General features: G+C 46.0%; 1 protein-coding gene across 2 annotated transcripts; it reads left to right on the forward strand.

Moving 5' to 3' along the window:
• The first annotated feature begins 22,800 nt into the window (after positions 1-22,800).
• On the forward strand, positions 22,801-43,026 carry MBD2 (methyl-CpG binding domain protein 2). 2 transcript variants are annotated; one of them, XM_083403259.1, is made up of 5 exons: positions 22,801-22,888; positions 27,073-27,163; positions 29,037-29,214; positions 40,396-40,541; positions 42,004-43,026. In XM_083403259.1, the coding sequence occupies exons 2-4, from the start codon at positions 27,139-27,141 to the stop codon at positions 40,523-40,525; spliced, it is 333 nt and encodes a 110-aa protein (XP_083259385.1). In that variant the 5' UTR covers positions 22,801-22,888; positions 27,073-27,138; the 3' UTR covers positions 40,526-40,541; positions 42,004-43,026. The 2 variants fall into 2 exon arrangements, with proteins under 2 accessions (XP_083259385.1, XP_083259384.1); XM_083403258.1 differs by lacking the exon at positions 22,801-22,888 and adding an exon at positions 22,911-23,040.
• Positions 43,027-71,728: the final 28,702 nt, after the last annotated feature.

Genomic DNA, 71,728 nt, shown 5'->3' on the forward strand with positions numbered 1-71,728 from the left:
GCGCGACTCCTGCGGGCTTTTCAACCAGGAGGGAGAAGGGACTGAAACGGCCAGTCAGTCCCTTCTCCCTCCTCGGGGAAAAGCCCCCAAGAGGGGCGCGCTCTTCAAAGGGTGCACAGCTCCTGCGGGCTTTTCTACGCGGTGGGGGAATTCCCCCACCTCCTAGAAAAGCCAGCAGAAGCCCCGGAGCCCCTTTAAAGAGCGCACGGCTTTTGCCTGCTTTTGCGGGAGGTGGGGGAATTCCCCCATCTCCCACAAAAGCCCACAGGTGGGTTGGAGAGTAGCGGGATGGCGTCGCACGCCTTCCCGCTGCCCCCCATCCTCTGGGGCTGGCCATGGGGGAAGCGCTGCTTTCCCCACCACCAGCCTCAAAGCCGGGTCGGAGAGTAGCGGGAAGGCGTTGCGCGCCTTCCCGCTGCCCCCATCCTCTGGGGCTGGCGATGGAGGAGGCGCTGCTTTCCCAAACCCCAGCTCAAAGAGCAGACTCTCCTGGCTTCAGCGGAAGCAATGCAAAGCCTCCAGAGCGCAGGCTTCGGAGGCTTCGCGTTGCTATCGCTGAAGCCAAGGAGCCTGCATTCGCCCCATAAGACGCACACACATTTCCCCTTCATTTTTGGAGGGGGAAAAGTGCGTCTTATAGGGCGAAAAATACGGTATATGGTATATGGCCTGTCACTGCCTTCCAGTTTTTCATCATTAATTAATTCCACGAAAAGGAGGATGACTGAGCCAGTAAAACTTCTTTAGAGAGCAAGATATAAATGGCAACTCACTGGTAGTTAGAAAAGACAAAGGCAGAGTTGGGAGTTGTGTGTGAACCTCGAAGTGGGAAGCTGCAGGCTGCAGGCTAGGAGAGACAGAGCCATGCCTGATTCCTACTTGAAATTAAGGCTGCAGCTATGAGAGAAGCACGACCCTCTTGGGGTGTTAATGCTGTGAACCCCTCCATTGTAGGTTTAGGCTGCATATATGTGCAAGTTAAACTCGTATCCTAAAGACACTGCAGTCTCCACTGCCCCTCATTCCGAGGAAAATGAACCCTGAGTAAGAGCCTGGAAGAGTTTGGGGTGGCATTTTGCGATTTTATCATGTGAATATAATTGTAATAAATAATAATAACATAATAACAACTTAGGTCCAACCTACACAAGCTGCAATATGTGGTTAATATAATCAGGCTAATATCATCACCCCGAGACGGGGTGAGCTCCCGTTAAAGTGCAAGTAGATAAATAGGTACTGCTCCGGCGGGAAGGTAAACGGCGTTTCCATGCGCTGCTCTGGTTTCGCCAGAAGCGGCTCAGTCATGCTGGCCACATGACCCAGAAAAACTGTCTACAGACAAACTTCGGCTCCCTCGGCCAGTAAAGCGAGATGAGCACCACAACCCCAGAGTCGTCTGCCACTGGACTTAACAGTCAGGGGTCCCTTTACCTTTGAGTAAATATGACAGCATTGCACTGTAATACTGCCACCCTGTATGCACTTACTAGGGAGTAAATCTGATGATGCTGGGTGGATCTCACTTCAAACTGAACCTTCAGAGGTTTGCGCTTTGAGATGACCACTTCAAACGAGCTTTCTAGGGATTAAGGGCTGTTTTACTTTTGAGTAAATGTGTTTAGGAGTCCCACAGCAAGCTGGTTTGAGAAACTGCTGCTGATCAGATTCTTAGTGTTCTTCAGTAAGGTTGAACATTTCCCACACGAGGAAGCTAATTTGTAGAGCCTCCTAATATGTAGAGAGAACTTTTGATGTTGGAATTCCACATGGGGGAAAACAGGCTATGAGCGGGTTCAGTCCCAGGCCCTGAGCAATGATGTCAGTCTTCTGCAAAAAAACCCCACACGCACACACAAAAACACATCCCCAAAAACAAAAAAACCCTTAAATGAAATGCAAACTAGACAGCTTGGGGCTTGTTGTTTGATGTGTTCTTCTGTAGATTCCAGCATCCCAAAGCTAAGGTCTTGATCTTGCAAATAATCTCTGTATATATTTAAATGCCAGTTGTGGGATGGCGCCTAGAGAAATATGGTGTGTATGTAGAACACAACTGTTTAGCTAGATACAAACTGGCATAGAATGTATAGGAATTCACATTATTACTCTTTTCCTTTTTCATACTTGGGAGCCATAGTTAGAAGCCACCTTTAAATGTTTTTCTTCTATGAATTATATATAGATTTTCTTTTTTTAAAAAACCAAAGTCCTAGGCAGACTTTGGCTAAATACATAAAGCAGAGGAAAGGTTAAAAAGAACAAAGATGCCATTTATTCTAAAAAGGGGGGCTAAGAGCAGTGGGTATAGAATGAATATAGTTTGCATTTCAGGCTCATCTCAAAAGAAGAAGAAGAAGAGTTTGGATTTGATATCCCGCCTTTCACTCCCTTTAAGGAGTCTCAAAGCGGCTAACATTCTCCTTTCCCTTCCTCCCCCACAACAAACACTCTGTGAGGTGAGGGGGGCTGAGAGACTTCAGAGAAGTGTGACTGGCCCAAGGTCACCCAGCAGCTGCATGTGGAGGAGCGGAGACGCGAACCCGGTTCCCCAGATTACGAGACTACCGCTCTTAACCACTACACCACACTGGCTCTCAAAGCCGAAAATTAGTGTTGTACTGAAATCTCTCCTCTAGTTTCTTAAACTGTCTTCTCTCCCCAGCTAGCCCTGTGAAAGAGGCTTCTATTTTCCAACCTCATTCTCAAGGCTTGTGAGGTTTTCTTTAGAACTTTGTTGGATATGGAGTCCTTATCTTTGAAAGGTGGACAAGGTCGTGGGGTATGAGTTTTTATTTCCATTAAGCGTTTCTCCAGCAGCCTGCTTGGCTTTCCTGCACTTCTTGAACTGAAACCTCCTCATGGCACAAGACCTCAGGGTGGCTGTGCACACACACTCCTGTTTACTCAGTGAACAGTGTTCTCCCACTGCTGGTTTGGGAAGCAGTGTGCACGCAGCTTTGGCCACGATCCACATATTCTGTTGTTTCTTATGAAATGCTATGTTTCAATGCATTGTATCCCAAACATGGGCACGGGTGGCACTGTGGTCTGTGATCAGAAGGTCAGTGGTTCGAATCCGCACAATGAGCTCCTGTTGCTCTGTCCCAGCTCCCGCCAACCTAGCAGTTCGAAAGCACACCAGTGCAAGTAGATAAATAGGTACCGCTGTGGCGGGAAGGTAAACGACATTTCCCTGCACTCTTGTTACCGTCATGGTGTTCCATTGCACCAGAAGCGGTTTAGTCCTGCTGACCACATGACAAATGCTGTCTGCAGACAAATGCTGGCTCCCTCGGCCTGAAAGAGAGATGAGTGCTGCAACCCCACAGTCGCCTTAGACTGGGCTTAACCGTCCAGGGGTCCTTTACCTTTACCTTTTATCCCAAACCAGCTTTGCTCCGAATTGAGCAAAAGAACAATCTCGCAGCGTATTGAGCTAGTAATGTGTACGCAGCCAATGTCTTTGACTGAGCTTTAATTGAAATTGAGGAAACGTGCTTAACATGTGCCTGAAATCTGTGTTTTGCTCCAAGTGGGACAATAACCAGCAGTTACAAATTTCACAGAAGTGAATTTTGCTGAAACATTGCAAGGGGGTGGATTGAATGACCGTTGGGGTCCCTTTGTGTTTCTATATATGCTTGCTTATTTTGTTCTTAGGGGAAGCTCTTCCCTTTAATCTTTCTGCTACCTTAAACCCACACCTTTACTATAACTGTAAATTTTGCTAATGTGTGTTACAGTTCTAAGGTGCTGTTAGTCTGTAGCGATTAACACTCCCAGTTGCTTGTTACAGAATGCAATTGCTCTGGGCTTTTAATTATATGTGATTTAAAAAATAATAAACTTTGCATAGCGCTATTAAGAGTTCAAAGCACTTCTCATGCATTATCCAGTGGTAACCTTTACATAAGTGCTATATTAAGGTCACCTAGTTCATGGCAGAAGGTGAAATATGGCATTTGACAGTTGGTCAGCGTAGATGGATTATTTGCACCCTCGCTTCTGCCAAAAGACTGATATTGATTCACTGTAACGATAATACTATGCCCCCCTTTGATCAATGGATGGAAGATATGACGACTCTTGCAACATATGAATAGATTGTTTTTAGACAAAGACTGTATATTGAAAAATATAATGATACTTGGAACGCGTTTACAAAAAATATAATGCCTTGTTAATAATTGTATACACATAGGAATAATAACATTAGATATATACATACGTGTATACATCATATACATATACATATACATATACATATACATATACATATACATATACATACATACATATATTCCAATCAAAAATTGATTGACTCATCACGTATCCCCCATCAATCACCCCTCTCTTACTATCCTCCTGAGAAAAACCCCACCCCACTCTCCCACTATATATAAGGGTCTGGTGACTTCTGTTTCAGTGTATCTGAAGAAGTGTGCATGCACACGAAAGCTTATACCCAGAACAAACTTAGTTGGTCTCTAAGGTGCTACTGGACAATTTTTTTATATATTCCGACTGTGTCAGACCAACATGGCTCCCTACCAGAATCTATTACTTATATATATGTATCGTACTTATATATAGAACTGGGTTACAGATTCAAGCACCTTTTTGGTTTTTCCCCTTCATTTTTTCACTTTGTGTCCCCTGAAAAGTTTCAATATAATATAATTTTATTTTATTTTTTAAAAAAGAAATTGTAACTCTGTGAGGTGCAGACACCCAGAATTCTCTCCCCCCTTTTTTGGGAGGGTGCACTTTGAAGGCAGTTTTAGATACTCAGATATATAAGCTCCTCAAAGCAAGGTCGCAGTTGCCATTTTGGGGCAAGACAGCTCTAAAGTCTTATTTTTCAAATGATGGACTGACAGTGATTGATTCTCGGTTCAACACCTGGCTGGTTCAGATGACAACCTTGAGCTAGGTTAAGACCTTTGAGAAGAAGGAAAGCCCCTTGATCCAGGGACGTTCCACATACATCCTGGCCTATTCCGGCCTCTTTTTCTTAATGGTGAAACAGACCATTCTTTGCAACTGTGAGCAGGGCAGTGTGGGGTAAGTGGAGACGAGCTTCAACAATAAGCTATACTGTTGTTCACTGCTCCTGTTCAGGCTGCACAGAAAAGGCATTTTGATTCCTGGAATCCAATCTGATTGTTCAGATAAAATATAACTGATAGAATTCTACAGGATGGGGTATTAGTGTATGAAAACATAAAGATGCAGCGATTGTGTGTCGAGACCCCGCAGCCATCCCCTCGTTGGAAATAACTCACACAAGGACATGGATATTAGGTTTATGTTATTGGGCAAATTTGGGCCACAACTTTATTGAAATTAAAGAATGTGAGCGGTATTGGCTTAGGCATTGATTGGACCTGACTATATCTGACTCCCATGGACTGCAAGAAGATCAAATGCATCCATTCTTAAGGAAATCAGCCCTGAGTGCTCACTGGAAGGACAGATCCTGAAGCTGAGGCTCCAATACTTTGGCCACCTCATGAGAAGAGAAGACTCACTGGAAAAGACCCTGATGTTGGGAAAGATGGAGGGCAGAAGGAGAAGGGGACGACAGAGGACGAGATGGTTAGACAGTGTTCTCGAAGCTACAAACATGAATCTGACCAAACTGCGGGTGGCAGTGGAAGACAGGAGGGCCTGGCATGCTCTGGTCCATGGGGTCACGAAGAGTCGGACACGACTGAACGACTAAACAACAACAACAACATATCTGACTCCTGCCCATTGTGCAGGAAGTCCAGTAAGGGTAAGCCACCGGTAGGGGGAGTCCTGTCGATGCGAACCAACTCAAGCTCCCCCTGCTGTTTCCGTCGGGGTCATATCAAGGCCCTAGCCCCCAGCCCGGCTTCAGACTAGATCTACACCCCTGGATTCCTTTAACGGAATACCCTTAAGCATGGAGGGGCAGGTGATGGCTACACCTCCCCTCCCCCCTCAAGGTCAAACAATGCCTAACTCAACCCTAACAAAGTTGTGACAATTACTACGAGGTAGGAGAAAACCAAGTGGCCAGTGCCAATTTGCCAAGTGGAAAAATTCCTACCAGGCCCCTCAGACAACCAAGGCGACCAACCAAAGTCCATAGCAAGGCCATTGCCTAACCTGTAAATAGGGAGGGAGGGTGGGTGATTGAGGAAGCGAGCCAAAGAGGAAGTCCTCTGGCTCGCTCCTCTGTTTAAATGGCTCCAGTCACGCCCCCCGGCCAGCGGATTGGCTGGCTAAGCTCTGATGTGGCTGCGATCCCCCCAGGCAACGGAGGACAAGGTCCCCCACCCCCAGGCATGCACCTCCAGATGGTGGAGACGTCATGCGCCCAGGCATCTTCATGTGGCCACAAGTGGCCAATAGCCCAGTGCAAAATGCTCCTGGCACCTGGCAGGTTTTGAACACTGTTTGAAGGCATTGTGAAGATAAAGTTTGCACTCAAACCCGGTCTCTTAGCTGCTACATTTTGCCAAATCACACCGCAGCAGCCCACTTGTTCTTTCTATAGGCTGCCCAGATGCAAGAAAATTCAGTAGTTGAACAAAAAATGGGAATTTTTAACAGAGGTAAATGCAGCTGCTTGCTTGAGCTTCCTTCTTTCTGCAGGACTGTTAAAAGCAGGAATGTGGAACCATTTTCAGACCGAGGGCCGCATGTCCTTCTGGGCCAGCTTCTGAGGGCCAGAAGCGGGCAGAGCAGTGAATACACCAGCAAAAGACCAGGGACTTTGAACAGTCGCACCATTGCTAGCCTCAAAACAGTCGGCCGGCACGAGTGCCGTTGTTGCTAGTTGAATGTGATGAGTTCTTTTCATGATCTTTGCAGTGAAAGGTAATCTGAGCCTGTGGCACGGCAGCGGGTGTGTGTTTTGACTCTTAGGTAATGGGGTTTGGCAGTGGGGAAGCAAGCCTTCAAGTGCTGTTGTACTCGACGAAGTTTCCCTTTCAAGCTTGGTTCCCTCTGACTGAGCAAATCCTTCACTTTTAAGTATTGGGTTGTGCATTCCAAGCTGCAAAGGCGGCATCTGGAAACCCTGCTGTCAGGGGTGTTGCGGCCAGGGAAATGGAGCTGGGAGCTGGTGTCTACCTGTCCCTTGTCAACAGGCTTGTTTGCCTTCTGACGCAGTTGCGCTGTGCAAACCCGCTGAAAGAGATGAGATTGCAGAGGCGTTGTTTAAGGCAACAGGGTGTGCTGTGGTGGCTTCCTGGTTGGTTGAAAAGCAGCAACTCTTTCATAAAGGCCCAGAGGTTCTTTAGAAGGCCTTTTTGCGAATCTGGCACCTTCCAGATGTTTTGGACTACAACTCCTGTTATGTACTGCGTTGAATAGGATCCAAAATGCAGCGGTCTGATTGGTCCTAGAACAATAGGATCCAGAATGCAGCAGTCTGATTGGTCCACAGGAGCCACCCAATCCAGCTCCAGGTGGAAGTGAATCCGCAACCTGATTGGCCTTCAGGAGAATCCTGGAATTAGCCAATCACGTGGGGCCCATTGTGTAAATAATGTATATAAAGCAGACATTCTGGGGGAACTTCCATTCCTCCTCACCACCATGAGCTGAATAAAGAGCATGAAATCCACTCTCGACTCTGAGTATATTTCAACTCCCATGAGCCCCAGTGAAAAATGATTGGTGCTGCTGCTGCTGATACAAGGATAGGCAGTGCTTTTTTCAGCTGGACCGTGCAGGAGCGCAGTTCTGGCGCCTCTTCGATGGGTACCATTTTGGACCGGCGCTCCTCCTGCCCGCTTCCTGCCTTTACGAACTGCTGAGAAGCCCAAAACAAATATTTCAAGTCGAAACAGAAGCTGGCCGGCATGTGCGAGTCTACACTTTTCAAGGATCTGTGACTCCACCAGGCTTCTAGCTGCTCCCAGCCTGCAAAGCAGGGCCAATTCAGATTTCTTTTTCTTCAGTCCTTTTGTGTAGCAGCTGTGGCCTTGAAGCTTTCTAGCCAAGCCTCTACCATTGCACGAAGGCCGTTCTGAGCTGCCCTAGCCACCCACTTGAATCTAAGAGAACGAGGGCTGCAGGGTGTGTGTGTGTGATTTTAGCATAGTTGAATGACGCCCTATTTGTGGCAGATGGAAGGTTATCTATCTTGTGTGTGGAGGAGGAGAGATAATATGACTGGTCTTTCACATTAGGAAATGATGTGTCACCCACATGAATGAGTGGCCTTATTAACTGAGGTTGGTTCCTTGACTAATTACATTAGTAAGAGCCACCGTGTAATTTTTTTAAAAGTCCATCTGAACAGAGTATCTCTTTTCAAGTGGTTTTATTGGGTGGACTTCCTCTTCAAGCCTTCTTCTGAAACATTGGTTTTATAAAGGCAAATAATAGGAACCTGGTTCTTAAAACAGGCATTTAATCCTTTTTTTAAAGCAGTATTTCTGTCCATGTTTCATCCAGATGTTCTGAATTTTGCTAGATAGTTCTACTTCCTCCACACAAACCCCATTCACATCTGCTGTACTTCTGAACCTGCTGCAAATTATTACCGGGTTCCAGTGAGCTGTGCCGTCTGATCTATGTTCCCGTTGCAGGGGCCTTCACCCTTCCAAAATGCGTGGAGATGGAAGGAACTTGTAAAAGCCTCCAGAGAGCCAGCATGCTGCAAATGGTTAGAAGCAGGTGCTGGGGAAACCTTTGGCCCTCCAGATGTTGCTAAACTACATTTCACATCAGCTCTGGCCAGTGGCTGTGCAAGCTTTTCTTTTTTTTAATTGCGCCAGGAGGCCTGTGAAACAACAGTGGCTTTAGTCAGCAAAGGAAACTAGGAGGAGAAAACTGCTTGATGGTTTAGTTATACAGTGGTACCTCGAGTTAAGTACTTAATTCGTTCCGGAGGTCCGTACTTAACCTGAAACTGTTCTTAACCCGAAGCACCACTTTAGCTAATGGGGCCTCCTGCTGCTGCCACGCTGCCGGAGCACGATTTCTGTTCTCATCCTGAAGCAAAGTTCTTAACCTGAAGCACTATTTCTGGGTTAGCGGAGTCTGTATCATGAAGCATATGTAACCCGAGGTACCACTGTATATTTAAGGAGACGTGTATCAGGAACCTGTAAGTGCAGTTTTAATTTCGAAACGTCTATTTTAAAGCAGCGCCACTTTCATTCTGACTCTCTTGTGTGAGCCTAGGAATCCTAACGCTCTGCAAAAAGGAGTCATACCACTTCAGCTGGGCTCCTGGAGCCACGTGGCTTTGGGGAAGCTTCAAAGCCGCATTGCAAAGAGAATACCTGATCTCTGGGCATTTGCCCTGAAGAACAAGCTTCTGAACTGAGTTTGAAAAGGCAGAATCCTTTTGTATGCCGCCAGACGCCTGCAATATTTTGAGGACCGTTTTAGCCAAGCTGCAAGAGATCTTTGATGAGAATGAGCACGTCCACTAGCGTCTGTAGGCAGGTCCGCACAAGTATTGATCCCTTGTCACTCAGCTGCTTAGCACTTGGGGCTTGATGTACATGCTCATTGTTTGGCAATGGCACCATGTGTGAATGAGCTGTCGTGGATCTTATGCATCAGCTCAATGGCAGCATTTTCACCGCCATTGGTGCTTGCACTCATTTTGCAGTTGTCAAGTAGATGAAAACTGGGTGCTGGACAAGAATGTGTGAATGAGGTCTTGATGAATTTTGAACATGGCAGCTGTCTCCATTAGGAAGTATCTCAAATAAACTGTGGGATATCCCCGAGGGGTCAAACGGTTCCTCCCAAAAAAGTGAATTGGATTTTTTTCCTTCTTTTTTGCTATATTTAACTACTGTGTCTGGCAAAGGAGCTTAGGCTGAGAGATGGTGATTTGCCAGAATCCACCCACTGAGCTGCTTGGTTCAGTAGAAACCAGAACCTGAATTTCTCACGTCCTACTCACGTCCTGTTCACTGCAGAGCAGGGTCGATTGCACATTTCATGGCAGCCAGCTGGCCGCGTTTTTGCCCTGGTGTTTCCTGTGGAGAGCACGCAGAGTGCAAAGGAGTGGTGCATGTTCCCCTAACTGCACATTAGGCGTGTTTCAAGGACACACTGGTGTGTGTCTGCCTTGCCCTTACTGCAAAGTATTTGGAGATACACTGCTCCTCCTTGTAAACCATGTGCGTGGTCCAAACAGAAGCGTAAAAGCAAGTGTGCCTGGTGGTGCAAAGTGTGGATTGGCTGCAAAGATGTTGGTTAAACACCTGGTAGAAGCCCAGATGGGACGCAGGTGGAGCTGTGGGTTAAACCACAGAGTCCAGGACTTGCCGATCAGAAGGTCGGTGGTTCGAATCCCCATGACGGGGTGAGCTCCCATTGCTCTGTCCCTGCTCCTGCCAACCTAGCAGTTCGAAAGCACGTCAAAGTACAAGTAGATAAGTAGGTACCACTCTGGCGGGAAGGTAAACGGCATTTCCGTTTGCTGCTCTGGTTCGCCAGAAGCAGCTTAGTCATGCTGGCCACATGACCCAGAAGCAGTCTGCGGACAAATGCCGGCTCCCTCGGCCAGCAAAGCGAGATGAGCACCGCAACCCCAGAGTTGGTCACGACTGGACCTAATGGTCACGGGTCCCTTTACCTTTACCTTTAGAAGCCCAGATTTGCCCCTTCGTTTTTCTTTTAAAGCAGGCTTGGCCAACACTAATCTCTGCTGAAAGACCAGCAACTTTAGTGGCCTTGTTTTCTTGACAGCTTTCAATTCCAGCTGGTCATTGTAAGACTTCTGTTAATGAAAAAAACGGTCCCCAAGCTTGCTTTCTTCCTCTTCCTCTTCCCTCCCACTCCCCTTTCCTTTGGTGTTGTGACTTCTGACCCTGGTCCTTGAGTTTACAATCAGTCTTATAGGTGGCGTTTTTAACCTACTCTGCCCCTCTCCTTTTTTGTGCTGAAGCGAAGGATGAAAAAGTTGTTTTATATTTATTCGATTTATATACTGCCCTTTATTGTAGGATCTCAGGGTGGTGTACAACATTAGAAACACATCACAAAACATCACTGACAAAAATAAAATAAAAAGCACACTGACAGGCAGCCTAACAGTAAAATAATAACAATCTATTAGTGATATAAATCAATTAGTACGTATCAATTATATATTGTAAATCAATTACTGATCTAGGGACCGGTGTAGGCTCAGTGGTCAGGAATGAATCTGTCGCAAGCTCAGGGAACCTCTTGCCTGCAGTCTGAATGTGGCCATTCAGTTCTATTCCTCCAGCATTCAGGATTCTTCCCTTCCTTGGCTCAACTTGGTGCCTTCGGTGACTGCTTTTGTCTGGCTGGAATGTGTCCTTGAACAAAGGATGGAAATATGTTTAAACCTCTGACCTTTGCACAGCTGGATTGTAACTGCTGTGCATAGGAAGGTCATAACCATTCCTTTGCTGTCCTTTAGACTCTGGCCCGGCTTGTCATGTCTCCCCACCCCACCCCCGGCAATAAAAAGGTTGCTTATAAGGAAATGCGGCCTTTGGGCAGAAAAAGACGTGTGTTAAAAGCTCCACAATGCCAGTTACTGGAAACCATGGCGGTGAAAGTGCCTCTGTGTTGGGTCTGGTTTGCAGTTTTTCCTGCAGGCAACTGGTTGGCCACAGGATGCTGGATTTAGGTGGGCCTTTGGCCTGATCCATTGGTGGCGCTGTGGGTTAAACCACAGAGCCTAGGACTTGCCAATCAGAAGGTCGGTGGTTCGAATCCCCGCGACAGGGTGAGCTCCCGTTGCTTGGTCCCTGCTCCTGCCAACCTAGCAGTTCGAAAGCATGGCAGTGCAAGTAGATAAATAGGTACCTTCCGGTGGGAAGGTAAACAGTGTTTCCGTGCACTGCTCTGGTTCTCCAGAAGCGGCTTAGTTATGCTGGCCACATGACCCAGAAACTGTATGCCGGCTCCCTCAACCAATAAAGCGAGATGAGCGCCGCAACCCCGGAGTCGGTCACGACTGGACCTAACGGTCAAGGGTCACTTTACCTTTACCTTACCTTGGCCTGATCCAGCCAGGGGTATTAAGTTCTGAATGAAGCATTTCTCATTCTCCTCTTCTTTATATTTGCAGTCCGAGTGGGAAGAAATTCCGAAGCAAGCCCCAGTTGTCGAGATACCTGGGGAACACTGTTGACCTCAGCAGTTTTGACTTCAGGACAGGGAAGATGATGCCTAGTAAATTACAGAAGAACAAGCAGAGGTTAAGGAACGATTCGCTCAGTCAAAACAAGGTTTGTTCGCAAGCACACTTTATAGATGTGTCAGTTCCATAAACTCTGACATCTCTCATATATATATATATAAATATATTTGCTTTCGTAGATTTTCACGGGTACAGGAATGCAGGTTTTGGTGTCCTCGGGTGTCTTCCCGTGTAAAAGTTGGGGTGTCTAGGCGACGTTTCGACGAGGTCTCACTCGTCATCTTCAGGCTGGTGCTTTCGGCTTCTTGTTACTGGAACAGAGCAGGATCTCAGTGTTTGAGTTCCTATAAATACTGTTGAGGAGGTGTGGTGTATAGCCTCCAATGTTCTGGGCAGAGAGGAGGTTCCCAGGCTAGTGTGCCTTTTCTTCTTTTGTTCCTTAATTACTTGAGGGATATCTTGAGTGATTTCTTGAGTGATTTCCTGAATCCCACTTAGGTGGGTCATTAGGTGTGGATTAGTTGCTAAAGCCTTCGTGTCTTGAACTCTTGAACTTTGTGAAGAGTTTTTCTGAGAAGATGGCTGTACTGCACTTGGTTGTGCTCTGGCTTGGCTTCGTGTATAGGGGCGAGCTGTGGTTTTGTGGCCTGTGCCAGCCAGATCTGTGTAGGGATTGCAGGGGGGTGCAGCATCCGGAGGTGCCACCCTGGTTTGGCTACTGGATGGTGTCTGTAATTTATCTGTGGAGAGGGTCTGGGTTTGGGTCTGGTGTGGTTGATTGGTGATGGCGTTCTGTGTGCCTCTGGATCTGGTGTCAGATTTTGTGGGGAGGGCTAATTTCCAGATGTCTGGCAAGCGGGATGTGTCGTCACGCTTGTTCATGTTGTGAGGGTGTTTCTCTATCTCGATGGCTTCCATGATTATTCTCTTGTGGTGATGTTCCATGTTAAAGAGCAATTTGGAATCTGCAAAATTAATTTCGTGTCCTGTTTCTTTCATGTGTTGGAAAAGAGAGGAAGTTTTTTCTTCTTTTTTGACGGCATTCTTGTGTTCTGCGATCCGTGCATTTATTCGTCTGTTTGTTTGTCCAATGTACGTGGCTGGGCAGACTTTGCAGGGTATTTCATAGACCCCTTGGTTTTCCAACTGAATTTTATCCTTGGGGTTTCTGAGGATATTGGCTATTTTTTGGTTGGTGCAAAAGGCTGTTTTGATATTGTGTTTATGGAGGATTTTGCTAATTTTATCTGTAGTGCCCTTGATATAAGGAAGGAGGGCTATGCCATTGTTTTCTTCTGTGTCTTGGTTTTTGGGGGGTGTTTCTTTTTGGATTAGCTTCGTAACCCTGTTTTGCTGGTATCCATTGGCAATTAACACATTTGAGAGATTCTGTAACTCAGTTGTCAAGTGGTCTTCGTCAGCCAGGCGTTTGGTTCTGGAGATGAGAGTCTTGGCTACGGAGTTTATTTGTGCAGGGTGGTGGTGTGATTGTGCATGTAAGTAGCGGTTGGTGTGTGTTTTTTTCCGGTAGATAGTGTGTCCTAGGGAGCCATCAGGTTTTTTGTAGATTAGGACGTCAAGGAAGGGAAGTTGGTTGTTGGCTTCTATTTCCATAGTGAACTTTGGCTCAGATATGTTGACGACACCTTTGTAATTTGGCCACACGGGAAGGAAAAACTGGATAGCTTCCTCACACATCTCAACAGCCTACACCCCAAAATACAATTCACTATGGAAATAGAAGCCAACAACCAACTTCCCTTCCTTGACGTCCTAATCTACAAAAAACCTGATGGCTCCCTAGGACACACTATCTACCGGAAAAAAACACACACCAACCGCTACTTACATGCACAATCACACCACCACCCTGCACAAATAAACTCCGTAGCCAAGACTCTCATCTCCAGAACCAAACGCCTGGCTGACGAAGACCACTTGACAACTGAGTTACAGAATCTCTCAAATGTGTTAATTGCCAATGGATACCAGCAAAACAGGGTTACGAAGCTAATCCAAAAAGAAACACCCCCCAAAAACCAAGACACAGAAGAAAACAATGGCATAGCCCTCCTTCCTTATATCAAGGGCACTACAGATAAAATTAGCAAAATCCTCCATAAACACAATATCAAAACAGCCTTTTGCACCAACCAAAAAATAGCCAATATCCTCAGAAACCCCAAGGATAAAATTCAGTTGGAAAACCAAGGGGTCTATGAAATACCCTGCAAAGTCTGCCCAGCCACGTACATTGGACAAACAAACAGACGAATAAATGCACGGATCGCAGAACACAAGAATGCCGTCAAAAAAGAAGAAAAAACTTCCTCTCTTTTCCAACACATGAAAGAAACAGGACACGAAATTAATTTTGCAGATTCCAAATTGCTCTTTAACATGGAACATCACCACAAGAGAATAATCATGGAAGCCATCGAGATAGAGAAACACCCTCACAACATGAACAAGCGTGACGACACATCCCGCTTGCCAGACATCTGGAAATTAGCCCTCCCCACAAAATCTGACACCAGATCCAGAGGCACACAGAACGCCATCACCAATCAACCACACCAGACCCAAACCCAGACCCTCTCCACAGATAAATTACAGACACCATCCAGTAGCCAAACCAGGGTGGCACCTCCGGATGCTGCACCCCCCTGCAATCCCTACACAGATCTGGCTGGCACAGGCCACAAAACCACAGCTCGCCCCTATACACGAAGCCAAGCCAGAGCACAACCAAGTGCAGTACAGCCATCTTCTCAGAAAAACTCTTCACAAAGTTCAAGAGTTCAAGACACGAAGGCTTTAGCAACTAATCCACACCTAATGACCCACCTAAGTGGGATTCAGGAAATCACTCAAGAAATCACTCAAGATATCCCTCAAGTAATTAAGGAACAAAAGAAGAAAAGGCACACTAGCCTGGGAACCTCCTCTCTGCCCAGAACATTGGAGGCTATACACCACACCTCCTCAACAGTATTTATAGGAACTCAAACACTGAGATCCTGCTCTGTTCCAGTAACAAGAAGCCGAAAGCACCAGCCTGAAGATGACGAGTGAGACCTCGTCGAAACGTCGCCTAGACACCCCAACTTTTACACGGGAAGACACCCGAGGACACCAAAACCTGCATTCCTGTACCCGTGAAAATCTACGAAAGCATATATATATATATATATATAAGGAACAATAGTCCTTGTTTGTTCACACCTCCTGCCAGCTTCCCCTAACATCTTTGCATTTATCTTGATCAGTGATGGAGGTGTTTGCTTGGGTTTTCGGTTTCATTTTATTTCATTTTTTTTTGCAATGCTCCAGCAGTGACAAAATAAATAGAAGTAAGCCTGGAACATAACCCTTGAAAATAATTCAACAAAACTTCTGCGTGTATAATCAAAGGTACCAAATGTCGGTGCTTTCCATCTGTATGATGAACAACGATAAGGCTGACAAAACACTTCCAGGGAACATTTTGACGCGACAGGTGATGCCAAGAGATTACCTGGTGCATTTTCACAATGTTGTCAATGCCATTTGTTATCTGGGGAGCAAAAGTAGGTTTTTTTGGCAGGAAGGCTGTATCTTGCCAGTGTGTGCATTAAAGGGTATTGCAGGGGCCGATCTTCAGACCAGGATTCCACTAGTTAAGGGATCAATGATCTGTATTGCTCTCATCCTCCCTGCAAATGGCAGAAAGACAATGGGCTGAATTCAAAGCGGTTTGGCATTCCTTTTCCCCACTGGCACCTCCATTCTCTCTCTCCTCCCCAGATGATGATGATAATAATAATAATAATAATAATTTTTATTTATACCCCGCCCTTCCCAGCCTAGACCAGGCTCAGGGCGGCTAACACCCAATATAAAAACAAATTGATTGAAATACAACTTAAAAACAAGATTAAAACATTAAAACATTAAAATACAGCCTCATTTCAATGGAAACTCAAATCAAAAACTTTTGGGGGATGAAACATCAAGTCTTCACCAAGGCTGGTCCTACGTGGGCCAGAAAAAAGCCAGGGAAGTCCCCAGATAGGAGTTCCATCACAGAAGGAGAAAGGAAAGAGGGGTAGGGGATCAAGTTGATTCCAAGCCGAAGGGCAGGCGGAACAACTCTGTCTCACAGGCCCTGCGGAAAGAAATCAGATCCTGCAGGGCTCTGGTCTCATGAGACAGAGCGTTCCACCAGGCCGGAGCCAGTGTTGAAAAGGCCCTGGCTCTGGTTGAGGCTAATCTGACTTCCTTAGGGCCTGGGACCTCTAGGGTGTTGCTATTTATGGACCTTAAGGTCCTCCGTGGGGCATACCGGGAGATCTTCTCCAGAGGCTCCCATCTCCCCCTGGGCCTGATTTAGAGGGTGCACAGGAAAGGGTCTGCAGGGGAAAGGAGTGGGGTAGTTCTCCTCTTGTGCTAGCAGAACAGAAGTAGTAGATCGTTACCTTTGCATGGTGGATCAGTGTTACTTGGTGCAGGAATCTTTTTTCGGTTGCTGATACAGGTCTGTCTCAGAGCAGGGCTTTCAGTGTGGCTGCCCCTGTTCTGAGGAACAGCATTCCTGTCGAGAAATCACTGGAGTGCCCTAGCTGCACCTACAAGGAAGCAAACAGAGAACAATCTTGTTCTGACAAGCTTTTCCAGCTGCACAAAGAGGCCTCTGCCAACAGGTGTCTGCTTTGTATTGTTTCAGGACACATTTGCCTTGCTAGCTCAGTTGGTAAGAGCATAAGACTCGTAATCTCAGGGTTGTGTGTTCAAGCCCCTTGTTGGGCTTGCAGGGGTCTAGGATTCTATGATCTTCTGTTTAGTTGTTGCTTTGTGACTGTTTTTCTTAGATTTTGTATATCAACAAATATCTAGATATTTGTTGAAGGCTGATTGATGGATAATAAATTAGAAATGGAGCCATTACTTCTCTCGTAAAAACATAAGAAGGGCTTGCTGGATTAGGCCAATGGCCCCTCAAGTCCAGCATCCTATTCTCACAGTGGCCAACCAGAGGCCCCTGGGAAAACAGCAAGCAGGATTCGAACACAAGACCACTCTCCCCTCCTGGGTTTTTCAGCAACTGGTATTCAGATGCATTTCTGCCCTCCACTGCGGAGACAGAGCATAGGCATTATGGCTGGCTAATTCTCTTTTAAAGCCATCTAGCTTGGTGGCTGTTTCAGTGCTGTTTTGTCTTCTTTCCCCTTCCTTAGTGACCCTAAACCAGCCTTTCTCAACCTGTGGGACCCCAGATATTGTTGAACTACAATTCCCATCACCCATAGCTAGCAAGGCCAGAGCTCAGGGATGATGGGAGTTGTAGTGCAACAACATCTGGGGACCCACAGGTTGAGAACCACTGCCCTAGACCATGGGTAGGCAACCTAAGGCCCGGGGGCCGGATGCGGCCCAATCGCCTTCTAAATCCGGCCCGCAGATGGTCCGGGAATCAGCGTGTTTTTACATGAGTAGAATGTGTGCTTTAATTTAAAATGCATCTCTGAGTTATTTGTGGGGCATAGGAGTTCGTTCAATTTTTTTCCAAAATATAGTCTGGCCCCCCACAAAGTCTCAGGGACAGGGGACTGGCCCCCTGCTGAAAAAGGTTGCTGACTCCTGCCCTGTGAGGTCAATCAGTGAGGTGTTCCCTGCCAATTGGATCACTGATTGACCTCACAGGAAATCAGCATTCCAGACAGTTACAGCCCCCTTCCAATGTGATCCTGGAAAAGCACTTCAGGAAGGGGATGCTTCTGGCTACTGTGAAAAATGTTCTACATATGTTCTTTCAGCTTGGCTCCAGGTGAAAAACATCCTTGCATCAAAATGTCCCCACATAAAAACCTCCCTCTTCAGTAACCCTGCATGCAGGCAAGCAAAAGGCATTATCACATGGGTAGGCAAACTAAGGCCCGGGGGCCGGATCCGGCCCAATTGCCATCTAAATCTGGCCCCTGGACAGTCCGGGAATCAGCGTGTTTTTACATGAGTAGAATGTGTCCTTTTATTTAAAGTGCATCTCTGGGTTATTTGTGGGGCATAGGAATTCGTTCACCCCCCCAAAAAAATATAATCTGGCCCTCCACAAGGTCTGAGGGACAGTGGACTGGCCCCCTGCTGCAAAAGTTTGCTGACCCCTGCATTATCAGAATTCCAACCAGGTAGAAATCTCATGTAGGATGTGAAGCAGGGACCGCAGAGGGTGTGTGTGGCTGTGGCTGTCATGTAGTGAGAGTCCCGAGGGCCAGGTAAAAAGGCTTGGAGGGCCACATTTGCCTCCACCCTTGCCATACATGCATAGATAAGCTGGTCTATGAAATTTCCCCAAAGCGTATTTTATCATAGTGACTCTTTCTTTAAAAAACATTTGGTGTTCAGGAGGGAAATGCGAGCAAGTTCTTGCATGTCCCGCTGTGATTACCAGCCATGTAATAACTTCTCTTGTTTCCCCGTTCTGCTTATCAGCTGTGCGATAACATGTGGTTTTTCTCCTGTCTTCGAATAGGGCAAACCAGATTTAAACACAACACTGCCAATCAGACAAACGGCGTCTATTTTTAAACAGCCGGTCACCAAAGTTACCAACCATCCTAGCAACAAAGTGAAGTCCGATCCACAGCGAGTGATTGAGCAGCCCAGACAGGTAACTGGGGGCGATGGGTGGTTTGGGGCTGATACGGCCCAGAAGGACAACAATTGGAAACTATTTTGTCACAGAGGAAATGACGTGAAATATTGGGACACCTGCCAATTGGCAGTTGTGGTCAAATATCCACCACTGTATTCCATTTTTATTACAGAAATACAAAATCGACGCTGTCTAAATATCAACATAATGCTTAATGTGAAATATGCTTCACATTAATACTTTTTAATATAATTTAGACAGAGAAAAATGTATTTTGTATGAAACAATGCCAAATTATTTAAATGACTGGCTCATCTTAAATGTGTAACAGACAAGGCTAACAAAGTGTTCCAACAACTCAACGAAAGAAATAAGAAAGTAATGAAAGCTAATTTATTTTTATTTATTGCATTTATGACTCACTTTAACTCCAGGAAGAGCAAAAGGCTACGTGATCCCACCCTCACAATAGCCTTGTGAGGCAGACAGATGGTGACTAACCCAAGGTCACCAAGTGAGCGTCATGACTGAGTAAGGATTCGAAGCCGCCTCTCCCTTTTTCTAGTCTGATACTCTAACCACTCGGACGCAGGTGGTGCTGTGGGTTAAAGCCTCAGCACCTAGGGCTTGCCGATCGAAAGGTCAGCGGTTCGAATCCCCGCGGCGGGGTGCGCTCCCGCTGTTCGGTCCCAGCGCCTGCCAACCTAGCAGTTCGAAAGCACTCTCGGGTGCAAGTAGATAAATAGGGACCGCTTACTAGCGGGAAGGTAAACGGCGTTTCCGTGTGCGGCTCTGGCTCGCCAGAGCAGCGATGTCACGCTGGCCACGTGACCCGGAAGTGTCTTCGGACAGCGCTGGCCCCCGGCCTCTTTGAGTGAGATGGGCGCACAACCCTAGAGTCTGTCAAGACTGGCCCGTACGGGCAGGGGTACCTTTACCTTACTCTAACCACTACACCTCTGCATATTGTATTCTGGGTAAAGAGCTTCCCCTCAGAACTCTTTTTATTCAGAAGTTCCACTGGTATTGCTGGGGCTTGAACTTCCCATTCGGATTGCAGCCTTAGGACCAGGTCACGGTTTCTTTGTACGTGTGTGAGGATATTGACATTTCACATATCCTGCGAGCCCATACTCTTGGTTCACCGGGAGCTTTTTGGGGGGGTGAGTCAAAGGCTTTTCCTGGATGTCTGTTTCTTCTCTGCCTCCCAGATGCATCATGTTGGAAGTCCTTTTGATCTTCCTGGATGATTAGGTCCTCCTAAAATAGGTTAACCCTTTGAGATGACTTTGGAGGCCTGCGGGAGAAACTCTTGCAGTTCTCCAGCAGAAGGCATGATCTGGTCTGTTAGAAAGGGTATGTGTGTAATATTGGTTCTGTTGTGGGCCTGGCTGTTACCTTGTATATTTCCACAGTGAGAGCTGTTGTTCAACAGTGGAACGGACTCCCTTGGGAACTGGTGGACTCTCCTTCCATGGAGGTTTTTAAGCAGAGGTTGATTGACCATCTACCATAGATGCTTTCGTTGAGATGCCTGCATTTCAGGGAGTTGGACTCGGTGACCCTTGGGGTAACTTCCAACTCAATAATAGGCAAACTTTGCCCTCCAGATGTTTTGGGACTACAATTCCCATCACCCCTGACCACTGGTCCTGTTAGCTAGGGATCATGGGAGTTGTAGTCCCCAAACATCTGGAGGGCTGAGTTTGCCTATGTCTGTTCCAAGTCTTCCAGTTCTATTACAGTCGTACAGTGATTGTACGACTTGTGTACACAAATGGATGAGCTGTACGGCAAAATCTCAAGAGAGAGGTCACCCTATTAACTGACCCTTTTTACTGGAGATGCTTTAAACTGAATCTGGGACTTTTGGTATGCAAAGCAGATGATGATGATGATGATGATGTTGATGAAAACCGCCCATCTGACTAGGTTACCCCAGGCATTCTGGGTGGCTTCCAAAATTAACCATAGTTTTCCATGTATAAGATGATGTTTTATTATTATAAAATAATGTTAAAAATTGGGGGTTGTCTTATACACGGATAGTGCAGAGGGGGGGACGGGCGATTGGCTGCAGCCGCGAGCAGGAGATTGTCAGCTGCGATTGGGCGGGTGATTGGTGGCTGCGGCAAGGGCTGCTGCTGATTGGCTGCTTCTGTGTCAACTGGGTGTGTGTTTGGTAGCTGCTGCTGTGGCAATTGGGCTGGCGATTGGTGGCTGCTGGGGGCGAGTGGGCAGACGATTGGTGGTTTTGGTGACATGTGTGATCGGCAGCGTTAGCCAGGCGGGCGAGCAATTTTTGGCTATCCCCCTGAAAAAAAGCTCAGCAACTCTTGGCAACATCCCCCCAAAACTCAACAACTCTGGGCATTCTTTCCCCACTTTCTTAATTTGGAGTCCTCCAAAATAGGGGTCGTCTTATTCACGGGAGCATGCTATACACAGAAAAATATGGTAAACATCAAGATATCAGGACTGCCTTTCGATAGATGCTCTGTCATTGAGCTCTAGCCATCTCCCCTTTTCTAGCAAACCTCCTCTATTTATTTATGCTTTTATATGCCTTATTGGGTCACTGTCTTTATATTTATTCTAAGTAATATTTTCAATAACAACAACAAATATGGTGATATAAATATTATTGTATGCTATTTTATCTGACAATTATGATATCATTTTTTTGCAAGCTGCATTGTAGATGGAAGGGTGAGGTGCAAATATTTTTCATAAATACCTACGTTTATGAGGATTTCTGATAAGTTTCCCACAGTGGTAATGGCAGCTGCCACATCTCAGATTAAGACCCTGCCACCTTCATTTGTGTGGGGAACTACTTCTTCTTCTTTGAATAAATTTAATTGGAGTTTACAAAGAGAGATACAAAATTTAATACCAAGTATCTTTTTTCATCCAACCGTAATCTAAATAAAAGCGTGGAGGAAACAAAAAAGGATAGGAGAAAAGAAAAAAAGAGGGGAAAAGAAATGAGAGAAAACGACAAGAAGGAGGAGATAGAAAAGAACTTAAAAGAGAGAATAGAAAAGATAAAGTACAGAAATTAAAGAACTTCGGATTCTTCACCCGTCCACTGCATATAAACAATAAGTCACTTCATTGGTGTGGAACATCTGTCCCATAGGCTGTTTTGGGTGAGGCACGCCTTGGTGACAGAAAAAGGCATATTCAAAAAGCACCTACCGTATTTTTTGCTCTATAAGATTCACTTTTCCCCTCCTAAAAAGTAAGGGGAAATGTGTGTGCGTCTTATGGAGCGAATGCAGGCTGCGCAGCTATCCCAGAAGCCAGAACAGCAAGAGGGATTGCTGCTTTCACTGCGCAGTGATTCCTCTTGCTGTGCTGGCTTCTGAGATCAAGAATATATTTTTTTTCTTGTTTTCCTCCTCCAAAAACTTGTGTTCTGGTGTGTCTTATAGAGCGAAAAATACGGTAATTCAAGTTGCTGCAGAGGAAGGCCTGCATTTCTAAGCACACGGTTGATTGTTCCTTTGCATCTGCACCTTGAATTGGGAAAGCACTGCCTTCAAGCCAGGGCTGCAAAGGAGAAAATGAGAGCACACTTAAGAGCATGTTCCGGATTCTTCTTTGACAGCCACAGTTTGAAGTGTCAGTCACCTGACTTCCTATGACATCAGGTGAGGGACAGGTGGTTCACCTACCCCACCTGTCGAAAGTGGCCCACACAGGGTTAACTGCTCCTGGATCTGGCCCTAGTAGCAGAGATAGGGGAAGACCTCTCTGCCTGATGAGAGCTTGAAGAGTTGCTTCCAGCCAAAGTCGGGATGATTCATTTATAAGTCAACTTCTCCCTCTGTATAGATATTCATAATGTTGGAGACCATTCCATGCACAAAAGAATGAAGAACATTTGGTGTGACTTCTCTTGAGTCCAGCAGCGTCCTCCAGACCCTACCTGCCATTTCCCAGTAGCTGCAGACCAGTGCTCCCAGCACAAGATCTCCAACATGGATTTCTTAAGTGTTCTAGAACTGCAAAGGCATTGTTACTGTGCTAGCTCTGCAGAAAAGCTTGCAAAGAAGGCACTGAGCTTTGAAACCTAAGGAGCAGTCTAAAAATGCTGAAATGGGAGCGGCTTTAGGCTTCAGGTTAATCAAGTGTCTTTTTCTTTGTTGTACGAATGTGCTGAATAGGCAAGGGGCCCAGTTCAGACATTCAGACCTGAGTTAAAAACTGTCCACATTAGCAGAGAGCCAGCCTTGAGTGTTTGCATGTTCGGAACCACTCAGACAATATCCTTGTGAGTACAGATGGTTTGTCTGATATATATGAGACTTCCTATTTGTCTACGCAGCACCTCGTTTCATTTTGTGCAGTGCTGAGCTTATCACGAGGAGACTGTAGCTCAACCGTTGGCCGCGTGCTTTGCATTCTGAGGTCCTGGTTTCTCAGTCCCCAGAACCTTCAGTAAAAACAGAACCGAAAATATCACATATTGTAGAAGCTGACTAAATACCAGCTCCTTCAGCTGTTCCTCATAAGACCTGGTTTCCAAACCCTTGATCATCAACCCTTCCTCAAGCTTATTAGTATCCTTCTTAAATTGTGATGCCCAGAACTGGACACAGTATTCCAGGTGTGGTCTGACCGAGGCAGAATAGGGTGGTACTACTACATCCCTTGATCTGGACACTATACTTCTGTTGATGCAGCCTAGAATAGCATTAGCTTTGTTTGCTGCTGCATCACACTGTTGACTCAGGGAAAGAACTCTGGGGAGCCACTGCTGTGAGCTGAAGGGGCAAATAGTCTGTAAGGCACCTGGCAGGACCTAAGACACCAGTAATTCACCTTGAGTGAGCCGGAGTTACCTCTTTCTTAGCAAAACAGGATCAGCACAGGAATTTCAGGCCTAGTGAGCACAGCAACTCAGGTCTTGCCCCCATGAAGCAGTTGCCTAGACCAGGCACCCCCAAACTCAGCCCTCCAGATGTTTTGGGACTACAACTCCCATCATCCCTAGCTAACAGGACCAGTGGTCAGGGATGGTGGGAATTGTAGTCCCAAAACATCCGGAGGGCCAAGTTTGGGGATGCCTGGCCTAGACTAAAGGTCCCTGCCTCCCCACAGCCAGCTATGTCTGCTCCTCTCCAGGATGTTTCCCAAGCAATCTGAGATTGTGCCTCCGTGCCTGCCTTTGCTCCTCCCTATTCATGCCTCTCCTGCCTCTTCACAAGCCTGCCTCATCTCTGCCTCTTGGCCTCCTCCTCTCCTGCTTCAGCTTCTGCTTCTGATTCTGGACCTCTCTCTTACTAAGCCCTGTTATGTCTTCAGCTTCCACCATCCCACCCTTCCAGTCTTCTCCCTCTGGTCACTCATTGCTGTCCCACCACCAAACCCAGGGCTCTGAGCCTTCTTCCCTTTGGGGTTCTCCAGCTGGTTCCTCTCCATTCCTCTGTGTCCAACCGGTCTATGGCATCATCTTTATCTGTTTCCATCGCATGGTAGATGTTGCTGCAGGCCTAGAGCCATGTGGTGTAGTGGTTAAGAGCGGTAGTCTCGTAATCTGGGGAACCGGGTTCGATTCCCCGCTCCTCCACATGCAGCTGCTGGGTGACCTTGGGCCAGTCACACTTCTTTGAAGTCTCTCAGCCCCATTCACCTCACAGAGTGTTTGTTGTGGGGGAGGAAGGGAAAGGAGAATGTTAGCCGCTTTGAGACTCCTGAAGGGGAGTGAAAGGCGGGATATCAAATCCAAACTCTTCTTCTTCTTCTTCTTCTTCTTCTTCTTCTTCTTCTTCTAGATGTCTGATACAGACAACTGATTTCTCCTCTTCCTCAACACCTCTGGCATTGCTTTTAAAAAGGCGGCATGTTGTTCACTGCTGCACCCAAACTTGGCATATCTTGCCCTGCAAGGCTTGGATGACCCCCTCTCTTTAACCATCTTCCACCTGCTAGGAAAGTCATTTTTGTTCTGGAAGATGTTTTGCCCTGTCGAGCAGAGAGTATTATCCTCCCAGATTTGCTGTGTCTGTTCCGCCTCTTACTACGTTCCATGCATGTTCAGTCTGTGTACACCATTGCTTGAACTGGTACACCCGGTTATTCAAGTGTGATATACGGCGAGTGTACCATCTGTGTACCTGTGTTCACAACAGTTGAGCTGTAGAAATCAACGAGTGTGTGCTCTTTTGTACAAACACTTGTACATGTGTAGAGACAGCTTGTACCTGGGTTCAGTGTAATGTGCGAACACACTTTGTATTTTCTTGATGATGTTGTCTTTATGATGATGTGGTTTTAATTGATCTAAGCTGATCTGAATACCCGTATGCAGTAGAAGGGTAGAGATAATTATATACACGTTTCCATATAAACACACAAGGTAAAGTAGCAAAGGCTGTTGATGATGGTCTGGTGAAGGAAAACAGGAATGAAATAATTGAGTGGTCTTGCAAAATGTGTAAATATGAACTGAAGTTGGTCACTGCCACGATTGTCTTAAAAGTTATCTTAATTGGACAACCAAATATTAATGGCTTGTGTAGAGAGCACTGAAACAAAGCAATTACGTTGCGTACAAAACTCATCCATCACATTATCATTCTGACCAGGGTCTACAGGGATCACCAAACTTATCTGACATAATTGTAACCTAAATTGATTTTTCAAATCGGCTAAATGGGAACATTTTATATAGTCCTTACGGTAATCATGCCAATTGTATCATTTTAGTTCCTATTTAAGATAAATTAAGTAGATGTTAATAAAATTGTACTGTCATTTTCACAATGAATGAAAAATTACTTGGGGGTAACAAAAAATGCTCCTTAAGTAAGGAGCTGCAATTCAATACCTTGGTTTTCAGGAAAGGAGCTCATTTCAAAATAATCCAATTAGGTGCCATATGTAAGATCTCCATTTGCATGATACATCCACTTGCTTAGGGTGGTATTCAGCTAAGTTTTACTCACAGTAGGCCCATTGAAATTAATGGCAATGTCTTAGATATGTTCATTAATTTCAGTGGGTCTCATGGTAAGCAGCAAGGTTGGTAATTCAACTAAGTTTTACTCAAACTTAGTTCAACTACTACCCTTGCTGATTACTCTTATTTTTTTATTTTTTTTATTCCCTTCAACGTGTACTCCTTTCTCTCTCTCTCTCTCCCTCTCCATTAGCTCTGTGAAGCATATTAGACTGAGATATAGTTAACTGGTCCAAGCTTACCCATGGCTGAGCATGGGTTCGAATTTGAGTCTCCTTGGTCTACAGTCCTTGCAGATTTACCTGCATGCTCAAGTTCACAAGCACCTTACCAATGCACGCATTTTCAGGTGCTGAACTTAGTCACCCTGTGCCACAGGGCAAATTACACTTACACTAGGGCAGAATTAGCAATCGAGATGCCAAATCAAAGTTTAGCTGGTCCCAATGAGTGATTTCCAATGCAGATAGCACCTTCCGAGCAGGACTCTTATTTAGGACAGCAGCAGGAGAGGAGAGGGTTAAATTCTTCCACCACACCTGCTATGCTCCTTGTAATTATCCATTGCTCTCCCTGCAGCTGATGCTATCTGCATTTTTTAAAAAGAGCAGCAGCCCCCAACAAAGCTGCCTTCTGCATCACACGTAGTTTGGTCCTTGGTGAACATCCTTGAAAGCTACCCCCTTTTAAGTTGACCACGCAGCCCTAGCATATTGAAAGCAATCAAGGGCTCAAGACGATTGCCCTTAACTGGGAAAAGTGTGCGTATGCTTAATTGTTGCTTAATTGTTTTTGCATCAGTTTAAAGTAAGCAAGTATAGCCGGCGCTCATCTGCATTGGAGCAATCAGGTGTTGGTTTGTCCTGTGCACAAGTCCAATTCAGGTGTGTGGGGAAGCAACTGTGTTATTGGGCAGCGACTGCACATTTCGCAAGTCTTTGTGCAAGAGAACTTCCCAGAGGAGAGTTTCTCTTCAGTAGCAAAGCTCCGCAGGGAACTGGCACCCAGAATCTGCCCTGGAAGTAACCTTGAAAAAGAATAAAAACAAGAGATGTTTGCTTTAGTATCACCGCAAGCTGCTTTTGAGAGGTTGATTGCGCCTAAATAAATGGGGCATAAATATTTGAACTAAACCCGCAAATAAACAAAACGATTCCTTCTGCTTTTTCGTCAAGTTGGCAGCATGCAGAGGCTGTCTGTAAATCTTCCAGCACTGTTGCAGAAGGGATTAAGTTTATGCCTATAAAATGAATATTCCGTCTTGGTTTCCCTCCCCCCCCCCTGCAGTGTTTTTGTTACTTTTCCATTTTAAATAACCCGGCAATCTTTCAATCTTTTCAGCTTTTCTGGGAGAAGAGGCTGCAAGGCTTGAGCGCATCAGATGTGAGCGAGCAGATCATAAAATCCATGGAGCTGCCAAAAGGCCTTCAAGGTACTCTTTGCATCAGCAGTGTTCTGTGCGCTCCTAAAAAATGGGTGGCTCTCAAGCTGGGGTGGAGAGGGACATTTTGTGCATGTGTGGATGCATCTGAAGGGGTGGGGAGTGTCAGGAGTTCAGCCTACACTTGAGTAGGACCCTGGCAGAGACACATGCCCGACTGGCATGTTCTCTCCCTCCTGGTCGATCGTTTGGGAGTTTCAGAAGCTTTCTTCACCCCAAACATCACAGCGACCAATGCCAACTGACACTGGCACACTCAGGGATCTGCAGAGTGTTCGCAGTTCGCGTGACAGACCTCAGCAACTCAGCATTTTGGCTAATCTACTTTATTTACATATAAACACACACGGAGCACTGCAACATGGCTCCCTCTCTCTCTAGCATCAGACAAAACAAAGGACAACAGTCACAATTCACGGAACACAGTAACACAAACATCCTGTCTCCGTTACTTCCCACTTTGTGGAGTCAAAACATATACCATCCCATGACTGCAATCATGGAGCAGGAATTCTAACAGGGAGGGCCCACATGCTTGACTTTGCCCCCAGTGTCTACATTGTAGCTTCACATCTTGGTACGCTGGTGGAAGTCTAAAGGGTGATAAGAACATAACAGCAGTGGCCCTGCTGGTTCAGACCAAAGCTTCATTTAGTCCAGATTCTCAGGTGCGCAGCAACTGCCAGGAGGAGGAGAGGAAGTCCTATTCTGTGAGCAAAAGCCTGTTTGGTGTGGGGAGAAGTACCCTTTGAGGGTTCATTACAGAGGCTGTCACCAAATTCCCAGCTTGTCTATTTAATACTGCATTACAGGACAGAGTCCAGACAGTCTGCAAGAACTACCCATTAGGAAACATGGTATATAGTAAAAGGTACCTTAGGTATTTCCTCCTCTCCTCTACCATCTTCTGCCACCCCATTGTCTGTCAGGATGGTGTCAGTGACTCCTGGCTGGTTGCCCAGGAACATATAAAGACAGGGGAGAGTTTCTTACCGTCGTTTTTTATTTTAATCTTTACAGAGAGAGGCTATAGAACCCAGCCTCTTGGATAATGGCGGTGTCCTGAGTGAATCTCCACCCCCACCCCCGCATCTCCCACATCCTCATTCATCATTCTCATCATCTCCTCTATGGGTGCTGCTACATGCCCTCTGTCTTTGAGCTCTTTGCTCTCCTACTTTTAAGTCTTGCTTTGCTCTGGGAGATGGAGGATCTGGAATGCTTTCTATTGACAACATGTCAGCTGGTGTTGTTCTGCCTGTTCCATGATTTCCCAGCTTTTCCTCTCATCTGCCTCTGAACTGCGGCCTCCCCCAAACCCCTGTTGTAAATCTATACTGCCTCTTCCTCCTCCCCGGAAGGGTCAGGTTGGGGAGGCAGTCTCCACCATTCCTCCTCTGCCCACTCCCTGAAATTGTCCCACCATCTTTTAGTCAACCACAGTCCTTGGAAATGGCATGTATTAGAGCTCTCCTTGTACCATATCTGGAGTTGCTTTGGCCATTAGGTTCCTCCAAAGCTGGTTCTTGCCAGTTTGGTGGTTAGGCCGCCCTCTTGCCCCACAGATAATTGGTTGTCCAGAATTCCTGCAGTGTCAAACTGAACCTACACGAAGCAGGAAGGTGAACTGAATGGGGCCAGCACGGTGGGGGGTGAGACCCGTGTGTGTGTGTGTGTGTGTGTGTGTGTGTGTCCCCCTGCATGCTTCATCTCCCTCTCATGTGCTCTTTGGCTACCTGACTAGGCTCTGGGATGGGAGGTTTGGGATCCTTGCCACCGGATCCTGCCCATTGAACTCTGCTCGGATCCTGCCCATTGAACTCTGCTCTGCTCTTATTGATCAAGTGCTGTGTTTGCGTTCCAGGGGTTGGCCCGGGGAACAACGATGACACCCTCCTGTCTGCCGTCGCCAGCGCACTGCACACGAGTTCTGCCCCCATCACAGGGCAGCTCTCTGCCGCCGTAGAGAAGAACCCAGCCGTGTGGCTGAACACCTCCCAACCTCTCTGCAAAGCCTTCATCGTCACGGACGAGGACATTAGGTAAGTCCTTGCCCCCACTGCTGTTGAAGGGCTTTTCCTCTCACCGCAACCAGCTGTGGCGATCACACAGGGTCCCCGGACGTTTCACCATCTCTTGATTCCTGTGCCACCACTTTATTTCTCGCTGCCACCACCCAGGCCCTACCTGGTACAATACTGAGTCTAGTCAGGGTTAAATTGGAACATAAACTTCTGTTTATTTATTGCAGTTTAACAAGCGTGTCGTTTCATAAACAGTATCGGTCCATTACAATCATGGGATGCCTATCCAGACCTATAACTTCCGCTACCTGCTCTCACTCACTAAACCACCTCTCCGATATTTACTTGTTTTCCTAGCCCCTAACTGTTCCTGACTCAGCTTATTTCGCTACACTAACTCAACCTACCCACAGACTCTGTCCCAATTCAACCAACCACCCAACTCCCAACAAACTCTCCCTTCGCCCCTCCCAGAACTGGTTTTATAGTCCCTCTGACTCCACCCCCTAGGTTCTGATTGGGTAACTTGTTTAACTATTTCACCTCCAGCACTCTCATATATTAACGTCACACCAGCCCCATTCTCTGTCAGGTGGATGGAATTCTCTCCTTTTATCATTACGTGTGTTCACATTGCACACACTTCCTCTCATTCTCCCGAGTTGATTTCTGGATCTTACCAACTTTTCAGACTTCTGACCTTACAGTTTTACCACACTCTGCTATTTCAAAGGTCTTCTATGAGCTCGATCTTGTCCATTGCACCTCCTCACAGTTTGTTGAAGAAACGTTGAACTTTCAGAAGTTGGGCTGCACTGGGAGGACCTGTAGCTGGAAGCACAAGTTGGGCAAGCAGTGGTGCCATGCTTGCTGGGTTGATTGACTTGTAAAAGATCCTAAAGTGGATGGAATCAAACCTGCAACCTTGGCGTTATCAGCACCACACACAAACCAACTGAGCTATCCAGGCAGGCAAGCCTCAGAAAGGACAAGAAGAGAAAAGGATATTGAGCAACTGCAAATAGAATATAATAAAATCATGCATGATCCCTTCATGTAATGGACTTGATGATATATAGAGGCAAGAGAGACTTTTGGTAACTAGAGGTGTAATGACTAGAAAACGATGCCTAAAAAAAGGTAGTAAGAACGATGGTTTGAGCTGATCTATTTTCTTTGAAGGGGCAGGTTTGCCTTCCCTTTGAGAGCAGTTGGAGGAAGCCTTAAATCGGGTGTTTAGTGTCACCAGCCTCCATGCTGCAGACCACCCTTCTAGCAGAGATTTGGCAGGCACCCCCAAGTGTCTCTCTTGACCTCTCTGTGCCAACAAGCCTATGCAGTGGTTTGAAATTTTCTTGGGTAGCCAGTCGTTTTAATCATCACTCTGTATTGCTTTTGTTTTATTCTTTATGTTGTTGTACAGTAGCCTGATGCTTTTTGAGATGACCCCTATAAAATAAATAATAAACCTCCCTCCCCAGTGGGAGATTTCTGTCCCCACTGCAAAGCAAGGTCAGGATCATGACACCTGCTGTGTCGGGGCTGAAGCCGGCATCCTCGCCTGCCCTCACTTCCCCCAGATTCCTGCATCCTTTCTGCCCATTGAGAGACTCATTCCTCTTGATGCTTAGAATGTTGCACCTGAAAGCAGTTTGCAGAGATAACTTTGTTTCATGGGGCTGCTCTTTGTGACTTAAGAAAAGGTGTGCCCTTTCTCTTTCCCATCCTGTTAGAGCCCAGGTTTTGAAGGGCGTGTTTGAAGCTTCTGCCACCTCAGCAGCAATGCAGCGTTCGCAGAGCTTTGTATATTTCTGCTGACACAACAGCCCACGGCTGTGCCAGTTCATAAACAAGGAAGTAAATCAAATGGGGCCATGTTTGGCCTGTGCTGGGTGAAATATGAGAGTGGGCACTTTCCCAATACAGTGGTACCTCACGTTAAAGATGCTTCAGGTTACAGACGCTTCAGCTTACAGACTCCGCTAACCCAGAAATATTACCTTGGGTTAAGAACTTTGCTTCAGGATGAGAACAGAAATTGCGTGGCGGCAGTGGGAGGCCCCAGTAGCTAAAGTGGTTCTTCAGGTTAAGAACAGTTTCAGGTTAAGAACAGACCTCCGGAATGAATTAAGTTCTTAACCCGAGGTACCACTGTAAAAGTTTGCACTGTGGAGTCAGACTATTACGACTGCCACATGCCTTTATATTTAATTTACATATGGCTTTTGAGATGAGCCTCACAGTGGTCCATTCCCAAATCTTTGTGTGATGGTGTATCACCGGGGTGGGTTGTCCAAATTGCACGGCTCCTTTCCACCCCCTTAAAAATACTGAGATAAAAGTTTTCAATAACTATCAAATGAGGCCACCTGCCCCATCTAGCTGCAAACAGATAAATGGCTGAGGTAAAAGCACTGTGGGGCACACAGTCTCTCGGCTAAGGATGCTTAAGGAACCTCTGTATTTCCAAATTCCCATGTAACTTGACTTGCTCCTCACCTCCCGTTTGAGGATTGAAATGCAGCTATTGTGTGGAAGATAGTTCAAGAATGTCAAATGGTCCAAAATGCGGCCATCAGAGGCAGTCACTGTTGATTATATCATTGCTGTAGCAGCTTCACTGGCTGACAGTGAGTTTCAGGGCCCAATTTAAAGTTCTTTTTTTTAACCTTTAAAGCCTTAAATGGTTTGGACTGAAGTTGTTCCTTGGATTTGCTGCAGCTGTATAATCCTGCCAGCAAAGAGCAGAGTGCGGTTTTGCTCAGGTCTTGCTTGTAGGCATCTGGTTGGCCATTGAGAGAGCATTGCTGTCTCCTGCTCCAGAAGGTAGGATTCGAACCCATGGCTTCAGGAAATGAGATTCCAGCTAAGCATCAGGAAGAACTTTATGACAGTAAGAGCTGTTTGGCAGTGGAACAAATTCCCTTGGGAGGTGGTGGACTCTCCTTCCTTGGAGGTTTTTAAGCAGAGGTTGGGTGGCCATCTGTCATGGAAGCTTTAGCTGAGATTCCTGCATTGCAGGGGGTTGGACTAGATGACCCTCGGGGTCCCTTCCAACTCTACAATTCTATGATTCTACGATGCTGGACTAGTTGGGCCTTTGGCATGATCCAGCAGGAGCTAAGCGCCATAGACTCTTCCTGCAGGTCCGCTTCATAGGTTGTGAAGATGGGTGGCCATGAGAAAGCTGTCGTTCTCCATGTCAGACTGCCAGCCCTGGAAATTCTCCTTTCAGCTCTTGGAAAATGAGGAGGACTTACACCAGGCTTTCTCCTGTAGTGCTTCCTTTTTTTGTGCAGGAATTATTTTTAAAAACACAGGGATTTTGAGAAATCCAGTCCCCTCCTCCCCTGCAATATGAAGTGATACAGCCTGGGCCCACTTTTACTGCTGTGGTCCCTTGGTTCTCAAACTTAATCCGTTCCAAAACCAAGGTGCGCTTTCCCATAGAAAGTAATGCAAAATGGATTAATCCGTTCCAGACTTTTAAAAACAACCCCTAAAACAGCAATTTAACGTGAATTTTACTATCTAATGAGACCATTGATCCATAAAATGAAAGCAATAATCAATGTACTGTACTATAAAATAAGACAGTATTGTAGATGATAAAAATAAAAATTATTTTTTTTCCTTACCTGCACTGATGATAGTCATTGTTTGGATGGGGGGCTTTTATCCATTTCCGCAGTCACACAGTCAATCAATCAGTAGCTGAACTGGGTTCCACAGAGTCACAAAAACAAATTAACCAGAAAAGCCTCAAAAACAAGAAGAAGAAGAAGAAGAGTTTGGATTTGATATCCCGCCTTTCACTCCCTTTAAGGAGTCTCAAAGCGGCTAACATTCTCCTTTCCCTTCCTCCCCCACAACAAACACTCTGTGAGGTGAGTGGGGCTGAGAGGCTTCAAGGAAGTGTGACTGGCCCAAGGTCACCCAGCAGCTGCATGTGGAGGAGCGGAGACGCGAACCCGGTTCCCCAGATTACGAGACTCCCACTCTTAACCACTACACCACACTGCAAAACAAATAGCAAAAACAAAAGGGCCAAGCTTAATCCGTTCCGGAGGTCTATTTACCGTATTTTTCGCCCTATAAGACGCACTTTTCCGCCTCCAAAAATGAAGCGGAAATCTGGGTGCGTCCTATGGGGCGAATGCAGGCTTTCGCTGAAGCGTGGAGAGCGAGAGCGGTCGGTGCGCACCAACCCCTCTCGCTCTCCAGGCTTCAGGAAGACATCCGCAGCCTAGGCAGCCCTGCGGGAGGTCCCGCAGGGATGTCTAGGCTGCGGATAGCAGCCTGCTTCCCGGAGCGTCGGGCGCCCTGAAAGCAGAGCGCCCGGAGCTTGGGGAACACATCCGCACCCTAGGCAGCCCTGCAGGAGGTCCCGCAGGGATGTCTAGGCTGCGGATAGCAGCCTGCCGCCCGGCGGGTGGGGCGCCCTGAAGCAGAGCGCCCCTCGCGCCGGGCAGACACCCGCAGCGTGGGGAACGCTGCAGGAGTTCCCCGCAGCGCTCCCCACGCTGCAGATAGCAGCCTGCTGCCTGGCGCGAGGGGCGCTCTGCTTCAGGGCGCCCCTCGTGCCAGGCAGACACCCGCAGCATGGGGAACGCTGCAGGAGTTCCCCGCAGCGCTCCCCACGCTGCAGATAGCAGCCTGCTGCCTGGCGCGAGGGGCGCTCTGCTTCAGGGCGCCCCTCGTGCCAGGCAGACACCCGCAGCATGGGGAACGCTGCAGGAGTTCCCCGCAGCGCTCCCCACGCTGCAGATAGCAGCCTGCTGCCTGGCGCGAGGGGCGCTCTGCTTCAGGGCGCCCCTCACGCCAGGCAGACATTGGCCAGCCCCACAAGCTCGGGGGACAGCAGGGAGGCGCAGCGCCGCCACCCCGCTGTTCCTCGACCTGGTTGGGTTTCCCGGACCTGCTTTTGGGGGGAAAATAAAGGAAATTTTTTTTTCCTTTATTTCCCCCCCAAAAAACTAGGTGCGTCCTATGGGACGGAGCGTCCTATGGGACGAAAAATACGGTAACTTCCGAAATGTTTGAAAACCAAGACACAGCTTCTGATTGGTGCAAGCGCCCCGGAAACAATAGCTGACAGCTGCATTGGATACTCAGCTTCTGAAAAATGTTCAAAAACCGGAACACTTACTTCCGGGTTTTCGGCTTTTGGGAACCAAGGCGTTTGAGAAGCAAGGTACTACTGTATATGACCTGTGCTTGTGTTCGAATCATAGAATCATAGAATTGGAAGGGAGCACAAGCATCAATTATGCAAATCCCTGTAATTGCAGGAGTGTTTTTGCCCAAAGTGGGGCTCAAATCCACAACTCTGAGCTTAAGTGTCTCATGCTCTATCACTGAGCTATCCTGGCCAGTCCTAACGTACAACAATTTCGCAAAATTGCTCTTGCAACCTTTTACTTTAGTAGACTTTGCTCACAGAGATTTTAACCAAATAGGCTCGAAGAGTTTGGTGAATTTTTAGCAGTCCTGGAAGCTCAGAGATGAATGCAGATCCTTGATGCTGCAAATCCCTCCCCCACTCCTTTATTTCTCCCTTTGAAAATTAGTTTTGTTCAATAGTCTCTACCATCTTCTTAAAGTTTGGGACTAAGCGTTTTTTCGGCTTCACTGTGTCCCGAACGATGTAATGGAGGCATAAAAAGTTAACACAGCATGGGTTCCCCCCTCTTATTATTTCTGCCGCCAGCAGGAGACGGCTAACACATAAAAAGAAATGTTCCAAAGGATTTTGGGGTGTTTTTTGTTTTGTTTTAGCAGTTGAAATCCCAGACTGCCTCCGGCAGAGGGCAATGTTGAACCACAGTTCTCTAATAGCAATGGAATCCTGATCTGTCAGAAAAAATAGTGTTTCCAAGGTTCGTTTGCTTTGAAAAGTCATATTTCTTGTTCCTTCTTTTCTTTTCCTCCACGTCACGCATTAAAAAAAAAATTAATATTATGTTTGCATGGGCTACCTTTGATTCAGTTGCATATTCAAGGACTTTTGTTTCCAGAGTGCCTTCTCTGCAAATTAGCATAGGAAATCAAGCTGAACGTATTAATGGGAAAGTCATTTGCTTCAGGCCTGCAGTTCTTACTTAACTTGTGATGATGCGTTTTTGCTTAAAGGTAGCTTCCTAAGTGCAAGTCGTTTTAGGTTTCTGTGACTGCTGAGTCCCTTTCTGGTGATATATATGCAGGACAGGGCTGAGCTGTGTAAGCGCAAGATATAATAACAGGGAAATATTTTGTGATATTTCCCCCAAAGGATCTGTGCTCCCATTCTCTTTTGACAGATTCATGTGCTTCGTCAATACAAAGGTACCTCGGGATGCGAACGGGATCCGTTCCGGAGCCCCGTTCACATCCTGAATGGAACGCAAGACGCGATGGCGCGCATGTGCAGGTTGTGTTTTGCCACTTCTGCGCTTGACGTCATTTTGAGCATCTGCACATGCGCAAGCGGCGAAACCCGGAAGTAACACGCTCAGTTACTTCCGGGTTGCCGCGGAGTGCAATCCAAAAGCGCTCAACCTGAAGCGCATTCAACCTGAGGTATGACTGTATTATGATGCTGATATCCAAACACTCCTCATCCAAACATGGGAAAGACCGTAGATCAGTGTTAAAGCATCTTCTTTGCATGCAGAAAGTCCCAGGTAGGGTGGCGGAGAATTTCGATTCAGTTTGCGTTCAAAAGACAAAACCACCTAGTTCAAACTTTCTGAAGCAATATGAGAACCAAAACACAGGTGTCCACCAGAATTCACACTTGTGATTCAAGGAGCCGCCACCTGCTTGGGGATAAGAAAGAGACATGGACACAGTATATTAGGTTAATGGGCTAAAAAAATTCGAATCCCCACGACGGGGTGAGCTCCCGTTGCCCGGTCCCTGCTCCTGCCAACCTAGCAGTTCAAAAGCACATCAAAGTGCAAGTAGATCAATAGGTACCGCTCCGGCGGGAAGGTAAACGGCGTTTCCGTGTGCTGCTCTGGTTCGCCAGAAGCAGCTTAGTCATGCTGGCCACATGACCCAGAAGCTGTACGCCAGCTCCCTCGGCCAGTAAAGCGAGATGAGCGCCACAACCCCAGAATCGGTCATGACTGGACCTAATGGTCAGGGGTCCCTTTACCTTTACCTTTAGTCTTATACAGTCATACCTCTGCTTACATATCCCTCCGCTTACGTTAACTTTGGGGTATATAAGTGGCAAACCCGGAAATATATTTCTGGGTTTTTGCCATGCACGCAAATGCGCTTCTGCACATGCACAGAAGCGGTCCCTCCAGTTGTGGAAACCTCGGTATCCGACCAGAGCTCTGGAATGGATCCCGTCTGCAACCGGAGCTACCACAGTACATGGAAAAGTACGGTAATTCTGGGCTCCCATATGCATTGCATAAGCTTGTCATATACGTTGCTTTTCACTGCCAACTTCCCACTCTTCCCAAAGTGTTCCTCAATTGTGATTTGTACCCAGGCCACAAGATACCTTGTGCAAATACACATACGTTAGTGCCTTCCATTCATTTACTTTAATCTCGCTCTCTAAATGCCAGTGGATGATTTGGTGACACGTTCTCTGTCTTGCACCTTTTAAATCAGCCTCGGCTCTGGAATCTGGGACACCCCCCCTCCACCAGCTCTTCTGCATGTGCAGGGCGCCTCTTTTGAGCTCCCCGACCTGTGCTTTTGCAGAGTTATCCTTACATCGCCTGTGTGTTGCTCAAAAATAAATCTCATTCATCAGCCTTGACATTACTGCCCCCCAACACTACTAAAGCCTGACCCAGCGCGATGTACTGAATGGAAAGATAAAGTAAAAGATCTGTAAACAGCAGCATAAAGCATCTTTATTATTTAGTGAGATGCTTTTTACGAGGCACATTTGCAGTCTCCGCGTCAGCTTGATCCAAGAGTTTCAAAATAAACAAAGAAAGTGTGATCGCTTCTTATCCGTGACATAAGGGCAGTGGCTTTAAAGGTATTAGAAACATAGAATTTTAGAGCTCAGAAGGACAGGGCAGGAACTAAAATTTGAGACTCAGTCACATCATCCCAGGGCTTTATTTGCACTAAAGCCAAATCACTGTCTTATTTTAAAAAAACAAAAACAAAAAAAACCTTGATGTTTTAAAAGACCATGATTTTGGCCAGCAGGGGCTCTGCCAATAGTTTTTTAGTGGTAAAGGTAAAGGGACCCCTGACCATTAGGTCCAGTCATGACCGACTCTGGGGTTGCAGCGCTCATCTCGCTTTATTGGCCGAGGGAGCGGGCGTACAGCTTCCGGGTCATGTGGCCAGCATGACTAAGCCGCTTCTGGCGAACCAGAGCAGCGCACGGAAACACCGTTTATCCTCCCGCCAGAGCAGTACCTACTTATCTACTTGCACTTTGACGTGCTTTCGAACTGCTAGGTTGGCAGGAGCAGGGACCGAGCAACGGGAGCTCACCCCGTCGTGGGGATTCGAACCGCCGACCTTCTGATCAGCAAGTCCTAGGCTGTGTGATTTAGCCCACAGCGCCACCCACGGTTGGGTTTAAAAACCTGGTTTGCTTGTTTAAATTACTTGAGTTGGGAGTGGGGAATCTGGGGCCCTCTAAATGTTGTTGGACTCCATTTACTGCCAGCTCCAGCCACCATGACTAGAACTATAATCTAGCAACACCTAGAGGGTTACAGTTTCCTCATCCTTGTCTAAAGGCAGCTAGAATAATCAATTTTGAGTTTGCTTTGAACATCCTGCTTTTCAAACATGGCTTGTGGGATTGTGAAATGTTACAGAAGAGTGCTTGAAGATGGGAGCTCTCTGCTCCTTTCAGTTATCCAGTGTTCATTGCGCTCATTCCTTTAAAATAAGAAAAACTCTGGTGCATAGTAAGGAAAAGTACACTTGGAAAAGTTTTGGGGATTTGCGTTCAGCTTCTCCATCTAGGTTTATTAAAGCCATACAGGTCTTTGTGGCTGCTAGCTTTTCATCGCTCTCAACAATGGAAGTGTGGCAGAGAATCCCAAGAGATTTTTCCACCCTGACATCACATTCAGTGCTAGCTTTCAGCATTCCCCCAGTGACTTATTCTTCCTGAATTCAATAGTTCTGCGTTTATGTTAATTCTTCTTCCAGCAAAAAAAAAAGATGGTGGATAGGCTTTCTTTTTAGTCTTAAAGTCAATGACCTCCTAACTGGTATATGTATTTGGCTCAGTTTAGCTGAAATGCTTTCTTCTCAACCGCTACATCAGAGTTCATAAGTGAATGTTGATGAGATTGGTGGTGGGTCCCTATTAAGCTACCTATGAAGAGTTTCATTAAAAGAATCACATAATTTGCCTCAGTGGGGAGCATGGATTTTAATTTGTAGCAAAAATTACTGTATGCAGATAGTTTTCACATTGGCCACAGCAGGTGTTTTTCTTGATGTGGAAACTCTTCTCATTGACTTGAATATTTGTACTTTAAATGGATGTGAATTTGGGCTTCTTTTATGAAATCTACCTGATCCCCAGTAAAAGGTATCCATCCACCTGATCTATGGGTAGATCCTGAGATCTATGGGTATAGGGCAGTATACGTATTATTATTATTATTATTATTATTATTATTATTATTACCTACACAAGCAGTGTTTAGAGAATCTCATTTGTCAATTATGTTTTTTCTCCAGTTTGGCAATTATGGCTCCTCAGGTAGCTCAGTTGATAGCTTGAGATTCAATCTCAGAGTCATGGGTTCAAGCCGCAGGTCTGCCAATTTTCCTGCATTGCAAGGGGTTGGACTAGATGACCCTCAGGGTCCCTTCCAAGTCTACAATTCTGTGGTTCTTTGGGAACGCCTTCTTTTAGATCAGGGCTGGGGATCCTGTGGCCTTCCAGATGTTGTTGGACTCCAACTCCCATCATCCTTGGCCAATATGAGCCATGGTCAGGGATGATGGGATTTGCAGTTTCAGAGGGCAAACAGTTTCCCTTGGGGACTCACTTTCACGTATAAAGATAGACGGAAGACCTTTAGGACGGTAGAAGAAGCAGGAAGTTTCTGGAGGAAAGATCTAGGTGGAGAGAGACTTCAAGAGCTAGAAGAGACAAGACAGGAATAAAGTGGAAAAGTTTGTTTTATAGTTACCGTATTTTTCGCCCTATAGGACGCACTTTCCCCCCTCCAAAAATGAAGGGGAAATGTGTGTGCGTCCTATCGGGCGAATGCAGGCTTTTGCTGAAGCCTGGAGAGTGAGACGGGTCGGTGCGCACCGACCCGTCTCGCTCTCCAGGCTTCAGGAAGCTCTGCACAACCCTTGGGAGACCGGCGCCACTTCGTGCCCGCCTCCCGATGGCTGCGCAGAGCTGCCTGCAGTCCCGGGGCGAGCACAGGGGGAAATATTTTTTTTTCTTTATTCCCCCCCCCCCCAAAAAAAACTAGGTGCATCCTATGGGGCGGTGCGCCCTATGGGGCGAAAAATACGGTATTTCTTGAATGTGGTAAGGTAACGTGAATACAATAAATCTGTATGTCACTAAAGTGTATCTCATGCAATGTAAGTGGGTTGAATAGTAAACTAAAAAAATGAAGGTAGTAAATTTAAGGAGTTAACTGTATTAGAAAGATGATCTTGGAGAACTGTTACAAAGGTGTCACAATGAAATTCAGTTAGGGGGATTAGGGGAAGTCAGATAACAATGAAAGTTAATTTGGATTTTAGAAGTATTAAGTGTTTTTTATTTTTCTTTCTTTTTCTTTTAGTATTGTAATGTGTTTCGTTTTGAGTCCTTTATATGTTATATTTGTTATAAATGTGGGAAATTAATAAATTTTTAAAAAACCTCAAAAGAAACAAAATAGAACATGTGTTAAGGGGGAAAATGGGATATTATATGTCTACAAGAGACTCATGTCTCCAGTAATCACACAAGAGTTTTACAAAATGGGAAATTAGGAATAGAATTTATTGCATCAGGGACAGAAAAGAAAAGGGGGTGGGGATGGTAATCTACACAAAATCTAGTTTGGACATGAAGTTGTTCAAAGATGAGGAAGAACTATAGGGGTGGAGATTAAATTTGATAACAGAGGGCCATAGGTTCCTCACCCGCTCACCTTCAATCCCTGAGATAGCATTAGCCTGCTGGTTGACTTCTCTTTCCATTTGCGGACATAATATTTCAGTGATGTTTTTCCCCTCCGGGTTATTCCACAGGAAACAAGAAGAGCGAGTACAGCAGATACGGAAAAAGCTGGAGGAGGCGCTAATGGCAGACATCTTGTCGCGAGCTGCAGATACAGCTGACTTGGACGAGGTTGAGATGGACGATGGCGAAGAAGCATAAGAGGCAAAAGCATCAGGTACAGCCACGGGTTCCTTGTGGAGCGACAACGCTGCATGTTGGAGTGTCTCCCTTAGTTACTGTGATTGCTGCTTTGCTGTTCAGCATGAAAAGCCTGCAATTTGTGAAGTGCTTCACAGAGCACAGAAGTGGCCCGGCTCTCCTCTCCAGGCCTGCCAAACTGATTGGCTAAAGGTGAAGAGACAGAATAGATCTTGATGAAAGGCGCCAGGCAAGGGCCATTCTCAGCAGCAGAGCCCCATGCAGAAGGTTCAGTTCCTGGCGCCTTCAGCTAGGGCAGCAAATGTTGAGTTGGTGAAAGGCAGCCTGAATGGGATGCTGGTGGTTCTGTGGTCTAAACCACAGAGCCTAGGGCTTGCCGATCAGAAGGTCGGCAGTTCAAATCCCCGTGATGGGGTGAGCTCCCGTTGCTCAGTCCCTGCTCCTGCCAACCTAGCAGTTCAAAAGCACGTCAAAGTGCTTCCCAGCGGGAAGGTGAATGGCATTTCCGTGCACTGCTCTGGTTCACCAGAAGCGGCTTAATCATGAACCGGAAGCTGTACGCTTGCTCCCTCGGCCAATAAAGCGAGATGGGCGCCGCAGCCCCAGAGTCATCCACAACTGGACCTGATGGTCAGGGGTCCCTTTACCTTTCCCTTTTTTACATTCTGAATAGATACAGTGGTCGCTGTCTTGCCCTCCCCTGTTGTTGTTTTTTAAACAAGGAAGATTTCTCCATAATTGAATACCTCAACATGGTGGTGTGTATATAGCATGAGTGGGAAACATACAGTACAGTCTTGACCCACTAGGGAGCCCAGTGGCCCAAAAGGGTATTTTCCACAAACCATGCCATCAGCTGTATGGCCATCATGTTTTATAGCTGGTTCAAGCAAGAGCTGCTGAAAAAGCCTCCTTGTGTTCAGAAGCCTCCAGGTGACAGTAGCTGTCATGGCTTCTGACAGTTCCTGTAGCCCACTGTGGAGGCCCTCTTCCAACACGTCCTTAGTGCATCCCATCTGCTCAACCTCAGGCAATGCCACAAGGAAGCTGCAATGTCTCCTGGTACTTTTTGTTTGCTGTAAGTAATTGTTGGAGGGTGAGTGTCCGGCAGCTCAATTCTATATGTTATCCAGAAGTTAGCTCCATTGACTGTACTGGGGCTTACCGGCTGGTAGTTGGATATTGAGTGTGGCAGTGTAGTTGGATATTGAGTGTACTTGTGAGTAAGCAGCCCTGAGTGAAGACTAGACTATGTCTCTTCCCGGGAACCTGTAGCATCTGTCAGGACCAATAAAACTGCTACAGGCAATTTCAGGCTTCTGATTATGTGGAAGTTTGTTCTAGAGCTCCTGTGGCATAGATCTTCACTGTTAGAATAAAATATGTCTAACCATTGTCATTCTTCTCCCTCCCTCTCTCTCTCTTTGTCTGTCTCTCAAAAACCTGTTTCATACCCATTCCCTACATTCTACATACAGGTACTTAAAACAGAATTATCCCCAGAAGAAATTCCTGGAAGCTGAAGGCGCTTTTTTTCTTTTGTTTTCCATTGGTCTTTTATGAAAAGAAGAAGAGGACCTGTGCACATTTATATAGCTTTCTAATAGCATTAAAAACCAATGCCTTTTTTTGGCTCTTTTTTATGTATATATCTTGGGGGGGGGGGGAGGAGAGGAGGAAACAGAGAGACCAAGAAAGAAAAAGGAAAACCCACTTTTAAAAAGTTTGTGTCTTAACGACTTCAAAAGTCTTGTTTTTTTATTTTTATTTTTTTGTTATGTCAGACAATTCCCTAAACTCAAAGCTGAGCTTTCAACGCTAGGCTGCAATCTGGAACTGTATGACTAGCACTAAATATTTAGGGTTTTCCCCCCTTCTTCTCTCTCTCTCGCTCTTCCTTTTGTGTGGATGTATGTGTGCTGGTAACAATGGATCAGGCAAACGGAATGTTCGCTCCCGATTTAAAAAGAAAGAAAGAAAAGTCTATTGTGACATGTGTTGTACATATATTGTATAAAAGAATTTTTTTTTATATACCGGAGTTGAGTGGAAACATCTGTAAATTGACCCATCGCCACCCCTTCTCTAAAAGAGAAATAAATAACTATATTCGGAGCAACTAAATTTGTAGACTGTGATGCGCTATAATTAAGTGGAAATTATAGGCACCCGTGCCCAGATCGCCAGATGGATCGGTGGGCAGAGAAATAAGGGCGTTAAGTGAGTGGCCTGTATCCAAGACAACCGGGTTCAAGTCACTGACTTTGATTTGCACTTCTTAAGGGCCCAAATGGGGATTTGGCATCCCCAGCCGAGGCAACTATCCTAAGTTCAGCGGGAACTGGATGAGCACTGTGATGCGAGTATGAATGCACACACCGGCCGAGTGTGTGCGGATCAGCCTCAGTTCTCCATTTGTGAAATGGGAATGAGTGACCTACCTCACAGGGTTGTTGTGAGGATGAACCTAATAAAGATTGTAAAGCACTTTTCAAACGAAATGGTTTGTGCAAATGTTGTAGCAGTCGGTCAGTGCAAGGAGAGAAAAAGTCAGCAGTGGTATTGGCAAAGGTGGGTGGGAGGCCATGACTTGGTGGGAGTGGGGTGCTTGCTGCTTTTGTGGACCAGATGTGGGGAACCTGTGGTCCTCCATGAAGTGATGGACATGAGGTTGATAATGCAGGTGAGCTGCGCACAGGTGGGCTGCATGCGAGTTGCTGGCCAGCCCTACGGAGCCTCCTTTTATTGAGACAAATATGCAAACCAGGCAGATACATTTTGGGCTGTGACCTTTATACATCTTCCGGTCCCGAGATCGTGGGGTGGTACAAAGTTATTTTGGCACCTGTTTCTACCGCGTCATTTTCCCCTTGCACAGTATATGATGAAGGAGACAAAAGGTCTCAGAGACAAAGGTTTCAGACAGGGCACCACAGACTACTGAGACCGCAAAAGCTTAGACAGAGGGCATGATGCTCAGACAGCCGTGGCTTTGTCTGTGGTGGTGGGGGTGTGCGCCCCGCACCCCAAGGTCCCGCGTGCAGGCAGACTGTGGCTGCCTGCGGGTGGGGAGTGTGCTCCCTCCAGACCCCACTTCTCACTCCGCGATCATCCCTACACTCCAGATGTTGCTGGACTACAGATCCCATCACCCCTAGCCATTGGCCAATGCCGGCTGAGGCTGATGGGAGTGGCAGCCCAACAGCGTCTGGAGGTCTCCATTTTCTCCCTCCCTGGTGTCGTGGTTGGAACAGTGTGCTTGACAAATTTGACCCTCATGAACTCTGAACTGAAGTGCTCTAATCTGCACCTTCAGGGCTGATGTATGGCTCAAAACTGAGCTATCTATTGGTTGCTGCATTTTTCAGAAAGCTGCAACACATTGCTCAAAATATGCATTTTCCAACGTTGAAAGAAAATATAGTTAGAATGCTATTTTGAGAGATGACACATTTGGGAACATGTACTTAAATGTATATTCTTTTGCAGGTTTTTTTCCCTTTTTTAAATTGTGGATCAGTGTGGAAATGGATCAGAGCAGACTTTGGAGTGAACACGTGTGAAAGCAGCACACCCCCCAGATAGGCTGATGAACAGGTTCAGAGCAGGCTGTTCATTGCCCTATCCTGATGCCTGCCCTCTATTCACGACATTGTATTGTGTTCCCCTACAAAATGCTGCCCTGGGGTCTCCACCAATTACAATCAAGCTTGTTGGTAGCTAAAATGAGAGGGAATACTGATTGCGGAAAGCCAGTCCACAGAAGACATCCATCTAGCAGAGTCCGAATCTGATGAGCCTTTCAAGGCTTCTTGGTAGCAGGGAAGATAATGCTTGTTGCGTGGTGATTTTTCATAAAAGTCGCCCCATAGACACCGTAGTGAATAGAATCTAGTGGCTTTATAATAATGTGCATTGAACTTCTGCAGCCGGAGCCATTTATCTTGGACTTTGCCGTTTCCAGTAGTCTCTCCTGGCCTAAGTTGTTTCCAAATAAACCATTGATCACGGGACTCCTCAAAGCCTTGCAAAGCAACCTGCTCTGCGGGTTTGCCTCCCTTGATACTGATGGGTAATTTATTCTTGTTACAAGACGGAATTGGAAGCCTGTTAAACATGCATTGAACAGTGACATTAAACTCAGGATCTGTCTACTTTTGCAGAGGAATGGATGGCTGTGATGCAGAGAAATGGTCTGCTATGACAGGCTGCAGTTTTCAATTAATGAAAAGCCTGTTAAATCTGAATTAATTAATTGGGCAGCATGCTTTTTTAAAAAATAAAATAAAAATACATTGAAATCTAGATGGCAAGCGCCATTTGAAAAGGGGCACCCCCTCTTTCAATCGCTTAGGGAGAATGCCTCTTCTTTGCATGTGTGATGGTACCAAGTTGTCTAAAAACAAAGGAAACATTTCTTCAGAACTACTATCATCAATTCATCCATAGATGAAAACGTCTTCAATCAAGTTGCAGCCCTAATGTATTATTAGGGTGCAAAATGCCGCGGCGAGACTCCCTACGGGGTCCTCGTCGCGGGATCACATTCACCCGGTGCTATACCAGCTGCACTGGCTCCCGGTGGAGTACAGGATCAGGTTTAAGATGCTGGCTTTAACCTTTAAAGCCCTATACGGCCTAGGACCCTCGTACATATGGGACCGCCTCTCCTGGTATGTCCCACGGAGAAACTTACGGTCTTCAAACAAAAACATCTTGGAAGTCCCAGGCCACAGAGAGGTTAGGCTGGCCTCAACCAGAGCCAGGGCTTTTTCGGCTGTGGCCCCGATCTGGTGGAACGCTCTGTCACAAGAGACTAGGGCCCTGCGGGACTTGACATCTTTCTGCAGGGCCTGCAAGACGGAGCTGTTCCACCAGGCGTTTGGCCAAGGCACAGTCTGACCCCCTCCTTCTGTAATCCTCACAGAACTCTAGCCAAATGGTTGCCATTAATTTGATTCTGAATTGATTTTAAAATGAATTGATTTTAGAATGCTGTGTTACTTTTATTGTTTGTTACTGCTCTGAGCCCGGCTTTGGTTGGGGAGGGCGGAATATAAATAAAATTATTATTATTAATTATATTTATATTCCACCTTTCCCTCAAGGTGGCGTTGATGGTTCTCCCCCCCCCCCATTTAATTCCCACAACAACCCTGGAAAAGAGGAGACTGAGAAGAGCTATGAAGGAACCCAAGGGTCATCTAGGCCAACCCCTTGCAATACAGGAATCTCAGCTAAAGCATCCAAGATAGTTGGCTAACCAACTTCTGCTTAAAAAACCTCCAAGGAAGGAGAGCCCACAACCTCCCGAGAGAGTTTGTTCCACTGTCGAAAGTTCATCCTGATGTTTAGTCAGAAACTCCTTCCTTGTTGCTTGAAGCCATGGGTTCGAGTCCTACTCTCAGGAAGGCAACTCTTGGAAGTACTATAGAAGTTGCCTTCCTGAGAGTATTTACCTGAAAGTAAGTACTACCCTGGGCGGGACGCGGGTGGCGCTGTGGGTTAAAGCCTCAGTGCCTAGGGCTTGCCAATCGAAAGGTCGGTGGTTCGAATCCCCACGGCGGGGTGCGCTCCTGTTGTTCGGTCCCAGCGCCTGCCAACCTAGCAGTTCGAAAGCACCCCCCGGGGCAAGTAGATAAATAGGGACCGCTTACTAGCGAGAAGGTAAATGGCGTTTCCGTGTGCGGCTCTGGCTCGCCAGAGCAGCGATGTCACGCTGGCCACGTGACCCAGAAGTGTCTTCGGACAGCGCTGGCCCTTGGCCTCTTTGAGTGAGATGGGCGCACAACCCTAGAGTCTGTCAAGACTGGCCCATACGGGCAGGGGTACCTTTACCTTGACCTTAAGTACTACCCTTGCCCACAAAGGAGCCCAGGGCGCCGAACAGAAAGTAGCAAAGCAGTTCTATTAAAAGAAAAAATATTTTAAACTGCCACGTATGCTCACGGTGGAGAATAATTTCAAGGTTGCTAGGAACAGCATCTTTCAGCCACCAGATGCCCGCGGAGCATTTTGTACCATCCAGCTTTGGGATCAAGCGCAAGGAAAGCTCCACAGGGACTCCACTGCAGTAATCCAACCTTGAAATTATTAAGTAAGGAACTCCTGCAAATCGGGGCAGAGTCCGACAGCACAACCCTCATCCACTGCCATGTATGTTGAAAGGAACCTTAATGATTACATCAAACTGCAGTGCTTTGACAGCCCTGCATTTCAGCCCTTTGCCACAGTTGCTACTTTAGCAGATAAGGCTGCTTCCTGTCTTGTATATATCTATTTAGTAACTGGATTTCCAGGCCTATAGCTTTTCTTTTTTTTTATCCTATATGAAGCTGACAGTTGATTCAGGATGGGCAAAATGTTGTATTCGCACGTCGTGCACTGGATTTATGAAACTTGCTGCCGCGAACTGTGGCAAATGGACATAGGCTTAGGTGGCTTTGAAAGGGGATTAGACAAATCCATAGAGACCTGTCAATGGCTGTTAACCATGCTGCATATATGGATCCTTCGGGGTCAGAGGTGGAGTATATGCCACTGGATATCGGCTGCTAGGGAACAATGGGAAAAGGTGGTGGTTCCCTTTGCAACATGCTTGCTAGTTTGCTGGAGACCTCTTCTTGACTGCTATGGGAAGCAAGGTGCTGCACCAGATATGACATTTGATTGCATCCCCAAGCTGCTCTTCTCTTATGGGAGAGCTTAAGTCTCACCCTTTGGTGACCCATCCATAGCAAAGGTATAAGGCTCTCCAAAAGGGACGTGGGTGGCGCTGTGGGTTAAACCACAGAGCCTAGGACTTGCTGATCAGAAGGTCGGCAGTTCAAATCCCCGTGACAGGGTGATCTCCCGTTGCTCGGTCCCTTCTCCTGCCAACCTAGCAGTTTGAAAGCATGTCAAAGTGCAAGTAGATAAATAGGTACCGCTCCAGCGCAAAGGTAAATGGTGTTTCCGTGCGTTCTCTGGTTCGCCAGAAGTCGCTTCGTCATGCTGGCCACATGACCCGAAAGCTGTACGCCGGCTCCCTCGGCCAATAAAGCGAGATGAGCGCCGCAACCCCAGAGTCTGCCACGACTGGACCTAATGGTCAGGGGTCCCTTTACCTTAAGGCTCTCCAAAGGTGTGGAGATGTTGCATCCTGCACAATTATGGACAGCTCTCTGCAGTCATAAACGGAGGTTACATGTTTTGCCAGTGCTTCCATCGCTTTATATTGGTGCTGTAAACAATGAATTTTGAGTAAAGATTTCTCTCCCCCCCCCACCCCGAGAGAGAGAAAGAGAGAGAGATCATAATGCTGTGCTGAAACTCTTGGCTTACCTCTCCCGATCCCTGGGCCCTTAGTCAGACCAGTGAAGATTGACTAGGAAGGATTACCATCCATCTGGGGAAAATAATATTTGAGTCATTTTTTGCTAGCAGATTTAATATTGTAATGCATGCATGGATACCAAAGTGGTAAGTGCATAATGTTTGTATGCCTGCATTTGTGATGTGGTCTTAGCGTACGTGCTGTTTATCTGGCCGCAAGATGAAAAGCAAAGTCAAGAGGGTCAAATCACTCCAAAATGCTTGGGAGTTGTTTTGAAACACAATCTTAGAAGCTCAGCTGAAGTGTGTACAGCAGATCGGGAGAAGTCCCATTGGAGTCAAGAGAATGTCAGCATCATCCTCTAACAGCAGAATCAAAGAAGCTATTAGAGGCAAGAAGGCTTCCTTCTCAAATAAAATAAAATAAGTCTGGTCCAAATAAAGACAAAAAGGAACTCGAGCTTTGGCAAAATGAATGCAAACAGACAGTAAGAGATTCTTAAAAAAGAATTTGTGGAGTACATCAAAGTAACAATAAAGGTAACCAACAACAATGTTTGAATTCATTAGTAGCAGAAGAACAGTTAGGGCGGCTGTTGGACCCTTGGATGACAAGGGAGACAAAGGAGTGCTAACCAAGCCTATAGAACAAGCCTTGCTGAAGCAAAACCAGCATGGCTAAGTCCTGTCTCAGTTGGTTCGGGATAGCTCAGTTTTGGTAGAGCATGAGATCTCAGGGTTGTGGGTTTGAGCTCCACATGGGCAAAAGATTCCTGCATTCCAGGGTGTTGGACTAGAATGATGATCCTTAGAGTCCCTTCCAACTGCAATTCTATGATTCTACTAATCTATTTGAGTTCTTTGAGAGTGTCAACAAACATATAGATAGATATGGTCCAGCTGGCATAGTTTACTTGGACTTGGATGGATTATACCAATGCATGTAGGATCAGGCTATCAAAGGATACTAGTTATGGTGGCTGGGTCCTACCCCACTGTGAGAATTATGTCTCTGAGTAACAGTTGCTTGGAATCACAGGCGGGCAGAGTGCTGGTCCTGCTGACATGGGCACCTGGTTGGCACTGTAAGAACAGGCTGCTGAACAGGCCTGATACCATAGTGCTATTTTTATGTTCATGCTGTTATCACATGGAAATGCATCCATCTACAAGCAGCTGGCACTGTGGGTTAAACCACAGAGCCTAGGACTTGCCGATCGGAAGGTTGGTGGTTCGAATCCCCACGACGGGGCGAGCTCCCGTTGCTCGGTCCCTGCTCCTGCCAACCTAGCAGTTCAAAAGCACGTCAAAGTGCAAGTAGATAAATAGGTACTGCTCTGGCAGGAAGGTAAACGGAGTTTCTGTGCGCTGCTCTGGTTCACCAGAAGTGGCTTAGTCATGCTGGCCACATGACCCGGAAGCTGTACGCCGGCTCCCTTGGCCAGTAAAGTGAGATGAGCGCCGCAACCCCAGAGTCAGTCACGACTGGACCTAACAGTAAGGGGTCCCTTTACCTTTACCTTACAAGCAGCTGTGGATATTTATCCAGTACTTTCAGTGAGATTGCATAGCCGCGTGCGTGGTCCCTATAAAGTCTTTCCATACCTGCAGAAGCAGTTAGCAGACCGTCACATAGCCCATCTGAAGGAAGTTGTTGCAAGAGCTGATTTAGTAAAAGCTATGACAAAGAAAGGAGACTCTCCGTGGGATCAGGCTGAGCCATGCAGCAAGCCAATGGCAAATATTACATCTCCCTTGCAAAGCTGTAGTGACCACATGGAAATGGATTTCAGTGGCTCCCCTGAGCATATTTTACAAGGCAATTGTGTTTGCTGTACATGCGCCAGTGTTTACATTAAATGTGGATGACAGACTCTGATTCTCAACAAAGGACTTTTCTTCTATCTCATTCCTGTTTTCAAGTTCTCCTAGTGTCGTATAATTCATATTGGTTAATGGGCTGAGTTGAAAAATGGAGGTGATCAATATAAGATCAAACTGAGATGACATCTGGGCTGAGACTAAAGGAGTTAGTTTTAGGACCTGCTCACCCTCCTAAAAGACAAGAGGACATCAGGGAAAGGCATATATGTACTGTTGAGCCTCATGATGAGGAGACCTGAACATTGCTGTTCATTGCTGTACTTGCTAGAGTATCAGCATCTTGAGATGCCAGGGAACTGCCTTTTCCATACATATTGGTGCATGCAAACACTGCTGGATGTGCTTGTGCCAGCAGAGCTCAACTTGAAGCCTATTGCTTCTTGCAAATTCTCCCCCATCGCTTCCCCTGGTCTTTGATCAGTTTAAGAAAGAAGGGAAGCAAGGAGAAGGATAGCAATGGAACCTCTTTGGTCCTGCTGCACTATGCAGTGATATCAGACTGCAATGAGGTATTCAGCCTCACCAAGTGGGTTAGCAGGCAGTGGAGGGCAGAATGAGAGGTGAGCAGAACTGAATGGTGTTACTTGCTTGCGATGGGCCTTGCAGATCTCATTTCTGCCCCCTGCAATTCCATCAGGAGTGACTGCTTTGCCAGGGGCCTGTTTTGGATTTTTTGCCTCCATTCCCAGTCGCTGCTTGCTCGCTCACCCATTCTGAGTCAGAATAAATATGTGAGCAAGCAGGCAGCAACAGAGGGCAAGAGGAACAGGTGAGCCAGGAGGTTCTTGGCAGAGCACTAGGGGTGTGCACTGACCGTATGGCTTTCCAGTTCAGTGCTTCGAAAAACAGTCCAACTTAGTCTGAGGCACTTTGTAGGCTGCCGAATTTGGCTTCGTCCCCACACACCTCTGCCCAATCACTAGTGGAAACCGCTATTAACTTTTCCCCTTTTGACAGAAGTGGAGAAAATTTGCAGGTATGCTAGCATCTCCAGAGTACATAACTCCTGCCAAATTTGAGATGCCCTCTGCTGGATCATGAGCCTCAGCAGGCACTACACCTGCCACTGTCCCTGTGGATGGGATCTCGAGCCACCCATCCCTAATTCAAATATTCCAGTCTTCCAAGCAGAGTAGCTTGGCTCTCTGCTAGTCAATTTTGTTTGTCCCAAACAGGTTCTCAGGAATTTCCAGTACCTCTCTGGTGCATGTTCATGGGTGCTTATAGACACACACCTGTTGCATGTGTTTACTCCAAGAACAAATCTATTGTTTAATCATCATCATCATCATCTACTGTATGAAAGGGGGACAGAGCTCTTGCTTTTTTATTTTTGTTCTATTTTTCTTTCTTTCTGATTTAGGGATTTTAAATTATTGTTGTTGTTGTTATGCTGTTGTTTTTTTTTACAAACAGGATGTTGCTCTGATAAGTACTTGTTGGATCTCCTGCCTGCGACAGCAACAGATTATTGTGAAATAATTCTTGATAGGGAAAAACACACACCGCCTATTGTAAGTTGTGGTACATGATTTTGATGTTGTTTTTTGTGACTCGGGAAATATGACTTGTTCATCCTTTCCAAATGATGAGATAAGATAATTAAGTGATAATGGTCCCTTTTCCCCCCTTAGGGAAAGATAAATGGCTCAACAATAAATAACAGGGGCACAGGCTGAGTGTTGATTCACAAACAGTTTACCTCCTAGCTCGAAAACCTAATGATCTGTTATACTTCAGCAGCAATACTAATTATTATTACAGCTGTTTATGTAATTGCTGACATTCCCGGCTGTAGGAACTAAAAAGATCTAATAGGTCATCTCATCGCTTCCTAATGCCAATGCTGGATAATTTCCTGCTGTGTTATAATTTTCAATGAAAGTCGGGTCTTTAATATGCAGATTCTACATAATGACACTTAAATGGCTTCCTCTAAAGCTGGTGGGATGCCTTTGTCCAGTCCCAGCCTCTGTGATGTCACATTTTGTGATTCTGTGCCCCACAGCTCTTGTTTTCTGACATCTTAGTTTGGTATAAGGCTGGGAGGTGAGTGCTGTATTTGCCTTGAAGAACCTAGCAAAGGAAGCTAACTGGACTTGTAGGAAACATAAAGCAGGGGTGGGAAACATTAGGATCAGGGGCTTAATGTGGCCCTCCAAGACTTTCTATCAGGCCCTCAGTCTAAGCTAAACCCCTTCGCAAGACCACAGCTTTCAGTGGACTTGGAATGTAGCCAAGTGCAAAGGTAGGTGTCACAACTGTCAACCATTGGCGTGGAAGGTTCCCCATGAGGGATTGTGGCCTTCTGGCTGAAAAAGATTCCCTCAGAAGATCTGCTTCCTTGTTCATGCCCAAATTTCTATACCGGAACAAGGGGTTAAACAGGACAGCCTTGATCGACCAGCCATAGGCTATTCCCACACACGAAACCTTAACAGAAACATTAACAAAAACACATGTTTTTCTTCTGAGGATTGTTGCAAATTCACAGCATTGATATGTGTCACCAAACATGAACAAGAGACCCTGAGATATTTCCTTGGAATTCTTTGCAGAATATCACAGAATTTTGGTGTGCTAGAGTTCACCGGAAGTTTGGAGATCATCTAGCTCAGGTGTGAGAAACCTCAGTCTTATGGGCCCACCAAGGAGTTCAATTTGGCCCACGAGGCCATTCCACCCAAACCACACCCACTTGCCAATCACCTGTCACTGGGTGCTATCAGCTGATGGGCGGGGTTCTGTATTGGTTGCGTTTGCTAGTTCCCCACAGGCAACTAGGTGGCACAACACTCCTCATATCTGGGTTAGATGGATGAATAGTCTACCCTGTTGGAAACATCTTCCTATGTTCACATCTTCCATATTCATTTATTATAGTGATGGCCCACCTTTTCCCCATAATGAAATCCACACGTAGAGTTTTGAACCAGTCTCTCATCCAGGCCCTTAGCAGACCTGTGAAGCTTCAACCAGGTTGCTACATTGTGGGGTTTCAGACTATGCCCTTAAGAGATCTTTGGGACAGAGCTAAAACCTGAAGTATTCTAGTGTGCCTTTCTATATCCCAACAATCATTTTGCAAGGGCAAAACGGAGGAAATTGTGGGCAGAAAATTGCTGACGACAGTTACCAGAAAACCAGTGCTGCTCCAAGCTCCATCATCTCTAGACGTCTGGAGATGCCAGGGAGATCACCTCATCCTGTCACCAATTTAACTCAGAACTAACTTGGCTCGGGGTGTGGGGGTGTGGATTGTGTGTCTAAGAAAAAGTTCTAAGAAAGCTGCATGGAGGACAGTTATTTTTGACCCTCTCTTGCTGAGCAGTCGGATAGAAAAATGCCAGCATTATGTCCTGTTCCTCAATTTCTTTTTAACAAGAGGAACTTTGAAAAGGTCCTCTGTTAGTTGAGTGATTCCTCATTGGGGATGCGAGGAGGACAGCAGAAAATACTGGCCTGATGGATTATGATGGAACTTCCAATTTCACCTTTAAGAAGAACAGGAGATGAGTAAACGGTCTGCTGCTTTTACAAAAATATCTTTCCTAGCACCAATAAAGTTCATCACAAAGTATAAATGTGGGAAGCAGCCGTACGCTGAGTCCAACTAGGATAGGGATGTGTGGCTTCCAGATATTGCTAGACTACAACTTCCATTATCCCTGGCCATATTTACACCATACATTTGAAGTGCTATGATTGAAGCAGCCATGGCTTTTCCCAAAGAATTCTGGGAGCTGTAGTTTGTTAAGGGTGCTGAGAGTTGTTAGGAGACTCCTTTCCCCCTCAGGGTGGGTTAACAATCAACCCCTCATCAACTCTGGGAATTGTAGCTCTGTGAGAAGAATTGTTGTTGTTTAGTCATTTAGTCGTGTCCGACTCTTCATGACCCCATGGACCAGAGCACACCAGGCATTCCTGTCTTCCACTGCCTCCCGCAGTTTGGTCAAACTCATGCTGGTAGCTTCGAGAACACTGTCCAACCATCTCGTCCTCTGTCGTCCCCTTCTCCTTGTGCCCTCCATGTTTCCTAACATCAGGGCCTTTCCAGGGAGTCTTCTCTTCTCATGAGGTGGCCAAAGTATCGGAGCCTCAGCTTCACAATCTGTCCTTCCAGTGCTGATTTCCTTAAGAATGGATTTGTTGTTGTTGTTTAGTCGTTCAGTCGTGTCCGACTCTTCGTGACCCCATGGACCAGAGCATGCCAGGCACTCCTGTCTTCCACTGCCACCCGCAGTTTGGTCAGGTTCATGTTTGTAGCTTCGAGAACACTGTCTAACCATCTCGTCCTCTGTCGTCCCCTTCTCCTTGTGCTCTCCATCTTTCCCAACATCAGGGTCTTTTCCAGTGAGTCTTCTCTTCTCATGAGGTGGCCAAAGTATTGGAGCCAAAGACAACAGGCATATAAGCATGGATAGGTTTGATCTTCTTGCAGTCTAGAGTCTCCTCCAGCACCATAATTCAAAAGCATCAATTCTTCAATTCTTCAATTCTTTTTCAATTCTTCAAACCACTCTCAGCACCCTGAGCAAACTATAGCTGCCAGAATTCTTTGGGGGAAGCCATGACTGTTGAAAGTGGTATCATGCTTTAAAGTGCTCTAAATGCATTGAGTGAATGTGGCCCCTGTGCTGGCTGGAACACAATGTTGGCATCTCCAGGTTAAGAAAAACCCACAGTACTTCTGAAAAATGGAGTTCTGTGTACCAGTTCTTGGTGTTGTGCTTTAAGGACAAAGACAAACTGAAATGTGTTCAGAGAAAGGCAATAAAGATGGTCAATGGTTTGCAGAACCAAGTCCTATGAAGAAAGGTTTAAGGTATTGCTTCTGGGCCAGCTCTGTGATGAGGCAGATGGAGGCAGCTGCCTCAGGTGGCAGATGCTGAGAAGCAGGGAGGTGAAAAAGCCATGAGTGCCATGGGCTCTGCAGTTGCACACTTTGGGCTTTAAAATCTGGTGCCCTCACTATTGCCTTCCATTGTACATCATTGCTGCAATGCCCCCTGTGGCATCCTTTCGGCTCGGTGCCCAGTGCGGAAAAGCTGGTTAAAGTAAAGGTAAAGGTATCCCTGAACATTAGGTCCAGTCATGGCCGACTCTGGGGTTGCGGCACTCATTTTGCTTTATTGGCTGAGGGAGCCAGCGTACCGCTTGGTCATGTGGCCAGCATGACTAAGCTGCTTCTGGCGAACCAGAGCAGCGCACGGAAACGCCGTTTACCTTCCTGCTGGAGCAGTACCTATTTATCTACTTGCACTTTGACGAGCTTTCAATTGTTAGGTTGGCAGGAGCGGGGACTGAGCAACGGGAGATCACCCCATCACGGGGATTCGAACAGCTGACCTTCTGATCGGTAAGTCCTAGGCTCTGTGGTTTAACCCACAGCACCACCTGCGTCCCTCGGACAAACTGGTTGTGCTCCCCTAAATGCACCTCTGCTGCCCTGTACCCGCTATGCTAGCTAGCTGCCCTCAAACAGTGGAATATTCATTTCCTTTCACCAGTATTGGAGGAAGAGTCCACTACCAGTCTGACTAGCTTCTGCATGTGCCTTGGAGAAGGGCACCATCTTGTCCTTCGCCTCAGGCAGCAAAATGTCTTGAGCTGGCCTTGGCCTGCCTCCTTACTTACAACCAGTCCAGGGTGTGTCACCGGCTATTATTCTCCTTAGACTCAATGTTGCCTTTGTAGAATCTGGCAGGGAGGAGGATGGGGAGAAAACCAGAATTAGTTTTCTCTTTATTACTGGTTCTGTCTCCACCTGCCATTGGCTCACCTCACCTGCCTACTGTCTTCCTCCTGGTCTTCTGCCTTACTAGTCCCAGTACATACCAGTCTTCATCGAGGTTAGAAGTAGGAGGCTCTCATATTGTTGCACTGTATTAAGCTTATGTGCTAGAATGTGCTTCTTATATTGAGTTAAGGTATATCCATTACTTTAAATGCATATTATTGATTTTCAAATATAAGGGGGGGGCGGAAGCATTACTTTCTAATAAATAATCCTTAACAACAACATCATCATTTAGGTCAGAATTCTTGGGTCAAAAACTGCAGCACTTAGGAAAAGATTATTTGAATTAGCCTCTAGAGGTCACTGCAACTTAAACAATAGGTAGCACTTGCGTCTCAACAGCTATTCAGAATTTCAATCATGCATTTATTCTTCTTTTGCCCTAATGAGAACGTAGACACTTTCCCTCACAACTCCTTGCGATAAGGCCTCTCCCTTCCTCACTTTATGGCAGCATTTTGCATAAATTTGAAAGGTTTGGAATCAAAGGATGATCTAATTTCAGATTAAGTACTTCTTATAGGCATATATCAAAAATGCTCCTTGTCACTTCCCCCCCTGCTTGGATGTATAGATCACGCTTTCCTGCGTGTGATCTTGTGTCCTCTTAGGTTCTCCACATAGCAATTGACATTCTGAAATTTGCTGTTCCTTCTTCTTTGTCCTATTTTCAATTAGTACTGGGGGTGCTCTGGTTCCTAGGAACTTGTTTTCTCTGCAAACGTGGGGAGAACAGTCCCTGGAAAAATGCTTTTAATATTACCCTTGGTATGGATGTTCACAACTATTGATAGCTATTGATCATCCCCTTTGCTGCTCCTTAGTTGCTTTCCCCCTCCATTCAATTTCCACCCAACATGATCCCAGCCAATAAGGGATGCCACACTACATCTCATTACTGCGTAGCCAATTAGCTTTAGTTATGTGCTCATATGATTATGGGCAAATGAAGTTTTTCAGAGTGAAGTCACAGTTCCAGTAATGGATACATATTATTATTAAATATTGCTGCAGGCAACCCCTATCTCCGAGCGCTGGGAGATTCCAGGGGTTCATGTTTCCTTTGGAAATGAGGCACAGTGGAGACTGTGGTGTCTTTATGATACATGGTTTATTTACACATGGAGGGACTCACAGCACTGACACTCCAAGAGGTTCTTGCTTCTCCCATTCAAACAGAATGTTTCTCTCTTCCAACTCTATACAATTCTCTGATCCCATAAGTCTATTGAGTACTGTGGCCAAGTCATCTCAAGTCATCATCACACAGGTGATCCTAGCCAATCAGGGACCTCTTCGTGAACTAAACAGGTTACCAACGTCCCTCGCATTTTGGTTCAGTGCTACCACATGTTAGCCATCAACATGGGACTGCCATCCTTGTGCTCACTTTCCTATCCTTCAGCTAAAACATTTACAACCACCAGTCATGTGGAGAGGTGGTGTCAGCTAACCATCAATAGCAGCTACTAAGGAGCAGTGATACTCATGAGGAAGTACGTTACATGCTTGCGCTTACAAATGCTGTGGTTAGTGTTATGCAAAGCCTGTACTCCCCCCCTCCATTTATTTTCACAGAATGTACCCCTCACTGCCATGCCCCCATCTCAGATTATGCAAGAAAAATGAACTTTTGGTCTCTTACTTTGTTTGGCGTTCTGCTGAGCAACGGATGCAATATGAGGGTTTGTCTTATTGAAGTTCAGCAAGAAGACAACTATGATAGAGCAAAAGGTGGTGTGCTTTTCCACAGAGAGTAAATTACAGCTCACAGAGAGCAAATCACAACACTCAGCGAAAGGGTTTTTGTTTGTTTGTTTTGCAGAGCAAAGTAAAGCAGCTTTCAGAAGTTCCAATAATTCAGCCCGCAAGTGATATATTTTTTAAAAAAGTTAAAGATATTAATACAAAGAAATGAAATGAAAAGCCCCCAGTTTCAAAGCACCAGGGTGCTTACTTCAAACTGGGACATTCATATTGATGCTGCTTGTTGCTGGAGAAAGATAATAGCCAACAGTGTAGGGCAGGATCCTTTCATGATAACCACACCATGTCCCCTCACTGCCATGCCCCCGTCTCAGATTATGCATTGTGTAAGATTAGATAATTCAAATGTGTAGGGACTGATACATTCTGGGTGCAGGTAGTTCCTATACAGCACTTTGAAGCACTTCTCTAGAAAATGAACAGAGAAAAGAGTTTTCAGGAAGCCTAGAATGCCCTTAGCCATGTCCTTAAGAATGGACATTCTGGCATGAAATCAAAAAAGTGCCCTAGGGGAAAGAAACTTTGCGTGCTGTTGGTTAATTCTTAAGTGACTTAGAAGGCAATTAGCACCAGAACCCTGCAGTGACAAGGCATAAGTCAATGCAATTCACCATTTTTTAAAAAGTGGGGTTGGTTGGTTGACAGGATGCTGAGTTAGGGACCCTACAGGAGCCCTGCTCCCACAAACTTAACAGGTCCATACCCCCCCCCACATCACCCCGGATGACTACACTCCTAGTAGAGCTCCTGCTTTGTATGCAGAAGATCCCAGGTTCAATCCAAAACATCTCCAGGGCTGGGAGGAAGCCCAATTTGAAATCCTGGTTAGCTGCTCTAAGTCAATGAGTAGACATTACTGAGCCCAATGAACCAATGGCCTGATGGTCCTCCCATGTTCTTTCTATGGCTTTGCATCTGGTCGCAAGTTCAGATGCACATTCAAATGTTGGTTCTGCCCTTTCCTCTCAATGGCAAGCACATATAGATGCCCAACTAAATGGAACTGATGTCCCATGCCTTTAATGGTTTGTGCATCCAAACAAAAGTTCCCATTCTTAAACCTCTGGATCTCCAGCAAGATATACTTTTTTTGTTTTCCTAATGGAAAGTTAAGTTAGGTAGAATTGCCGGCAGCAGCAAAATTACAATATCCATGTTGAAAATCAAGCCTGCTGGATTACTGTGCCAATTCCTGGGGTGACAATAATGTATGTGTTACATTTTTTAAAATGTTTGAGCTCTTGTTTGCTTGTAGAGATGCTTATTGATCACACAACAGATCACACAACATATTGATCTCTCAACCTCTGCCATCTCCAGTTAAAAGAATCAGGCAGCTGGTGATGAGAATTGTCTGAGACCTTAGAGTGCCTCTGTCAATCAGTGTAGACCAACCTTCAAAAGCTTTGTCCCATCGAAATGTTTTGGACTACAACTCTCATAATCCCTGACCACTGGTTGAGCTGATGAGACCTCTGGTCTGAAACATACCAAAGACACCAGGTAGGGGAGGTACAAGGCTAGAAGGCAACTTTCTATATTTCAAAGAGAAGAATTGTCTTGCTGAATTGGACAAAAGGGTTATTCTTGCTTGGCACACTCTGTGTCAGCAATGCTCTAGTTATCTCCTGCTTGGACTACTGCAATGCGCTTTACGTGGGGCTACCTTTGAAGGTGACCTGGAAACTACAACTAATCCAGAATGCAGCAGCTAGACTGGTGACTGGAGGCCGCCAAGATCACATAACACCGGTCTTGAAAGACCTACATTGGCTCCCAGTACGTTTCTGAGCACAATTCAAAGTGTTGGTGTTGACCTTTAAAGCCCTAAATGGTCTCATCCCAGTATACCTGAAGGAGTGTCTCCACCCCCATCGTTCTGCCTGGAAGCTGATGTCCAGTGCCGATGGTCTTCTGGCGGTTCCCTCATTGCAAGAAGCAAAGCTACAGAGAACCAGACAGAAGGCCTTCTTGGTAGTGGCGCCCGCCCTGTGGAACGCCCTCCCATCAGATGTCAAAGAGATAAACAACTACCTGACATTCAGAAGACATCTGAAGGCAGCCCTGTTCAGGGAAGTTTTTAAGACATTTTAATGTAGTTTTAATCTTTGTTGGAAGCTGCCCAGAGTGGCTGGGGAAACCCAGCCAGATGGGCGGGGTACAAATAATATATTATTATTATTATTATTATTATTATTATTATTATTATTATTATAGCAATGGCCAGGCATTCACTCTTAGGGAAGCTCACAAGCTTGGCATGAAATTCATTTGGGAACATTAACCAAATCATGGATATTTACTTGATTGTATTCTCTAATATCTTCCAGAAGTGAGCAAGGTCCTTTTTGAAATTGGTAGGTTCTAGAGGAAAAAGTGGAACCAAAAGCTCATCTAGTCCAGCATCAAGGTCTTACAGTTGCCAACCAGGTGCCCATGGGACGCTTGAAAGCAGGACTTGAGGACATTAACATTCTCCTTACCTGTGATCACCAGCAACTGCCTTTCAGAGGCCTCTGTCAATGAAGGTCGGGCATAGCTAACATGGCTAGTAGCTACTGATTGCATAGGGGAGCTGCATAGGGACTAGAAACATAACTGGTTTTAGTAACCCATCTTTTCTCACAAAGCATATGAAGTCCGTAGGTTCCCTGGCCTACTTAACACACCAAGTGAAGGTGCATTATGTAGGTTCATTTCCCCCACATGAATCCCCATCACCGGCATTTTAAAAAATATATAATTCCCCCTCGAATCAGTGCTAGTGATATTTCATCTCCTGCTGAGGACACAAACCGCCAGAGGCGAATGACAGCAGCAATAAACACATCTTAGTAATTATCTTAATTTTTCTCATTATTATGGTCAAACTCGAATAATAAAAGTGCAGTAATTACTATTCCAGTCCATGGACTGATAGTATAAAATTGTGATGACTGGTACTTTGAATTACTAATGAAAATGATACACGATTGGTGAAGATCGTGCTGGGTCCATTGGCACAATCTGCTTTGCTCTCTGGTACATGTTGATCCCACTTCAAAAATGTTCATCCTGGCTTAGCTGAGACATACTTGGCAAGTGTCTGTAGGACCTAATTTAAGAGTGCACTACCTTCTTTTACAGGGACACGGGTGGCGCTGTGGGTAAAAGCCTCAGCGCCTAGGGCTTGCCGATCGAAAGGTCGGTGGTTCGAATCCCCGCGGCGGGGTGCGCTCCCGTTGCTCAGTCCCAGCGCCTGCCAACCTAGCAGTTAGAAAGCACCCCCGGGTGCAAGTAGATAAATAGGGACCGCTTACTGGCGGGAAGGTAAACGGCGTTTCCGTGTGCTGCGCTGGCTCGCCAGATGCGGCTTTGTCACGCTGGCCACGTGACCCGGAAGTGTCTCCGGACAGCGCTGGCCCCCGGCCTCTTGAGTGAGATGGGCACACAACCCTAGAGTCTGTCAAGACTGGCCCGTACGGGCAGGGGTACCTTTACCTTTACTTTACCTTCTTTTACAAACTATATCCTAGACATAGTTGGTGATATTCAAACTGAATCCCAAATTCGGGTGTGTGTGTGTGTGTGTGTGTCACTGGGTTGCATCCCAAATTTTGTCATTTTACTACCACAATTTTCCAGGGTTGCGAGGGCTGTCCACTTCCCAATACTGTGCGTGATTGGTGGCAATTTCTGTGTTATTTGATTCCCAGAACATGCACAATATTACATTAGTTTTCTGCAAGTGGCTTTTATGTCATGCGGAAGCCACTCAATGGCTGAGATTTCTTTGAGATGGGGACTACATTAATATTGGCCCAGTGCGGTACAGTGGTTAGAACAGCCTTGTCGCGCAGCAGTAAATTAATCAACGGAGAGTCTTCTTTATAAACAGAATAAAACTTTTACTTGAGAAAATAAAGTTGTTCATAAACAGCATAGTCAAAGAGCATACACAGAGTGCTCATAGCAGCTATCTGACTTTTCACAGAGGCATAGTCTTAGTTACTGATTAACTAGAGTCCTGGAGCTACTCTGTCTTCAACAGCTATATATTCACATAGCAACACTCTGAACTGGACACAGACAAGACACTGAGTCATCACCCAAGATGAGTCACGAGTCACAGTGACTTAGCATTTTTCTGTTAACAGTTGACAAGCTTAGGCTTGAATGATTGTGTAGGCCTTGTAGACCTTGCCTTAATTCTTCTGCTCTTAAGGACCTTTGTTTCATAACAAGCCTTCCTGAACCTGGTGCCCCCCAGATGTTGTAGACCACAATTCCCACCATCCCAGACTATTGGCCATGCTGTCTAGGGCTTTTAGGAGCTGTAGTAGCCCAGCAATCCTCAACTTTTTCAGACCCAGGAGACCCAATGTGTATCTGGGTGCCCACTTCCCAATCTTTTACCCTGTATTTTCATGGTGGTTGTGCTCCTTGGATCAGGCCATGACCCCTCTTGGATCCCAACCCATCGGCTGAAGACCAGTAAAGGTAAAGGTAAAGGGACCCCTGACCATTAGGTCTAGTCATGGACGACTCTGGGGTTGTGGCACTCATCTCGCTTTATTGACCGAGGGAGCTGGCGTACAGCTTCCGGGTCATGTGGCCAGCATGACTAAGCTGCTTCTGGCAAACCAGAGCAGCGCACGGAAATGCCGTTTACCTTCCAGCCGGAGCGGTACCTATTTATCTACTTGCACTGGCGTGCTTTCGAACTGCTAGGTTGGCAGGAGCAGGGACTGAGCAACGGGAGCTCACCCCGTCACGGGGATTCGAACCGCCGACCTTCTGATCAGCAAGTCCTAGGCTTTAACCCACACCCGTGTCCCAGTGCTGTAGCTCAAAACATGCAGAGGGCACCAGGTTGGGGAAGGCTAGGGTAGGGAATTGACCTCGGAACTTGGAGATCAGCATTAAAATCGAGGCTTGCCATAAAGCTCACTGAACAATCTAAGGCATGCCTCCAGCTCTCTCCTTGGCCTATCCTACAAAGTTGTTGTGAGGCCAAAATGAGTGAGGGCTGGGTGTTGCCCTCTGTTCCTTGGAGGAAGGAAAGGAGAAAAATTGAAGTAAAATAAATAATAATTGGAATAGAATAAATATAATAGATACCAGAATGGGATAAAATACACTGGTATGGGCATTGGGACGGGCACACACCATGGAAGTGCAGTGTGGTAATCTGCTTCTATGTAACCCTGCTTCGGTTTCCTGTTCACTAATCCCAGCTGATTTTGCCCTAAATATTAGTGCTTTGCAGTCAAGGGAAGAAAGAAAAACATTTCACATTGACTTATGTCTTATTTCCCCCCTTCTGAACACATCACGGGACTCATTTCTTCGTTCTCGTGCTTTACCAAGAGAAAATGAGAAATGGCTTCTCCTTAATATCAGGATAATGAAGCAACTGTCTCCCACAGATCTTTGTGCGAGGTGTCGGAAAAATATTTATGAAATATTTTGCCACTCAGGCAGCTGACAAATGATAAACTGTTAATATCCAATCTCTCCCCCCCCCCCCAGCTCCTTCCAACATTGCAGCCGCCCCTCCGGAATGAGACTTAAAAGAAAAGTATCGATTCCTGCTTCAGACGGGACAGATTTGTTCTTGAACTGTATTGTATTGACAGATATGAATCTCAGGAGAACTTTGGGCTGTTAAGAGCAACCACTTAACTTCTCCTTTCAAGTGTGACCCTCTCCTAATTCAGATATCTTCTGTGCTCAGGATTTCCTAAGGAAAAGAGTTCACGTCTGCTACTGAAGGGTGAAGACGTATGTAAGATCATCTCATGCCCAGCTGATCATGAGGCTCTGCAGGAGAAGCTCTTGTTGATATTGTCTCATTAGGAGGCCTGTTCCACTAGATGTCTTATCACTAGAACTTGTGGAAAGGCAATGAAGGAGAATGTCGGAATATTCAGGACACATAAAAGAAATTATTTTGCCCAGCATGTCGTTAATATGGAACTTGCTCCCAAAGGAGGCAGAGAGAAGGCCATCAACTTGGATGGTTTTAAAAGCGAATTGGACAAATTTGTGGAGAGAAGACGAAGGAAGTATTCACAGAGTGACAGAGAATGGTGAGGGGATGGGGGTCAGGGCACAGGAACCAGAGCTCAGGACCCATCACCAGAGCCAGAGGGTTCCCTGTCTCCATGAACATGATGGGCTCTAAGTCATAGGGAACAACAGGAGATGGTGGTTAAAGCTTACTGGGAAATGATATACAATGAATTGGAAAGGATGTTCAAAATAACTTTTGTAAAAAAAACCAGAAGCTTTTCTTTTGGGAATTTTAGGGACAGAACTACCTAAATTGTATAGAAATTTATTTATGTATGCTACTACAACAGCAAGAATGCGACTTGCCCCAAAGCAGAAGTCCCAGCAAAGGAGGAATGGCTACAAAAACTTATGGAATATGCAGAAATGGCGAAACTTACCGGAAGAGTAAGAAATCAAGATAACTAACTTTTTATAAAAGAATGGAAGTGGTTTATTGAATATTTTACAGATAAATTGCAAACAGATAAAAACGTTAGCAGGATTATTGTGATAACCTGCAGTTTCATAAGAGCATATATTTAAAGTAGATAATTAAATGAGCAAAATAAATGAATTTGGATAGGCAGAAGATATTTAAAAATAAATTTAAGGAAATGCAGAAAGAGGGGGAAGGAAGTCAAACTTTGAAATGTTAAATTGGTTGCAGAACTAATGAAATGTATAAACTTGAAAAGTATAAATAATTTTTTTTTTTAAAAAGGAGGGGCCCTTTAAGAGACTGAGGCCAGCGAGGGCCCACAGCCCTCCTCCATTGCTGGCCAGGTGGCGCTTGCTAGCTCTGGGAGAAGGTGTGTGATTCCTCAGCTGGAGTAGGCTTTGAATAGATGAGAGTCACAAGCCTCATCAAGCCCAGATGCTGTAACCAGCATGCAAAGGAAAAAAGTGAAGCAGAGCTGAGGTGCTGTGTCTGCTCAACTGCCCATGTTGATGGACCTTGACTTGAATGCTCATGGACCTCTATGGGACTGTGTTCTGGGTTTGACTCTGGACTGTATTCTGACTGCTGGACTTCAGACTTGGCTACTTGGATTGACCCTGGACCATGGTCAAAGGCCTGGAAACGGTCAAAGGTCTGGAAACGATGCCTTATGAGGAACGGCTAAGGGAGCTGGGCATGTTTAGCCTGGAGAAGAGGAGGTTAAGGGGTGATATGATAGCCATGTTCAAATATATAAAAGGATGTCACATAGAGGAGGGAGAAAGGTTGTTTTCTGCTGCTCCAGAGAAGCGGACACGGAGCACTGGATCCAAACTACAAGAAAGAAGATTCCACCTAAACATTAGGAAGAACTTCCTGACAGTAAGAGCTGTTCGACAGTGGAATTTGCTGCCGAGGAGTGTGGTGGAGTCTCCTTCTTTGGAGGTCTTTAAGCAGAGACTTGACAACCATATGTCAGGAGTGCTCTGATGGTGTTTCCTGCTTGGCAGGGGGTTGGACTCCATGGCCCTTGTGGTCTCTTTCAACTCTATGATTCTATGTTTCCTGACCTTTGGACTTCACTTGCATGGATTGACCCCTGGTCTTTAAACTTTGGACTTGGCCTAATGACTTGTTGCCAGGCAGGCCAGGGGTTCAGGACACCTGGAATTACAGAAGCTGCCCTGGTTCCTGATGAGATTCTGGATTGTCCCATTTTGGTTCCTCCAATAGTGCAGCCCCAAAAGATGCCAATTTTGGGGGGCCATGCTCTCATGCAATCACTGGCTCCCGCAGAGTGTGGCCCCCAAAGACCTACAACTAGGGGTGAATGAAGGTGTTGTGACACCTGGGGCGGGGCGTCACTACATAGAGCGCATGTGTAGCGTAGCGATGCCACACATGTGCTGTACGTAGCGGTTTGCCACCGGTGTGGCGATCCTCACAACCTGATTTTCCTTTGCAGGATGTTGGAAGGTCTGCCTTTAGTGTGGCAGCACCTACACTTTCAAACTTTCTCAGGTTACATATCAGACAGTCAGCAGCCCTATTACATTTTCAGTGCCTGTTGAAAACATTCCTTTTGCAAGAAGTCTGTCAAGCAGAGATTCCAATCCCAGCTGCTATCGCACCGAGATGTTCATAAATAAATAGAATTTTGCCAAACACCAAAAGAGTCCTGTTTCGTTTTTTACCTTTTTTGGGTCAGTGGGCACATTTAGAATTTTGAGACAGTTCTGTGGGCATCAACCACAACATGTTGCATGATGGTTCCTGAGATCAAGGAACAGGTTTTTGTCTCTGTTTGGATGCAGTCGGACATCATTTTGAATCAATATGGTGGACTGAGGTGTTCAAAACTGCCCTGATTTCAACCATGGATTTCAAAATTGCAACTGATTTTATTATTATTATTTACTTCTTAGAATTTCAGGTATGAGACCAACTCACAAGTAAGTTCCAGTGCAAATCAGCTGTAGTCGTGTAACTCTTACTATTTTTAGAATGTCAAGCAAAAGTATGAGATTGCTTACTATGTGCAAAAATGCTTTGGAAACCACCCAAAGGGCATATGACCTAGCCTCAGAATAACTGCATTCAATTCATTTTATTAATCAGACCTTGGAGGATTTCCTGTTCTCTTTTGTTTTATACTTGCAGTTCATGACCAGAAAACTTATTGGCCAATAACTTTAGAATTATTCAAATGAAGTCAGTTTCTGCAAAGGAAGTATTTTATTGTGTGGCTGAGGGATGAGGCAACCTTATAACTTCATAAGATTATGAGCTTTAAGGATTCTAGAAGTTTTCAGAAAGGTATAATAAGGTGTCAAAAGATGGAACATCGATGGGAAAAGGTCTTGCTCTCTTTGGGCACTTTCTGTGTTGACAAGGAAACTGTTTTGCTGGTCAAGGCCATAATCATGAGCACATTTATTTGAGCAAGCAGACCACATCTTTAAGTAAGTGAAGTTATTTCTTTCTTATTGCCTTTAAGCGATCCAAAATTTCATAAAATAGCTTTACGAAAATAAAAGCAAAGAATCTTGCGGCATCTCGAAGAGTAACAAATTCATTTCAGAATAAGCTTTCATGGGTGAATCCACTTCATCAGATAAAGGAAACTGTAGCATGCTAAACATTGTGCCATAATAAATTTGTAAGTCTTTAAGGTGCCACAAGACACTTTGTTGTTTCAGTTGCAAGAGCCTTACATGGCTAAAAGTGGATAAAGAACTCTCTCTCTCTCTCTCCTCCCTCTCTCCCTCCCTCCCTCCCTCCCTCCCTCCCCCTCTTTCATGACACTAGAACGTGTGGATGTCCAATGAACCTTAATGTTCAATACACAAGTACGGTAACTAACACAATAAAGGTAAAGGTAAAGGGACCCCTGACCATTAGGTCCAGTTGTGGCCGACTCTGGGGTTGCGGCGCTCATCTCGCTTTATTGGCAGAGGGAGTCAGCGTACAGCTTCTGGGTCATGTGGCCAGCATGACTAAGCCACTTCAGGCGAACCAGAGCAGCACATGGAAACGCTGTTTACCTTCCCGCCGGAGCGGTACCGATTTATCTACTTGCACTGTGACATGCTTTCGAACTGCTACAAAATGGTAGGCTAGGGACAACACAACAGCCCTCTGCCTGTGTTCCCTACCAGCGAGAGACTGAACCTGTGCCTCTGCATCTCCTCTTGGCAAATAATTGGCAGAAGATTGAGGCAAGCAAAACCACTTCCGCATCCAACATGAAATTATGGAATTTGCTGTTGCTGGGTGTGGTTGTGGACACTGGCTTACAGAGCAATTCTAACCACATCCACCCAAAAGTAGGGATGGAAGGATCTGTCAATTTTGGTTCTCTCAGTTTCTCATTACTAGACCTGTTGGATGTTTTGTGTGATGACCAATGGGAAGGTTTCAAGGTGAAGAGAAGCCCAAAGTTGCTGTTCTTTTCAGAAGAGCTGACAGAGACCCTGTAGTCTCTACTCTCTTCTTCTCTCCTGTTCAAAGTTGCCTCAAGGAAGGAAGGAAGACTTATACGAGGGAGATCCCTAGTCAACATTTCCTGCCTTGCTTTGACACTCACTGAGTGACTGCCCTTAGGCCACCAACAATCTCTCGGCTTAACCTAGCCATCTTAGCCTTTTGCATAGGCATGTGGGGAGGATGTTTGCTGCTCTGAAGTCCTTAGAGGAGTGGTGAGCTAAAAATGTAATAGTGTTGCACACACCCAAATCTGAGCAGTGAGGGACTCGAGGAGTTTGTGTGCTTACCCAAGTTATGGTGTAGCCTTTTCAGACTCTTCCCATTGGTTGAGTGTGCGTTGCTCCCGGGAGGGAGGAAGAAGTCAGTGGACACCGAGGGTTGGTTCAGAGAAAGAGTTTATTTCTGCTTTCCGGATAGCAGAAAGGCACTGCGTGATCAGTCACAGCAAGCACACTTAAAGAGCAGTTACATACAGCTTATATCGCATTCAGGTCCCCTTTCCCCCTCCCCAGGAATCCAGCCTTATGAGTTTGTACACGTAAGTTTGCATCCTTTGGCATGAACAGAAATTCCTGTTTCTGTACTCTTATCTCGGGGTAAAAAGGTCACCTAACTATAGGAGTACGGAGTACTCCTGGCACCATTCCCGGGCGCGGGGGCTGACAGGCCTGTTTTGCAAGGTCTGTGCGTCAGCATGGTCAGGATAGTTTACAACCGATAAGATAAGACCATCCCGTCTGAGCTCGGAACTGACAAGGCCGTCCATTAAGCCATCATGGACTGATAAAGGAGAAGGCTGTTTATACAGCTGAGTTTGGGTTATACAGCTCAAGCTAATGGATTTTAGCTAATGATCCTTGGAGAAAGAATTTGGGAATTTTGAGGCCCGGTTCGGGTGACTGCACAGTCAGGTTTGGGTAACCTTTTCAATGGTTTCCTTGGAATGAAGGTCAATGGAGAGTGTGGTGTCATTAGAATATGGGCCCACAGCATTAACACCCCCAACAGATCTTGCCTCCCCTTTAGGTTTTCAGGGAGATCCGCAAGCCATAGCTTTTGGTTCAGCACAGAGCAAGACAAGCCTCTGAGTTTCCAGATTCTAGTATCAGTGAAAACTCTCTCACATACAGCTCCTCTTGGCCTGCTGTTCTCCACCCTGAGAAGACAGGGCATACAGCCCTGAGGTGGGAAGAGACCAAGCAGTTTGTCTCTATAGCGACAGGGCAACCTCTTTGGACATGTAAACGGCCGTACTCAAGAGCCAGCCAGTGCCATTACCTTGTAAAGAGAGTAGTCTGACTGGTTCAGTGGTATCTTCTACTAGATTCTACTGGACAGAGTGAAACAAGCCAAAATGGGGGAAAGTCTTTGAAGGTATATTCAAGATGTGAATTCCTAGTCTGGGCTAGTTTTGGAGGGCTTTAGATGTTTTGTCAGGCTGCCGCACACATTGGTTACTTTGTATTCCTGCCCTGTTTCCACAGGAAAGCATTCCTTGGTCCGAGCCGAAAAACAATACCCAGATCACCAGCAAGAAAAACAAAAACAAATTATGCATCCAGGATTTGCTAATAAAGTCACATTATGCACATTAGCATGGGATTATGCTAATTTTATGCCTATTTGTCCAACACTGTCTGCTTTGAACAATCTTTAGCTCTTCATAAACTGGGAATGTGGAGTGAATATGTATATCATGGGGTTTGAGTGGTGAAGTAAAACACTGCATTTAGATGGGAAGGAGGGCTGTTGCAGGGAATACGATGTGTGCAGCAGAGATTTCCTTCAGAATAAATTAGGCAAATCAGAACAGGCAAATCTGCGTGTTCTTGCTTTGCATCCTTTCTCTTCACAAAACGGCTCTGGTTATTTCCAAGCTCCTCTTTCTCCAAGGGGGTATGAGAAGTTTCCAACTGGTGAAGTGGAGGCTTATCCATTAGTGGGGGAAATGGAGCATTGCTCCCCCAAACTCAGCCTGTCATCAGCCAACCCTGCTAACTTGTCTCCCAGCTTTCAAACAGTCCAGAAGATAGTGTTGCCTCCTTCTCCTCCATCTCTGTGCAGAATTCAATGGTGAAGAGGTTGGGGACAGGGTGAGAATCAGTTTGCTCTGCCTGTCATTCGCTCTGGCTCCATCGGCTGTTTTGGGCTGTCTGCCTGTCACAGTGGGCACCAGTCAGCAATGACCTTGTGTTCTTTCAAGTCCAGGCATTGGCCTAGCCTATATTTAGCTTTTAGAGATCAAACAACACAAGGTGCTTTCTGATTACTGTTGTCTTGCCCCCCTCCACCAATGTACATATTCAGCGTTTGAGGGTTTGCAGATACTAATAAAAAAGATAGGGAAGTTACAGGAGGAGATCATATGAAGTTGGCTAATAATAATAATAATAATTTATTATTTATATGCTGCCCTTCTGTGTTGCCCCAGCCATTCTGGGCATCTTCCAGCAAAATATAAAACTGCAATAAAACACCAAACATTCAAAACTTTCCTACACAAGGCTGCCTTCAGATGTCTTCTAAAAGGCCTATAGTAGTTTATCTGTTTGACATATGATGGGAGGGCGTTCCACGGGGTGGGTGCCATGCTGAGAAGGCCCTCTGCCTGGTTCCATGTAATATCACTTCTTGTGGTAAGGCCAGAAGACCCTCAGGGCTGGACTTCTGTGTCCTGGCTGAATGATGGGGCTGGAGATGCTTCTTCGGGCCAGAGCCCTTTAGGGCTTTAAAGGTCAGCACCAAAACTTTGAATGTTGGTCTGTCTAGTACTGTCTACTCTGACCTGCAGCAGTGGCCCAAGGCACAGGTGGGGAGCCTGTGGACCTCCAGAAGGTGGGCAAAAACTCCCATTATCCCTGAATGCTGACTGAGGCTGATGGGAGTTGGAGTCAATGTGTGGAGGGTCACAGCCTCCGCATCCCTCAGCCCAGAACATAGATTTCAAACAATATTCTGGGGCACTCCTGGGCTTCCTCAGATGCTTATCATGAGATTTATTTGAAGTATTTCTAGCTTGATTGGGAGCTGTGGGGTCTGTCTAGGCTACCAGCCACAATGGTTATGTTTTCCATCCACTGCTGGGAATCAAAGGTGTGCAAAGTCCTGTTGCACACAGGTCCTTATTTCAGCCTTCTCCCATAGGCATCTGGTTGGCTACTGTGACCCACAGGATGCCAGACGAGATGGGCTTTTGGCCTGATTCAGCAGGCCTCCTCTCACGTTCCAATGGTCACTCTAGAACCCTTCCCAGAATCCTCAGCAACCCACTGAGGCTCCCCCACAGAGGGACAAGGGTTCCTGGCTGGGCCAACTGACATGGAAAGAGTGCCTTGATGATGAGTCATTGTCAAACCTCAGCTCTCAAGTACGGTATTTGGGAAGAAAACACTGCAATTCTCAGTTCTGGTTCATGAGTCTATTATAACACAGCTGCCTAGCACAGTACGTCCTCACTGAGGGATTTAAAGCTCTCAGGCAGCCTGCCCTGTGTGTAGCACTGCATGCTAATTTCCCTGTTATTTATGTAATGTTTTCAATATTTTATAATTAGGATGCTACCTATCCAAGCACATCTATTTATCTAAGCTTGGGTATTTACAGTGCACCTAGTAGCACAAATAGCATGATCGCAAACAGTAAATCACAAGCTTTGTCTTTTTTCTTTTTTAAAAAAAGAAATGCACCTGACTTGGTAAGCTATGACACTTTTCTGATTTTGTGGGTGTGATGATATTGTGGATGCTCTTTACCTGCAGCTGTAATCTTGTAGAAGCTGCTTTCCCCTCCCAATTCGTCACTTGTCCCACCCAAGTTTTTGGCACCTGAAAGTGCTTTAGCAAAGGAGTCCACGATCTCAGCCATTTTATCTGAGCGTCACCTTCTTGCCCTCCTCCGCTTTGTTTATTAAGAGGCTTCCTTCATGCATCTGGAGCTGAAGTGTTGTTGCAGCAAATAGATTTTAAATGCAGCAGCTGAGAAGGAACAATTGACTTAAATATAGGTCAAGCCTCTCCGCTAATTGGTTGTTGTGCTTTTTCGAGTAGAGGCTTAAGGATGTTTAGCTAGCTGGCACAGGCTGAGAGCGTGTGTGGATTGGGTGGCAGGCTCGTCATCTCTTTGGCTGTTTTTATTCTTTCATTTTTGTACTCTTCTCTGTGATTCATATGGGAGCGACGGTGGAGTCTAGGCTCTGCTCCTATTGTAGTTTGATACCAGTTGGAATCTGTAAACAACTCCAGGCAAATAGAAGACCAATACATACTCTTTCAGATCCAGTATTATTGGGTTGCTTCCATCTAAATCATTGCATGCATGGAATGACTTCCATAAGTGCAATGCACATAGCTTCCCCTTAATCTTTGCACCTGTCCACCCCCAAATCTGCTCTAGCAGTTTCCTCAAACCCCTGGAGCAGATTTGGGGAGGGGGTGTGGAGGGAAGAGATGGAGAAAAACTTTCATTGCACTTCTGGAAA

The sequence above is a fragment of the Podarcis tiliguerta genome (genome assembly GCF_965153285.1).
Source record: "Podarcis tiliguerta genome assembly, chromosome: 11".
NCBI lineage: Eukaryota > Metazoa > Chordata > Lepidosauria > Squamata > Lacertidae > Podarcis > Podarcis tiliguerta.

Excerpts from the sequence above, each read along its gene's own strand:
- MBD2 (XM_083403259.1), top strand. The coding sequence starts at position 27,139 with ATGGAGCTGCCAAAAGGCCTTCAAG. Across the intron at positions 27,164-29,036 it reads GCTGCCAAAAGGCCTTCAAG|GGGTTGGCCCGGGGAACAAC; the intron begins GTACTCTTTGCA and ends TTTGCGTTCCAG. Across the intron at positions 29,215-40,395 it reads GTCACGGACGAGGACATTAG|GAAACAAGAAGAGCGAGTAC; the intron begins GTAAGTCCTTGC and ends GTTATTCCACAG.